We start from the raw sequence: 72,089 nt of genomic DNA, 5'->3' as shown, positions 1-72,089 counted from the left end.
TACTTTCCATATTTTCTATGCTTTCAGGTTTATCAGATGTGTTTATACTATCTCTCTCACTGGTATGTTTGATATTAGATTGGTAAGAGTTCGTTCTCTTACTCTTAAAGATTCCATGAACTGACAGGTTCAATTGGAGGAGATTCACAGTTTGTCTGGTGCCTCCTACCCCTCCTGTCAAAAATAACTTGGCGTCATCCCTCCTTTTAATATCCCACAGATGAAAAAAAAAAAAAAAATATTAGAAGCAATAACAATAATTTAATAATGATAATCTGTTTATATCAGTGCTTAGCATAATGTATGGGAACCTTCAAATCTTAGAAATGTTTCATTTAGAAAGCATTTGTTCAAAATTTGGAGAAGGACATACATCATGCAACTGATTTAAGAAGAAACATTGAGAAATTCCAACAGTTGAATCAATGTCCTAATTAGTTGTTGCGATCTTCAGTCCAAACATGGTTTGATACAGCTTTCCATGCTGCTCTATCCTGTGCAAGCCTCTTCATCTCTGAATAACTACAGCAATTATATACTTTTGAGTCTCCTTACTGTGTTCATCTCTCACTCTCCCTCTACAATTTTTACCTCCCCTCCCCCCCTCTCAGACACATGTACTGCCCTCCAATACTATACTGTTGGTCCCTCAATGTCTCAGAATGTGTCCTACCAACTGATCCCCCCTTTTTGTCATGTTGTGCCACAGATTTCTTGTTCCCTCAGTTCCATTCAGTACCTCCTCATCAGTTATGTGATCTGTCCATTAAATCTTCAGTATCCTTCTGTGGCACCACATTTCAAAAGCTTCTGTTCTCTTCTAGTCTAAACTGTTTACTCTCCATGTTTCACTTCCATACAAGGCTACACTCCAGACAAATACTTTCAGAACAGACCTCCTAACATATAAGTCTACATTCAACATTCTTCAGAAATGCTTTTCTTGTATTGCCAGTGTACATTTTATATCCTGTCTACTTTGGCTGCCCTCAGTTATTTTGCTGTTCAAATAGCAAAACCTATCTAGTACTTTAAGTGCCTCATTTCCTAACCTTATTCCGTCAGCATAATCTGATTTGTTTCAACATGATATTAAATCTAAGTGTGCCTTTACTATTTGTGGTATTTCTGTTGGTACTACGGTTGTGAACATACATCTGCTGACTGTGGTTAAGTGAGCATGTATCCAGGGGACTAACGTTTCTTTGAATTGTTTCTTAGCAGACATTCTTTGTCTTTCTGTCTTGCCTTACTCGAGTTCCTGTTGTTTGGCAGTTCTGCCAGTGGATACAAAAGCTGTGTATATTTTGTTGTTGGCAGTCAGTATGATCAGTCTGTGAATGGGTACTTGTACCTGGCTGGGATGTCTTCTGATGCCAGTCAGGCCGCAAACCCTTTGGTATGGGCTAGACGTCAGGAAAGCACTACAAAGAATGTGTGTGAGTATACAACAGCTTACAGTAAAATGATCTTTGGACTTATAACATAACAAGCAGCTGGTTTGACTGCTGCAGGATTGACTGAATCTGACAGGTTGGCTGTGGGCCAGTGTGAATGTTTTTGGGGCAGCCAGCTGACAGATGGACTGTAACAGGCAAGTTGGGCAGAAATAAAGGTGGCTAGCAAGTCATGAGGCCTAGCAGTCATCAGGGTTATTCCAGGCCATAAGAGGTGTCTGTTCCAGTGACATGTCATGGGATGAGCTAATAAGGAGGGACTTGTGACATGAAGTGTCGCTACTAATATGATTTTAATGAAGATATATAAAACTTATTACAAGCATGCTAGAGAAAAACCAATGACTATTTTGGAATCACAGCAGTTGAACAAGGTCACTGAACATAAATCCATGTCTGAAGCTTTGATAGTTAAAAAGTTATTGACATTATGACCATTGTTTACAGTAAATGGTAACAACTGAATCCGTCATGGAAGTCTCACTTGTGATACACCAGATGAAAGAGGATAATGCCTGCAACACAGTGAATAGGTTATTTTTCTTATTTAACAAATATAAAAATGTTTAAACAATTTAGTTTGTTTATGTAAATAGTGCCATAACTATGAAATCCTACACAGAGACCAAATGATCTTATCAGCATTGGTGTCTTGCTGTAATATTCCAATAACTATTAATGTGTATTGAGTTGTAGTTGTGATTAATAAAATAGGTCAAGTTAGTGATCTTTCTAGAGTACCAATTGTGGCAATTTATGTGTTTGAGATTTGTTTAAAATTGTTGAAATAATATATAAGTGAGTTTACTAAAAGGTTACAAAATGACAGCAAAGATTTCAATGTGTTTTAGCATAAGTATTTATATGAGAGTATTAAGAAAGTTATGAATGGTGGTCAGGATGAAAATATCTGCACTGAATAGAGGAGTGGTCATGTGACCAAATCTTTAAATAAGTGTGTGAGACAGACATTGTGGTCTTAACCCTGTTGTCTTGTATCTGGAGTGTTGGTGAGGTATTTTGTCTGGATCCAGTAATGCTATGGGTGGTGTGTATGCTGCAAATGTTATTTTTGGGTACTGAAGACTTGTACACTGTGATTTAGTGCATGCAGCTGGGTATAGGTGTTATGTCTGCACAAAGTAATACCAAAATTTTCACTGGTGATAGATACTGAACAGTTATTCAGTGAGTTACTTGTATGTGGCCACTATTCACATATATAGTGCTTCCCTAAAAAAATTTAAAGGGATTTATATCAAAGTTAAAATCAATCTCATTTGAGCAATATTATTACCCTTTGGGATTTCAACCAACAGATCCCACCTCAGTACATCCTTTATTAAATTATTCACTAATTCCATACTGCTGATATATGACTTTGGTATTAACATTATTATGTTGTGTTGTTGGGCTGAAGAGCAATGGTTTACGCCCACCCACTATTGTTGTTAGTGAGCCATACTCAAAGTTAATTGCTGTACATTGCCTACACCCTGGGGAACAGGTGGAAATGTTGTAATTGGGGGCTCATCTAGGACTGGATTGCATTTTCATTCTGTTGTTATTTCAGAATTAGCTGTCCCAGTATCCAAGCTATAACTGTGAACAGTTAGAGTGGGGGCTCGCAACTTTCTGTATGGTGCAGCAGTAGTAAAAGCACGCTTAGTGCATGAAATGAGTGTAATAGTGCCTGTTAATAACAGTAACAGTAGATGACGAATACATTATGCATTGCTTGTACAGCAGCCCACATGGGCAAAGTCATTGAGCAGCAGAGAAGGCATCTACATGGCGTCACACACAGGCAACATCACATCAGCACCAAGCAGCAGATATGGTGTCAACATGGGCAGCATCGCATTGGCACTGAGCTGCATTGGTTGCGTCTTCACACAGTCTCACACGCAGGTGACATTGCTTCACATGGTGTCAAATGAGGCAAATGGTTGTCCTTGTTGCAGGTCATATTGCACTGGCATCAGTCAAAATACAGAGCAACAGAGACTTCATACATCGTTGGGGAAACACAAGTTAAATTCAATCAGCAGCTGCATTGTAAATTTTTCTCATACCCAGGCTGGGCTGATGGAATTAATAATTTGCAAAGTGATTGCTGGTGAGAGGGTATGGGGAAAGATATTAGTAGTAATAGCATGCCAGGGAAAAGTTAAGTTGGATCCAAGGAAGTGATTTGAATGCATTTTTTGAAACATTGAGTAAGAAATTAGAAAATATAGATTTACAAATGGGGAGTATAAAATCAGAGATAGTTGGAGAATATAATTGGGAGAATAAAAACTGAAATGGTTGGGAATATGGATTTAAAATTGGAGGAAATGGAATCAAAGCTTGGTGATAAGATAAGGGCAGTGAGTGGAAAATTTGATCAGCTAGATATTAAATCCACTGAAATAACAAATAAAATTGAACACACAGTTAAAATGTTTGAGGGAGTTAATCTCAGAGTTGATGAGGTAGAGAAGGGGTTGGTGGCCAAAGTGGGAGCTGTGGAAGATCATCTTGTGAAATGAATTGAGGCACAAGAAAATAAGTGTACAAATTATGAAATACAGACAAATGCAGAGTTTAAATCAGTGAATGTAGGGAGTGCTGATTGTTATAGAAGTATAGGTGAAAGGCTGGAAGGGCAAGAGAGAGAAACAGATAAATGAACTGAAGAAATCAATAAGTAATGTACCAGTTGAGCAAGGAAATGGGGCATTGCATGAGGCAAGGGCTGTGTACAAAACTGTTCAACAGAGAGGGTACGTATCATACAGTCGACTTCTTGGCTGCATGTAAAGATAATTTTGTTGCTGTCATGAGTGGGCTGGTTTAAAATTAAATTTGTAAAGAGACAGTAAGACGGGGGAGTGCAGATGTGGGGTAACGAGCATGCAGAGCGATTTGTTGAGGTCAGGGCTTTTGAAATGATGTTCTTAAATTAATATTGGCAGCAAGCCAAACAAGTACAAAATGAATTTTTGAATGGCCAGAATATAAGAACGGTAAACTGAGCATGAGGGAATTTTGTGCAAGAGCACTAAATAAATTAATACTTTCGGATAGGATATGTGGGGTGCATACAGGACTTCTGGAAGCACTTTAGTTGGAACTCATCCACAGACCTACTGATTGTGTAGAAGAGTTTCTGGATTTCATAGAAAACATGGACATGGCTCTATGTTACAGACCAAAATTTGTTGAGCAGAGGGATACTAATAGAAATCATGACAGAGGTAATTACAATAATAATTTCAATGGAAATAATAGGAATGGGGGCAGAGATGAAACAAGTGGACATAATAATCACAATAGGAATTGGAGAGTCAGACAGCAGGGAGATAATGGGAATTATAATGAAAGAAGGAAGACATTTGAACAGAGGAGAGAGGAAGTAAGTCAAAAGCCAAGACATGAAAGTGCACAGGGTGCAAGTTTTCAGGGCAGACAGTTGGAAAACTAACAGGAGCCTTGCTCAAGGTCCACAGGGGGACTGATGGATATGTAAAGAATAGGACCAGACAAGGTTACAGTAGGGAAAAGAATTGTAGTGAGAAACAAAGAAGAGAGATGGTTGTATGCAACATGGATGCAATAATAGATAATGAAAATATTAGGGAACATAACTACAGTAACTGGAACAGAAGGAACAATATTAATAATATATGCAATATTAATAAATGTAATGAGGGTGATTTTAGCTGTTATTTTGGGGAATTATTAGCCAAAAATATAATGCTTGAACTTAAGCTTCAATGAGAACTGCAGAGAATTCTGAAATGGAGGTAGTGGCCCTGCCCGAAGTAGATACAGGTGTTGATGTGGAAATGAGGGTCAAAGCAAATACTAATGAAATTCTTTGTAATCAGGTTATATATGTGGATATGGAGATGAGTAGTGATGGAAGTTCTTCAGATATTAATGAATGTGAGCCTGCTAAAAGTGGAGCATGTGCTGTTAGTGATAATATTGATATTGTGCCTGAACCAGTGGGTACACATGGTGAAGCAGTAGGTAATGATGTATATGAAAATGTTGAGTTTTGTCCTGAGGAAGAAACTGAGACACATGGTTTTGTGGAAGGTAGTCAGATGGTTCTGAATAAGAATAATAGTAGTGATTGGATGGGGAAAGAGGAAGCTGATTATCTTGTTAATGACTGGATATCTTATGGTAAGATCTATAAAATGTTAATTCCTGAGGAATTTAAAGTGGCAAGGAAAACTAAAGAATTAAGGGGTGAATAGGATATAAGGGAAGTGGTTAAGGATTTTCTTAAGGAAGATGCAGATACATAATATGGGGATATGTATAAGAGTATGGCTACGCAGTTTTTAACGGCAGAGTCCATGCATAATAATATCTCGGTTCACTTGCCGTATAAAATTCAGATAAAATTCCAAGCTTTCCATGATACACACCATCATCTTGATCAGTGACCAAAACTGAGTGTGATGGCACATACAGAGGTGGCACGCTCTATGTCCATAGATCTGACTTGCACTCTCTGTCTAGCATTGCTTGCTGTGCCATCAAATCAGGTAAAGAGGTGAGGGAGGTATCCTTCTGTGGTTTTGCCTTGTTAAGTGCATGCTTCCACAAATTGTTAAGTGGATAGCCATTGTCTCTATTGAAGTTGTTTCCACAACGTCTGATTTCAAAATCTTCTCTGATCACAGAGTATATATAAGAGTGTTCATATAATGGATAGAGAGAGCAGGGAAGAAATTGAAGCATATCTGTCAGAAGAGACTCAGTTAAAGAGGGTAATTATTGAAAAAGTTCAACCAGTTATTAATGACAAAGTGTAGAACATATTGCAGTATTAGATTCTGGGTTTAATGTTCAGCTGTATCTGAATGATTCTGGCAACAGGTAAGAAGCTGAAATTTGGTGGAAATGACTGTAACTTGGGGATGTAGCAAGTGAGTAAAGATGGAAATTCTATAAGATTTAAAGATTGGGAGTCAGTGTTTTGACTTAGACTGCTTTGTGGTACATAGCCTTGCTATGAATATTACTCTGTGGATGAATTTTCTTAGTAAGTGTAGTTGCAATATTATTCTAAAAACAGAGTTCTGGAATTTCATGATGGAGGTAACAGAAAATGACTTAAATTTAAAAAGGAATTGACAGAAGGTAAAGTGGTGGTTCACCTGATAAGGGAGAATGAGTGTAATGGGGAGGCATGTTCTCCAGAGTTTTAAATGATAAAATAAAAGCAATCAAACATTTTTCAAAGGAGAAAAACTCTCAGTTCAAAGGAACTATTGAGTAAATATAAATACGTGTTTTCAGGTAAGCCTGGAGAAATAGTTGATTTTAAATATCATTTAAAGGTAATGCCCTATGAAGTAATTAGGGTTAACCTTTCACTATTGCTGTGACTGACAAGAAAGCAGCAAGGGCCAGAATAAAGGAAATGCTAAATGGGGAGATTATTGAGTTGGAAATGAGTGAGTATAGTAACTTAATTGTTATATTCAAAAAGAAAGATGATTCTGTTAGGAGTGTGTTGCATGTGAGCAGATTGAACAAAATAATTGTGAAAGAGAATGACCAACCAGAAAACATGAATGAACTTTTGCAAAACTTTAACATTATAGGTTTCTGGCAGATGAGGTTAGCTGAAGACGATAGGAAGTATACAAATGTCTTATTTTAAGGGAGAACATATATGTTTAGAATAGTTCCATTTGGACTGTGTTTATTGGTGGTTATGTTTGTCAGTTCTCAAACCATGTTCTTGGATATGAGCTGTTGAGAAAACTTGTTGTGTATGTTGATGACATATTGATAACCAGCAGCTCATGGCAGGAACATTGCCAGATACTGGAGGATACCTTCAAAGCTACATATAAAGGAAGGCTGACTCTTAACCTGAATAAATGTGAGTTTGTGCAGACAGAATTGTCATTCTTAGGTCATCTGTCAACTTCTGAGGGTATACTACCTAACACGGAGAAGATAAGCTGTTATTGAGTGGAAATACGCAAAATGTGTCAGGAAGGTGATGCATTTGTTTCCAAGATTAGCAATTATATGAAGATCAAATGTAAAAGGCTATTACTGAGTGCAGTGGACCAACAAATAGGAAGCAACTGAAGTAATTTATTGGGCTGATTAAATTTTATCATAAATTTATCAGTGATTGCAATATGGATTCACCAAATCTATGTAGGTAGTTACAAAAGAATGTTACCTGTAGTTGATCTGCTGAGTGTGATAAGGTATTTGAAGCTATCAAGAGGAGGTTAGACAATAGTAAAGTGTTACAGTATCCAGACATATCATTACCTATCTGCAGTGCATCTGACAGTTCAGATTATGGCATAGGATCAGTCCTGTTCCAGGAGAAAAAGATAGGTGGAAAGGTAGAGGAAATAACTACAACACTTGTAAGCCAGATGCTATCTAAGCATGGACTAACGTAATGAATATCAGAAAAGGAGTTATTGGCTACGGTATTTGGTTTCCAAAAATTTAGGATTTATCTGGAAGGCAGGAGGCTGTCGTCTTTACTGACAATAAAGTTCTGAGCTACTTCCAAGAATGTAAACTGTTGAACAATCGATTAATGAGATGGGCCATCTTTCTGCAGTAATTTAGATATTGTATTGTGTATATAAAAGGGATGGACAGCAACATGGTAATGTCTTCTCCTGGCTACCAATCATAGAAGAAGAGTGTGGGTAAGAAAAGGAATCCAAGAAAAAGTTCCAAATAATGTATTAGAGGAAAAGAAGAAGATGAAAGCAATATGTGGAGGTATGCACAGGCTCCGAAATGGAGATTCAACACTGAGATTCATTAAAGTTAATTTTGGGTGTAAGTGATTTGAAAAAATTAAACAGTATTAAATACTACTGGACCTTAAAATTGCTACACCAAGAAGTAATGCAGATGATAAACGGGTATTCATTCGACAAATATATTATACTAGAACTGATGTGTGATTACATTTTCACACAATTTGGGTGCATAGAACCTGAGAAATCAGTACCCAGAACAACCACCTCTGGCCTTAATAACGGCCTTGATATGCCTGGGCATTGAGTCAAACAGAGCTTGGATGGCGTGTACAGATACAGCTGCCCATGCAGCTCCAACACGATACCACAGTTCATCAAGAGTAGTGAGTGGCGTATTGTTATGAGCCAGTTGCTCGGCCACCGTTGACCAGACTTTTTCAATTTGTGAGAGATCTGGAGAATGTGCTGGCCAGGGCAGCAGTAGAACATTTTTTGTGTCCAGAAAGGCCCGTACAGGATGTGCAACTTGCGGTCATGCATTATCCTGCTGAAATGTAGGGATTCTCAGGGATCGAATGAAGGACAGAGTCACGGGTCATAACACATCTGAAATGTAACATCCACTGTTCAAAGTGCTGTCAATGTGAACAAGAGGTGACCGAGACGTGTAACCAGTGGCACCCCATACCATCACGCCAGGTGATACACCAATATGGCGATGATGCATACGCGCTTCCAATGTGTGTTCACCACGATGTCACCAAACACGGATGCGACCATCATGATGCTGTAAACAGAACCTGGATTCATCTGGAAAAATGACGTTTTGCCATTCGTGCACCCAGGTTCATCATTGAGTACACCATCGCAGGCGCTCCTGTCTGTGATGCAGCGTCAAGGGTAACCACAGCCATGGTCTCTGAGCTGATAGTCCATGCTCCTGCAAACGTCAACCAACTGTTCGTGCACATGGTTGTTGTCTTGCAAACGTCGCTATCTGTTGACTCAGGGATCGAGATGTGGCTGCATGATCCGTTATAGCCATGTGGATAAGATGCCTGTCATCTCAACTGCTAGTGGGATCCAGCACGGCATTCCGTATTATCCTCCTGAACCCACTGATTCCATATTCTGCTAATAGTCATTGGATCTTGACCAGCGCGAGCAGCAATGTCATGATATGATAAACCGCAATCGCATAAGCTACAATCCGACCTTTATCAAAGTTGGAAACGTGATGGTACACATTTCTTCTCCTTACACGAAGCATCACAACAACGTTTCACCAGGCAACGTTGGTCAACTGCTGTTTGTGTATGGAAACTTTCCTCATGTCAGCACGCGTAGGTGTTGCCACCAGCGCCAACCTTGTATGAATGCTCTGAAAAGCTAATCATTTGCATATCACATCATCTTCTTCCTGTTGGTTAAATTTCACATCTGTAGCAAGTCATCTTAGTGGTGTAGCAATTTTAATGGCCAGTAGTGTACAATTTATAGGGGCCAGGATAAAACTTAGGTGAAAAAGTCTAGACAGAGACAAATGAGAGTTGTGTTTCCCAGATGAACAGGTAGAAACATTAGTTATTATATTAATCACAGCCATGGGCACTGAGGAGCGCAGAAGCATTTAGAAATAGTGCAGGAATATGTCATATTTACTAACATGCCTAGAAGAGTAAGGAGACAGCTTGCAGCTTGTGACTGATGTCATAGGGTGATGGGTGATGTTTAGTGCAGCAGCTATGCAAGAAGAAATGCAGAACAACATCCCCACTAGAGCTGGTGAGTTACTGGCAATCAGTTTTTTGGATCCCTGCCAGCAGGTCATGGTGGATTGAGATACATACACTATGTGATCAGAACTATCCGGATACCCCAAAAACATACGTTTTTCATATTAGGTGCACTGTGCTGACACCTACAGCCAGGTACTCCATATCAGTGACCTCAGTAGTCATTAGACATCGTGAGAGAGCAGAATGGTGTGCTCTGTGGAATTCATGAACTTTGAACATGGTCAGATGATTGGGTGTCACTTGTGTCATACATTGGTATGTGAGATTTCCATGCTCCTAAACATCCATAGGTTGTTTCTGATGAGAAAGTGAAGTGGAAAAGTGAAATACAGCACAAAAGCGTACAGGCTGACCTCGTCTGTTGACTGAAAGAAACCGCTGACAGTTGAAGAGAATCATTATGTGTAAGAGGCAGACATGTATCCAGACCATCACACAGGAATTCCAAACTGCATCAGGATCCATTGCAAGTACTATGGCAGTTAGGCGGGAAGTGAGAAAACTTGGATATCATGGTTGAGTGGCTGCTCATAGGCCACACATCACGCCAGGAAATGCCAAATGATGGCTTGCTTGTTGCAAGGAACGTAAACATTGGAGAATTGAAGAGTGGAAAAACATTGTGTGGAGTGACAAATCACAGTACACAATGTAGCGATCTGATGGCAGGATGTGAGTATGGTGAATGCCCAGTGAATGTCATCTGCCAGTGTGTGTAGTGTGAACAGTAAAATTTGGAGATGGTGGTCTTATGGTGTAGTCATGTTTTTCATGGAGGGGGCTTGAACCCCTTATTGTTTTGCATGGCACTATCACAGCACAGGAGGACTACACTGATGTTTTAAGCACGTTATTGCTTCCCATTGTTGAAGAGCAATTCGGGGATGCCAATTGCATCTTTCAACACAATTGAGCACCTGTTCATAATGCATGGCCTGTGGCAGAGTGGTTGCATGACAATAACACCCCTGTAATGGACTGGCCTGCACAGAGTCCTGACCTGAATGATATAGAACACCCTTGGGATGTTTTGGAACGCCAGCTTCATGCCAGGTCTCACTGATTGACATTGATACCTCTCCTCAGTGCAGCATTCCGAGAGGAATGGGCTGCCGTTCCCCAAGAAACCTTCCAGCACCTGACTGAATGTCTGCCTGTGAGAGTGGAAGCTGTCATCAAGGCTAGCGATGGACCACCACCATATTGAATTCCAGCATTACCGATGGAGGGTGCCACGAACTTGTAAGTCATTTTCAGCCAGGTGTCCAGATACTTTTGATCATTTAGTGTATCATTAGCAGTAGATGTATTCTCTAAATATGTCAAACTGTACCCTTTAAAAAGAGCCACAAGTAAGAGTGTAGTTAACAAACTAGTAAACGACTACATAGTGAATGTAAAATTGCGTGAAAAGGTCCTATCAGACTCTGGAGCACAATTTACTTCCATAGTATGGGACAAATTTGTAGGAATGGTGGCATTAGACAAATGGAGATATCAGTCTACTACCCAGCAAGCAACACTGCTGAGAGGTCCATGCAGGAACTGAGTTGGTTGTGCAGAACCGACTTCAGCAAAAAGAACATGCTACTTGGCTGGGGCATATTATTGTATTTGAAGATCTTATGAATACAGTTAAAAGTATGAAACTTCCTGGCAGATTAAAACTGTGTGCCCGACCGAGACTCGGACTCGGGACCTTTGCCTTTCGCGGGCAAGTGCTCCACCATCTGAGCTACCGAAGCACGACTCACGCCCGGTCCTCACAGCTTTACTTCTGCCAGTATCTCGTCTCCTACCTTCCAAACTTTACAGAAGCTCTCCTGCGAATCTGTAAAGTTTGGAAGGTAGGAGACGAGATACTGGCAGAAGTAAAGCTGTGAGGACCGGGCGTGAGTCGTGCTTCAGTAGCTCCGATGGTAGAGCACTTGCCCGCGAAAGGCAAAGGTCCCGAGTTCGAGTCTCGGTCGGGCACACAGTTTTAATCTGCCAGGAAGTTTCATAGCAGCGCTCACTCCGCTGCAGAGTGAAAATCTCATTCTGGACAGTTGAAAGTAGTTTTACTATTTTCTCTCAGTAGGAAGCGATGATAGGAATAAAAGCCAATAATTTGATACCACAGAATACTGAATTTCCTTCAGCTAACCTTTTAACCAGACATGAGAGAGAGAGAGAACTAGTTAATCAACATTTGCTAAAGAAGGGTTCTGAAAGAAAGAAGTGACATAATGGAAAATATATATGCCAGTTAAATTTAGGTGAAGAGATAGAGTCTTAGTCACAGCTAAAGAAAAATCCAGGAAATTGATGGGAAGGTCAAAAAATTATTTGAATAGTATCAAGGACCATTTGAAGTACACTACTGATCCTTAAAATTGCTACACCAAGAAGAAATGCAGATGATAAATGGGTAGTCTTGGACAAATATATTATACTAGAAATGACATGTGAATACATTTTCACACAATTTGGGTGCATAGATCCTGAGAAATCAGTACCCAGAACAACAACCTCTGGCCGTGATAACGGCCTTGATACGCTTAGGCATTGAGTCAAACAGAGCTTGGATGGCGTGTACAGATACAGCTGCCAATGCAGCTTCAACACGGTACCACAGTTCATCAAGAGTAGTGACTGGCGTATTGTTATGAGCCAGTTGCTCAGCCACCGTTGACCAGACTTTTTCAATTGGTGAGAGATCTGGAGAATGTGCTGGCCAGGGCAGCAGTAGAACATTTTTTGTGTCCAGAAAGGCCCGTACAGGATGTGCAACTTGCGGTCATGCATTATCCTGCTGAAATGTAGGGATTCACAGGGATCGAATGAAGGACAGAGTCACAGGTCGTAACACATCTGAAATGTAACATCCACTGTTCAGAGTGCTGTCAATGTAAACAAGAGGTGACCGAGACGTGTAACCAATGGCACCCCATACCATCACGCCGGGTGATACACCAATATGGTGATGATGAATATGTGCTTCCAATGTGCGTTCACCACGATGTCACCAAACACGGATGCAACCATCATGATGCTGTAAACAGAACCTGGATTCATCTGGAAAAATGACGTTTTGCCATTCGTGCACCTAGGTTCATCGTTGAGTACACCATCGCAGGCGCTCCTGTCTGTGATGCAGCGTCAAGGGTAACCACAGCCATGGTCTCTGAGCTGATAGTCCATGCTGCTGCATATGTCATTGAACTGTTCATGCAGATGGTTGTTGTCTTGCAAATGTCCCCATCTGTTGACTCAGGGATCGAGACGTGGCTACATGATCCATTACAGCCATGTGGATAAGATGCCTGTCATCTCAACTGCTAGTGATACGAGGCTGTTGGGATCCAGCTCGGTGTTCTGTATTACCCTCCTGAACCCACAGATTCCATATTCTGCTAACAGTCACTGGATCTCAACCAATGTGAGCAGCAATGTCGCGAAATGATAAACTGCAATCGCGATAGGCTACAATCCGACCTTTTTTCAAAGTCGGAAACGTGATGGTACACATTTCTCATCCTTACACGAGGCATCGCAACAACATTTCACCAGGCAACGCCGGTCAACTGCTGTTTGTGTATGAGAAATAGGTTGGAAACTTTCCTCATGCCAACACATTGTATGTGTTGCCACCGGTGCCAACCTTGTGTGAATGATCTGAAAAGCTAATCATTTGCATATCACAGCATCTTCTTCCTGTCAGTTAAATTTCACATCTGTAGCAAGTCACCTACATGGTGTGGCAATTTTAGTGGCCAATAGTGTAACATGCACTGGATCAAGACTCAAACTCATGAGCTTTGCCTTTCATGGGCTCTGCCATTGGAGATACCCAAGCATGACTCTCGACCTGTCCTCACAGCTTCCATTCCACCAGTACGTCATGTCCTACCTTCCAGACTTCACAGCAGCTCTCCTGCGTACCTTGCAGAACTAGCACTCCTGGAAGAAAGGATATTGCAGATAATAGTTTAGCCACAGCATGGGGAACGTTTCCAGAATGAAATTTTCGCTCAGCAGTGGAGTGTGCGCTGATATGAAACTTCCTGGCACATCAAAACTGTGTGCTGGATCGAGACTTGAACTGGGGACCATTGCCTTTTGTGAGCAAGTGCTCTACCATCAGAGCCACCCACTACCTAAGCTGCCCTCACAGCCTCATTTCTACCAGTACATGTCCTACCTTCCAAACTTCAACCGATACTGAGTTTGAGTCTCAGTCTGGCGCACAGTTTTAATCTGGCAGGAAGTTTCAATCAGCACACACTCCTTTGCAGAGTGAAAATTTCATCCTGCCTAGAGACTGTTGTACCTAATACCAAAGAAACCTGGGTCTGCAAAATATAACTGACCTGAGGAGGTATAAAGTGAATGAAGATGATACAATGTGCGTGGTTCACCAGGGAAGGTTTCTATAGCCTGATAATGGGGAGTCTTGAGTAAAAAATATTGAGCACTCACTCATTGGGGCTTTTGTTTGAACATTTCAATAGCACGTGGCTTGGCTGGCAATGAGAGGCAGAGCACTGCTGGCTGTATACTGATGAGTGTGGAGAGTGTACAGCTGTGCCAAGACTGCCTTGGACATGAGAACCCAGTTGCGCCAACCTGATGCAAGTATAGGAACAACCATATGTAGGTGTGTGTGAGTGTGTGTGTGTGTGTGTGTGTGTAAGAAAAGTGAAAGTGATAACATATCCTAATCTTGAGCGCTGCATGTACAAAGACTAACAGGGGGACTTATTTAGTGTAAAATCATTTTGGTTCCTAGCCCATTCAAAGACTTGATTATCAAATTATTAAAAGCATGTTTACTTAAAATGCATTAATTATGTAAAAGGTAATATGTGTACATGCTGATTGAGTCATCACTCACCAAATTACTACACAAGTTTTGCCACAGTTAAATATCTGGAAAAATTGGTATCACTTGACACTATGTGAGTGGCAAGATATGGTGCTACTTCATATACCACTCAGCATGCGACTGATATATGAAGTTGGATTATGTGATATTACAAGCAGCTGGTTTGACTGTCACAGAATGGATTGAATCTGACAGGTCAGATTGTTTGTGAATGTTTGTTGGAGTGACCACTGTCAGATGAACTGTGACAGTGCTAATATGGAGGGTTCTGGGACTTGAAATGTCATCACTAAAATGATTTTAATGAAAATATATATGACTTGTTATAAGCATGTTAGATAAAAACCAATGAGTTTTGGAATCGCATCAGTGGGAGGAGCTAATTGAACATAAATCTATGTCTGAAACTTTAATAATTAAAAAGTTGTTGACATTATTACTATTACTGTTTATAGTAAATTGTAGCAACTGAATTCATCATGAAAGTCACACTTGTGATACACCAGATGAAAGAGGATAATGCCTGCAATACAAGGAACAGATTACTTTTATAATTAAACAAGTATAAAAGTTATAAACAATTTAGTTTATTCACACAAATAGTGCCATAACTATGACATCCTACACAGATGCACAAATGACCTTATTAGCATGAGTTTTCATCTATAATATTCCAGTAACTTATGATGTGTATTGAATTGCAGTATTTATAAAATAGGTAAAGTTAGTGTTTTGTGTAGAGTGCCAAATGTGGCAATTTATGTGCTTGAGATTTGTTTAAAATTGGCGAAATAATGTAGAGTTGAGTTTGTCAAGAGGCTGTAAAATGACTGCAAAGATGTTCATATATTTCATCATAGGATTTATATGAAACCATTATGAAAATTATGAATGGTGGTGAGGATGAAAATATCCGCACTGAATCAAGGAGTGGTCAAGTGACCAGATCTTTAAAAAAGTGTGTGAGACAGAGCTCATGGTCTTACCCCTGTTGTCTTGCATCTAGAATGCTGGTGAGGTATTTTGCCTGGAGCTAGTAATGCTATGGGTGGTGTTATTTTTGGGTACTGAGGACTTGCACACTGTGATTTAGTGCATGCAGCTGGGTATAGATGCTATATCTGCACAAAGTGATACCAAAATTTGCACTGGTGATAGATACTGAACAGTTATACAGCGAGTTATTTTAAGTGGCCACTATTCACATATATAGTGCTTCTTTAAAAAAAGTTAAAAGGGATTTATATCAAAGTTAAAATCAATCTCTTTTGAACAACATTCTTATCCTTTGGGATTTCAACTAACAGATCCAACCTCAGTACATATTTTATTAAATTATTCACTAATTTCTCACAGCTGATATACGACTTTGGTATTAACATTATTATGTTGCGTTGTTGGGCTGAAAAGTGATGATGAATGGCCACCCTCTCTTGATGTTAACCAGCCATACTCAGAGTTAAAGGTTATACCTTGCCCTGGGAATGGATGAAAATGTCTTAAACTTTTATGTTAATAACCCAATACATTTTTTTCTGTAATCACCTTCTGATCAGGTACTGGGGTTGGACAAAAATGTGGAAAAACTGCAAGAAATGCATGCTTCAACATAAATATAGATTCTAGCCAAGCCTGTTGGTTGTGCTTTTGTACTTGTCCATAAACAACACCTGTACAATGTCCTTAATGTGTTCCAACTACCACTCATGGTCAGAACTGTGTTCTGAGTAATTATGAGTGCATTACATTAGAGCTAAGTGAATTCGAAAATGGGTGAATTGTCAGCACTCGTAAGGTCGGTGCTTCTGCAATCTAGGTAGCCAAAGTGTTGGGTGTTCCAAGACTCAACATACCAAAGGTTCATACCACAAACAGAGAAAGTGGAGAAACATCATATGGTCAGTCACAACAAAGGTATGCTAATGCCCATATGTGTTAAGTGATTATGACAGAGGGTCATTGAAGATGACTGTGATGACGAATAAGATAGCTGTAAGAATCAATGCAGAACTGAATGTTCCACTCACGAACGCTAGCACCAAAACAGCATAAAGGAACTCCATAAGCAGGGAACTGCACGGTGAGCTTGAGTTCCAAGACCAGTCATCAGCGATGCTAATGCCCATAACAGGAAAATGCAGTACTGATGCCATAAAATCTGAATTGTGGAGCACTGGAAGAAAGTAATTTGGTCTGGCTGAATTTACATCTCAGGGGAGTAAAACAGTTGGGGTTTGGTGATGATTTTGGCAGCCGCATCACGGTATCCCATGGGCACCATGGGTAATCTGCAAGGTCTCATTACTGCCATAAATTGTGTGTCCATTTTGGCTATCAGGTCCATCCCATGGCACAGTGTATGTTCCACAACGATAATGAGTTCCAAGACAACAGGGCATCTGTTCACTCAGTTCACACCATCCAGGACTGGTTTTGTGAGCACAAGGATGAACTGTTGCATCTTCTCTGGCAATCACAGTCAGCAGGTGTGAATATTATTGAGCCTTTGTGGTCTGCTTTTGAGAGAAGGAGGCATGATTGGTATCCACCTCTAGCATTCTTTCTTGAACTTTCCACTATTTTGTAGGAGGAATAGCATAAAGTTCCATTGGAAACCATGCAGGAGCCCTTATTTATCAAGTGAGGTATAACTGTGAGCTATTTTGAATGCCAATTATTGTCCTATGCCATATTAGGCATGGTGTTATGTTGCGTTTTGGGTATTTCCACATTTTTGTCCATCCTCTGTATTTTCTCACCTAGAATCTTTAAGTAAAGTGCAAGATCATCAGTCCTAGCAATGTGAGCAACAATGTCACCAGATGATTTCTTTGCAAACTATACCACTGTGAAATATGTTAATAATGATTGGTTATTATTTTATATTTCCAATATGTTTAAATGTTTAGTAAATTTGGCTTCAGTAATGCTGAGTGAGTGTTATGTTTAGTCTGTTATGGTTGCTGCAAATGTTTATTGTCTGCGTCATTGTCAGTACCCTTTTATTTCACTAAGTCCAGTATGTGGAATGGAGATTATTTTTCATGATCTGTCTGTGGGAGTTTAATTCATAATGTTTGGAAATTAGTTATGAAGGAAGATTAGGATTTAATATTCTATTAATGACACAGTCATTAGAGACAGGGAACAAGCTTGAAATGGGGATGGATAGGGAAGGAAAAATGGCCATGCAATTTCAAAGGAACTATTCTGGTACTGACGTCAAATGATGTGGGGAAACTTTGGAAAGCTCAAAAACGGGTGGCTGGTGGGTATCTGAACTGTCATCCTTCCAATTATGAGACTAATGTCTCGCTGCTGTGTCATCTGGCATGGTAAGTCATAGGCCTTTTTAGCTATCACCCTGTTTTGGTAGATACACTTAAATCTTTTTTTCTCTCCTCAGCATTATTGATAATAAACCTATCAAAACTTGACTCTTGGTGATAATGTGTTATCGATGACCTACACTTAATTGTGCCATTTGGGTTTCTATTTGGGTGACACCTGCTGCTTCATGTGATTTAAAGTAATCCAAGGCCATTCCTTCCAATTTTAGCTGATCGTAAGTATTAAATACAAGTACATTTTATATTGTAAGCTTCATGTCTTAAATACTGCACACAATCTAAATACGTCACTGAAGGCACATTTTCATATTGGAAAAATGACACATTTAAATTTGCTGTACCTCTTAAAGTGTTTTCATAACAGGGTGACACTTAATTTGGACTTTTCAGAATTAATATTACACAATAAGACACATAAAAACACAGTTGGGACATAATCCTTATGGAATGAAATATGCTGTATCATGTAACATTGACAGACTTTACACATAAAACACAGCTTTTGAGACATCAGCCTAATTATCTTAATTAACTTAAAACATGGATAAATCTGATAACTATGCTATAGTTGTGGTCTTCAGTCCAAGCACTGATTTGATGAATCCCTCCATGCTAGTCTATACTGTACATGTCTCCCTATCTCTGCAAAACTACTGTGACCTATGTCCATTTGAACCTGCTTACTGTATTCAAATCATTGTCTTCCTCTACAGTTTTTGCCCTCATCAACTGATCCCTTCTTTTAGTCAGATTATGCCATAGATTTATTTTTTCCATGATTTGATTCAGTACCTCCTCATTAGATTTGCAATCTATCCATCTAATCTTCAGTATTCTTGGGTAACACTGCATTTCAGAAGCTCCTATTCAATTCTTGTCTGAACTGTCTATTGTCCAAGTTTCAGTTGCATGCAAGGCTACACCCAAGTACCTACAGAAAATTTTCCATAACACTTAAATTTTTATTAGAAGTTAGCAAAATATTTCTTCTTTTCAGAAATATTTCTACTGCTGTTGACATTCTGCATTTTATTTCCTTTCTACTTCAGCCATCATCACTCATTATTTCTGACTGAATAGAAACTAATTACTATCTTCAATGTCTCATTTCCTATTCTAGTTCCCTCATAATCACCTGATTTAATTCCACTCTATTCCATTATCCTTGCTTCACTTTTTATGATGTTCATCCTATAATCTCTTTTCAAGGAGCTATGCATCATGTCAAACTGCTCTTCCAAGTACTCCACATTTTCTGATAGAATTACAGTGTCATCAACAAACCTCAAAGTTTTATTTCTTCTTCCAGATCTTTAATTCCTTTTCCAAATTTATCATTGCTTTCCTACACAGCTCGATTACCGTAAAGATTAAGTAACGTCAGGGATAATCTACAGGCCTGTCTGACTCCCTTCTTAACAACTGCTTCCCTTTCATGTCCATCCTTTCTTCTGACTGCAGTCTGGTTTCTGCACAAATTATGAACACTGTCCTGCTCTTGTATTCTATTCCTGTTACCTCCAAAATTTCAAAACATGTAGTCCAGTAGTCCAGTCAACATTGTCAAAAGCTGTCTTTAAATCTACAAATGTTGTAAACAGAGAGTTGCTTGACAGTTCGGTAATATTCACACCTGTCAGCTCCTGCCATTTTTGGAATTGGAATTTTTGTATTCTTCTTAAAGTTTGAAAATATTTATTCCATCTCATATATCTTGCAAACCAGGTGGAATAGTTTTGTCATGGCTAGCTCTCCCAAGGAGTCCAATACTTCTGAGAAAATGTCATCTACTTCATGAGCTTTGTATTGAATTAGGTCATTCAGTGCTGTGCAATAAACTGCAGCTTCTTTTTTCTCCGCCAGCCGGGGTGGCTGAGCGGTTCTAGGTGCTACAGTCTGGAACTGCATGACCGCTACAGTAGCAGGTTCGAATCCTGCCTCGGGCATGGATGTGTGTGCTGTCCTTAGGTTAGTTAGGTTTAAGTAGTTCTAAGTTCTAGGGGACTGATGACCTTAGAAGTTGAGTCCCATAGTGCTCAGAGCCATTTGAACCATTTTTTCTTTCTTCTCCAAAGGTTGGTTGGTTGGTTTAGGGTATAAAGGGACCAGACTGTGGTGTCATCAGTCCCTTTTTCCTGATGCAAGCAAAGCTCAAGGTATAAAAACACCCAAACTACATTTAAGAAAGTAAAAGGGGGAAAATGAATGGGAAACCACACCTAAAAAGAAAATGAAAGGAATGTACAAAAAATGTGGAAAACATACACCACAAGCAAAAGTAGAAGAAGGTATTAAAACCATAGAGCAGATGGTCTGAGCTGGCTGATCACAATAATAAAAGAGGATGAGCCAGCCGCCCTGCAACACATTAAAATGTCCACCCAAAAAAGACAAGGTGAGATGAATACATGTATGGAAAAGACAACCACCAAGACAGGCAAACACAAGGAAAGTACAATAGAGTTGAAATGGAGGGAGGGTGGTGGCGTTGGAGAGAAGGCTAATGCCCACCCTTAGATGGTATGATAAAAAAAAAAACACGAATAAAACATAAAACTAAATCTGCTGTTGAAGCATTATTGCCCAACATTGAAGGTACGATTCTGGGAAGGTTAAAAGTCCACCACAGAGGGGCTAAAACTGGGCAGTCCAACAAGATGTGGAGGACAGTCATATGAGAGCCACAGTGACACCGAGGTGGGTCCTCGCGACGGAAGAGGTAGCCATGTGTTAGACACGCATGGCCAATGCAGAGCCGGCAGAGAACCACAGAGTTGCTACGAGAGGTCCACAAACAGGACTTGTACACATTCAGCCGACCTCTGTGGTCGAGCAGTTCTAGGGACTTCAGTCTGGAACTGCACTGCTGCTGTGGTCGCAGGTTTGAATCCTGCCTCTGGCATGGATGTGTTTGATGTTCTTAGGTTAGTTAGGTTTAAGTAGTTCTAGGTCTAGGGGACTGATGACCTCAGATGTTAAGTCCCATAGTGCTTAGAGCCACTTGAATTCCATACATTCGTAATCTCCGTAAAGGCATGCACTTTGTTGTGCATACTGTGATTATGCGATTCCATCTCCCAAAGCTGGAAAACCATGCAGCATCATAATGATCGCAGGTCAGATACAGGGATGCTGATCTCCACAAGTGGTTTCCATGTAGCCTGTTTGGTCAACCTGTCAGCAAATTCATTTCCTGGGATTCTGACGTGGCCTGGGGTCCACACAAACACAACAGAACGACTAGAGCCTTCCAGAACATAGATGGACTCGGGTGGATGGTCGCTACCAAAGGATGGCAGAGGTAGCACTGGTCGATAGCTTGTAGACTGCTCAAGGAGTCAGTACAGAGAAGAAACGACCCGCCAGGGCATGAGCAGATGTGCTCAAGAGCACGAGAAATGGCCGCCAGCTCTGCAGTGCAAACACTGCAGCCATCTGGCAAGGAGTGCTGTTCAATATGCCCTCCATGAACATACGTGAAGCCATTGTGACCATCAGCCATCGAGCCATCAGTGTAAACCTCTTCATGGTCCCGGTACATGTCAAGAATCGAGAGGAAATGACAGCAGAGAGGTGTGGGGCTAACTGAATCCTTAGGACCTTGTGAAAGGTCCAGGCAAAGCTTCAGCCTAGGTATAAACCATCGGGACGTATTTGAATAGACCTCGGGTATAGGTGGTAAAGGCAAGGACTCCATTTAGAACAGCAGAGATCCAACATAAACCGCAATCGTAAGCCCTGACCTGGGCCTCCGATGCAGGAGATGAACCGCCATAGGTGGGAAAAGGAGACGGTAATTCGGATGCTCAGGAGAACTACGAATGTGTGCAACGTAACTGGCGAGCAGTTGTGCCTGCCTAACCTTCAATGGAGGGACTCCGGCCTCTACCAGGACACTGGTCACCAGACACGTCCTAAAAGCTACTGTTCCCAGTCGAAAGCCACAGTGGTGCACTGACGAAGTTGAGTAAACGCAACGCCGAGGGCGCCGCTGAACCATAAACCAGACTCCCATAGTCAAGGTGGGATTGAACAAGGGCTCTGTAGAGCTGCAGCAGCGTAGAGCGATCTGCACCCCAGTTGGTGTTTCTCAGGCAGCGGAGGGTGTTGAGGTGCTGCCAGCACTTCTACTTCAGTCGATTAAGATGAGGGAGCCATGTCAATCAGGCGTCGAAAAGCAGTCCTAAGAATCGATATGTCTACACTACAGTGGGTAAATCGTCATTAAGGTAAAATTCTGGTTCCGAATGAATGTTACAATGCCGACAGAAGTGTATGACACACGACTTCGCAACTGAAAACTGGAAGCCATGGGCTAGAGCCCATGACTGCACTTGCGGATGGCTCCCTGTAGGCGCCGCTCAGCAGCACCAGTACTGGAGGAGCAGTACGAAATGCAGAAGTCGTCTGCATACAGAGAAGGTGGGACGTAGGGCCCGACAGCTGCTGCTAGACCGTTAATCACCACTAAAAATAGAGATACACTCAATACAGAGCCCAGCGGGACCCCATTTTCCTGGATATGGGGGAACTGTGGGAGGCACTAACTTGGACACGGAAAGTACGGAGCGATAGGGAATTTTGGATAAAAATCAGAAACGGACCCCAGAGACCCCACTCATACACTCCTGGAAATTGAAATAAGAACACCATGAATTCATTGTCCCAGGAAGGGGAAACTTTATTGACACATTCCTGGGGTCAGATACATCACATGATCACACTGACAGAACCACAGGCACATAGACACAGGCAACAGAGCATGCACAATGTCGGCACTAGTACAGTGTATATCCACCTTTTGCAGCAATGCAGGCTGCTATTCTCCCATGGAGACGATCGTAGAGATGCTGGATGTAGTCCTGTGGAACGGCTTGCCATGCCATTTCCACCTGGCGCCTCAGTTGGACCAGCGTTCGTGCTGGACGTGCAGACCGCGTGAGACGACGCTTCATCCAGTCCCAAACATGCTCAATGGGGGACAGATCCGGAGATCTTGCTGGCCAGGGTAGTTGACTTACACCTTCTAGAGCACGTTGGGTGGCACGGGATGCATGCGGACGTGCATTGTCCTGTTGGAACAGCAAGTTCCCTTGCCGGTCTAGGAATGGTAGAACGATGGGTTCGATGACGGTTTGGATGTACCGTGCACTATTCAGTGTCCCCTCGACGATCACCAGTGGTGTACGGCCAGTGTAGGAGATCGCTCCCCACACCATGATGCCGGGTGTTGGCCCTGTGTGCCTCGGTCGTATGCAGTCCTGATTGTGGCGCTCACCTGCACGGCGCCAAACACGCATACGACCATCATTGGCACCAAGGCAGAAGCGACTCTCATCGCTGAAGACGACACGTCTCCATTCGTCCCTCCATTCACGCCTGTCGCGACACCACTGGAGGCGGGCTGCACGATGTTGGGGCGTGAGCGGAAGACGGCCTAACGGTGTGCGGGACCGTAGCCCAGCTTCATGGAGACGGTTGCGAATGGTCCTCGCCGATACCCCAGGAGCAACAGTGTCCCTAATTTGCTGGGAAGTGGCGGTGCGGTCCCCTACGGCACTGCGTAGGATCCTATGGTCTTGGCGTGCATCCGTGCGTCGCTGCGGTCCGGTCCTAGGTCGACGGGCACGTGCACCTTCCGCCGACCACTGGCGACAACATCGATGTACTGTGGAGACCTCACGCCCCACGTGTTGAGCAATTCGGCGGTACGTCCACCCGGCCTCCCGCATGCCCACTATACGCCCTCGCTCAAAGTCCGTCAACTGCACATACGGTTCACGTCCACGCTGTCGCGGCATGCTACCAGTGTTAAAGACTGCGATGGAGCTCCGTATGCCACGGCAAACTGGCTGACACTGACGGCGGCGGTGCACAAATGCTGCGCAGCTAGCGCCATTCGACGGCCAACACCGCGGTTCCTGGTGTGTCCGCTGTGCCGTGCGTGTGATCATTGCTTGTACAGCCCTCTCGCAGTGTCCGGAGCAAGTATGGTGGGTCTGACACACAGGTGTCAATGTGTTCTTTTTTCCATTTCCAGGAGTGTATAATGCGGCAAGGATATGATGTTGCCAGATCTGTTGTAAGCTTTTAATAAATCAAAAAATAGGGCAACCAGGTGTTGGCGTCTGGAAAAGGCTCTTCGGATGGCAGACTCGAGGGAAACTAGATTATTAATGGTAAAGTGACCCTGGCGGAAACCGCCCTGGCATGGAGCCAGTAGGCCACGTGACTCCAGGACCCAACACAACCACTGACTTACCATACGTTCTAATAGATTACAAAGAGCGTTGGTGAGGCTGATGGGCCGATAGCTATCCATATCTAGCGGGTATTTGCCGGGTTTGAGCACTGGAATAATGGTGCTCTCTCCCCATTGCAATGGAAAGACGCCATCGCACCAGATCCGGTAGAAGATGACGAGGAAATGTCGCTTTTAGTCGGACGAGAAATGTTTGATCATCTGACTGTGGATTCGATCTGGCCCAGGAGCTGTGTCGGGGCAATGTGCAAGGACGCTGAGGAGCTCCCACTCTGTAAATGGAGCGTTATAGGGTTCACTGTGACGTTCAGTGAATGAGAGGGCTTTCCTTTCCATCCGCCATTAGGGGGATAATTCTCCTATGCAGAGACTTGAGCATAGTGCTCAGCGAAGTGCTCGGCAATTGCGTTTGCGTCGGTAGATAACATGCCATTGATGTTGATGCCAGTGACAACTGTCGGGTTCTGGTACCCACAAACACATCTGATCTTCGTCCAAACTTGGGAAGGTGACGTTTGGCACCCAATGGTCGAGACGTATCTCTCCCAACATTCCTGTTTCTGTCTTCTTATATGCTGGCGAACGTGGGGAGAGACGTTTAAAAGCTATTAGGTGCTCTAGAGATGGGTGCCGCTTATGTCGCTGTAGAGCTCGCCGACGCCCTTTAATGATCTCAGCGATTTCCGGCGACCACCAAGGTACTGACTTTCGCCAGGGGCACCGTAAAGAAGAAGGGATCGTGTTTTCCGCCGCAGAAACAATAGTTATAGTGACCCGCTCAACTACCACATTGATGGTACCATGTAGGGGTGATACACCGATGACAGCAGAGGTGAAAGCTTCCCAGTCTGCCTTGTTTAAAGCCCATCTTGGTAGACGTCTGGGTGAATGGCGCTGGGGGAGTGACAGGAAAATGGGAAAGTGGTCACTTCCACACAAGCCAACGTGTGCTCTCCAGAAGACAGATGGGAGAAGTCCTAGATTGCAGAGGGATAAATCAGTGGACGAGTAAGTGCCATTAGCCACACTGAAATGTGTGGGGGCCCCAGTATTTAAGAAGCAGAGGTTGAGTTGAGGCAGGGAAGTTTCGACATCTCTATCTCGGCCAGTAAGCATGGTGCCACCCCACAAGGGATTATGGGCGTTAAAATCTTCCAAAAGTAGGAAAGGTTTAGGGAGTTGATGAATCAGTGCACCCAATGCGTTCAGGGGTACTGCACCATCTGAAGGAAGATCTACGTTGCAGACAGTTATTTCCAGAGTCGTCCTGGTCCTGACAGCAACAGCTTCAAGAGGGGTTTAAAGAGGCACAGATTCACTGCATACTGAGTTCAGAACATAGACACAAACTCCACCTGACACTCTATTGTAGTCACTACGGTACTTGTAAATCCCCCATAGTGGTGGAGGGCAGAGGTCCGCATTGTCGGGGACCAGGTTTCCTGGAGGGCAACGCAGAAAGCAGGTGTAAAGCTTAACAGTTGCCGTACCTCAGCCAGGTGGTAGAAAAAACCGCAGCAGTTCCACTGGAGGATGACATTATCGTGAGACTGGGAAGGCGTGAAGCATGCAAGGAGGCAGGTTACGCCTCAGGGTCACCTGCTGACACTAATTGAGTATTTGTATCCATTCCTATTGTGGATGAGGCATCAGTGAGCTCCAGGTCCTCAGGGGACGCTAAGATCTCCACCTCATCTGCGGGTGCAGAATTGGTAGGGAGTGGCGGTGTTGGGGCCACTGGAGGGTCCTTTGTCTTAGTATACTTCTTTGTTTGCTTGATCTCTCGTTTCTCTTTAGGGGCTTGCTGGGAGGACTTCTCCAAAGTAGCTTCAGGCATGGAGGAAGACCGTGAAGCTCTTTGTCCAGCAACTTTTGGCTCCTTTAGCCACTGGTGAGTGTCCGCTGTGGCATTAGTGGAGACCTTGGGAGAGAGGGTCCCAAGAGACCACTTCTGCATGAGAGGAACTGGAGAAGGCTGTTGCTTCTCCAGCTGGGGGAAGGGGATTGATGTCCCCTGCGTTTAGGGGGGGGGGGGGGAGGGGGTTGCTCCTGAAGTAGGTACTTTGAGAGCAATGAAAGGAGATTTTCCCCCTACCACCAAGGAAGTGGATGTATTCTGGAGGTCCAGAGGGCCCACTGTTCGTGGCACAGAGTGTGGTACGACTCGTACTTGTGACAGCAATGGTAATGTAGCTACAGCATATGTGGACATCAACTGAACGGGTGCAATTGTTCAAATTTACGTTTAGCCTCTTGGTAAGTCAACTGGTTCAGAGTCTTGTACTCCATGATTTCCCGCTCCTTTTGGAGTACTGTGCAGTCTGGCAAGCAGGGGGAGTGCTGCTCTCCACAACTGATACAAGTGAGAGGAGGCACACTTGGAGAACCTGGATGCATCGGATGTCCACAGTCTCAACATGTGGCGCTGGAAGTGTAGCGGAAAGACATGTGCCTGAATTTCCAGCACTAAAAGCACTGCATAGGGGGAGATACATGTTTTAATGTCACAGCAGTAAACCATCACCTTGACCTTTTCAGGCAATGAATCACCCTCAAAGGCCAAGATGAAGGCACTGGTAACAACCCTGTTGTCTTTGGGTCCCCAGTAAACATGCTGGATGAAATGAACATCACGCCGAGCTTGTCATCAGACTGCAAGAGGAGGCCGTGTTGGAAAATAATTCCCTAGACCATGTTGAGGCTTTTATAGGGAGTGATGGAAACAGGAATATCACCCAGCTGGACGCAAGTGAGTAACACATGGGATTGGGCTGGGGATGCTGTCTGAATCAAGACTGCACTGCTTCTCACCTTGGACAGCACTGTCACTTCCCCAAACCTATCCTCAAGATGTTCAACAAAAAATTGAGGCTTCGCAGGTAGAAAGGAGTCCCCAACCATTCTGCTACAGACTAAATACTGAGGCGAAGCCTCTTTCTGTAGCCCTGTGTTCCTCCCATGGTGTATCGAGGGAGGGAAACGATTTAGGGCTGTATCTGTCAGCATTGTACTCGATCTTGCCCTTCTTAGAGACTGCTGGCGCCATATGGTCACCAGCAAGAGATGACTTAGTCTGCTTTATTGCAGGTCATCCACCCTGATGCTACCCACTCTGATCAGGGGCTCTCCCCATGGGTGCCACCCAGCCACAGCACAGGCCACCTGCCATGATGGCCGTTGCTGGGAGTCCTGATGCCCCAGGAAGACAGGCATCTACTCCTTGACATACATGGGGAGTTTACAGCTCGGGCATCAGCAGTGTGACCCCTGTGTTGTCAGGGGGCTACCACCAAATGGGTACATAACAGTCCCACCACAACGGACTAGCTACCGTGCTGAATATTGGGCGTAGAGAAATCCAATATTGTCATGGGGGCGAAAGAGGACAGGAGACATTGGAAGAAGGTGACATACCTCAGAAAGTGTCCTCACCCAAATAGTTGAATTGCAGGTTGAGAAGCATAGCCATGAAAAGAGGTTCAGGAAATCGAATCTAAGGGCACTATGGATAACTCATGCATGACGAAAGGCATCCTTCCCCTGTTTCAATCAACTTTTGCCTAATTATCCTGTGGGAATTCCACGCAGGTGGGTGCCGAGGGTGACACTCATACTGTAGAATTTGGAAAGGGGCAGGTCAAACCATAAAATGGGACCTGAATTTAAATGGCCAAAAAGTGTGAGACTCCTTTTAGTTGCTTCTTACGACAGGCAGGGATACCTCAGGCCTATTGTAATCCCCAGACCTGCAGGGGGCTCTCCAAAGGTCTTTTAATTTTTGTGCAGAGTTCCTTCTAACTTTGTTCAAGACATGCATGCTTTTACAGCCTTATATTTGCCTTCTAACCTATCCTTATTAGCTGTTTTGTGCTTTTTATCAATCTCATTTATTAGACATCTGCATTCCATTTTGCCTGCTTCATTTATAACATTTCTGTATTTTCTCCTTCTGTCCAATAAATTCAATGTCTCATGTGTTATCTATAGATTTTTCCTGGGCGTTACCTTTTCACCAATTTGATCCTCTGCTGCTTCCACTGTTTCATCTCTCAAAGCTATCCATTTGTCTTCTATTGTATTTCTCTCGCCTGTTTTAGTCAACTTTTGCCGAATTATCCTGTGGGAATTCCATGCTGTTGGGTGCTGAGGTTGACACTCATACTGATTGTTGATAAAACAATTGACACTTCAGATTGGAGTATCAACAATATAAGGCATAGGAGAGGTTGCTACTAACCATAAAGATTACATCTTGAGTTGCAGACAGGCACAATGAAAATACTGTTACACTTTCAGCTTTTGGCTGAAGCCACCTAGAAAAGGAAACACACACACATTTCATTCACACAAACAAACCCACCTCACGCACACATGACTGACAACTTTGGCAGCTTGGACTGAAAAGCCCAACATTTCTCCAGTTTCTCAGCATGGTATTCAGTTCCAAGCTACCAGAGATAGCAGTAATGTGTGCATGAGATGTGCTTGCTTGTGTGCATGAATGCATTGTGTTTCCTTTTCTGAAGAGGGCTTTAGCCAAAAGCTAAATGTGCAACAGTCTTTTCATTGTGCCTGTCTGCAGTCCAACATGTCATCTTTGCAGTGCATAACAATCAGTCCTTTCCCCTGCTGATTGCTGATAAAGATTGATGATATTGCTGATTACATAAAAAATTCATTAACATACTCGAAAAGTAAAGAATGAGCTGACGCAACCCACACTCTGAAGATGTAATTCAACTCTAAGAAAACATCTGACAAAGAAAATGGCACACAACAGGTCACTGTCCAGAGATGAAGTCCTCACAATGACTTTGGAACACTCAATAATTTCTAATTATTTCAATTTATCCAGGTCTCATTTTCTTAATTTCCTACCTTTCTCCAGTTTCTTCAATTTTAATCTGCAATTCATAATCAACAAATTATGGTTAGAACTTACATCTACCCCTGGAAACATTTTGCAGCTTAAAATTTGGTTTCAGAATCCCTGTGTTACATGTGAATTATCTGGAACCTTCTTGTGTCTCCAGCTCTCTTCCATATATACATCCTTCTTTCATGATTCTTATACCAAGTGTTTACAATTTTTTAGTTATGCTCTGTACAAAATTCTCCCAGGCAGCTTCCCCTTTAATTTCTTTTCCACAGGCAAGGTAACCCTACTATTTTTCCTTCTCTTCCTACTATTGAATTCCAATCTCTCATCAGAGTCAAATTTTAATCTCCCTCGACTATTCTGGAAGCCTAACTTGGGTATGATAATGCATTTTCCACACTGGTCCTAGTAGGTTACCAATGTCTCTATTTTATTATTTGATTTTGTATTTATAACCCTGCACACACATGACCAGAAATGTTGTGAGCCTGCTTTGTCAAAATACACATTTTACTAAACAAAAATAATGTACAAATAAATCACAGAAAGTAATAGTTCCTCATCTTCTGGAAATATATAAAACAAAAGACTTCTAGAGGTGAATACCTCTTGGTTGATACAACACTCTAGATGGTTACTAAATGACTCACACATAAGTGCAGGAGAACATTGTTTCCATTCAAAGTTTGACATTTTCAACACAAACTATCTTTTTAACAACACACATGCTTAGAAACATTTTTTACATGTTTATAAAATATTTTACAAATGGTTACAAAATAATTTACACATGTTCAGAAACATTTGACATATGTTTAGAAAAATCTTGAGAAACATATTTAGAAAATATTTGATTAATAATGACAATCTACTCATAGAATAAATCATAAATCTCTTAGTGAATAAAAACTTTCCCTTTTCTTCTTAGGAGTCAGCAACTAGCTTGTTTTACAGTACAGCACTTGCACACCCTCGACAGAAATGCAGACCACCACACACATGACACCAGAAACAAAACACAGGTACAAATTATAGCCCACAACTCAAAATTATATGTGAATGGGGTTAAATGTATGGGCATTAAAATATACAACCACCTCCCAACAGACATAAAAACAAGCAAAAACCCAAAAATAATGAGAACTAAATTAAAGGAATTACTACTAAATCACTGTTTCTATTCCATACATGAATTTCTTGAAACAAAAATTTTAATTACTTGCATTAAGCTGTTTATTCAGTTTTAGATGTTTCTACTTAGTAAGATAATTTAATTATTGTATCTTATCTATATTCTGTCTGTATCTCATATAGGCCTATGTATTCTGCTATGTGAACTATGTACCACAATATTTTAATATTCACTTGTAGATATTTCTACTCAGTAAGATAATTTAATTATTGTTTGTTACTCCTATTCTGTCTGTATCTCTTATATGTATTCTGCTATGTGCAGTACGCACCACTGCCATCTCTCATCACACACCACATTTTTTATATTTTGTCTATATATCCTGTATGTATTCTGCTATGTGAGTTATGTACCACTACTGTCATCTCTCATCATATACCATCTTATCATAATTTTCAAATTGACTTGTCCTATATCATGATGTGCTTTACTGTACACATTGTATGATCTACAGGACCAATAATAAATCAAATCAAATCAAATCAATGCTCTAACAGTTTGGTGTTTGTCCACAATATTATTATCTGGAATCTCAGGGAATTTTAACATAGATTTGCTGACTTCATATGGACACAGAAATCTGACTTCCACTTGTTTTGCACCCACTTCTGTTATGATTTTGACAACTGCCTATTTCACTGTTTCCTATCAGTCACATTGATCATTTACTACGCCTTTCTGCATGACAGTTTTCCTGATTTCATTGCAGCAACTGACGTTTCAAGATTTTAAGGGTCATAACCGCACCTCAGGGTAGCACCAAGCCTCCTTTTATATGACTGCAGCATTGTTCAGTATTCTAGGCGGCTTCAGGGAACACACAGTGAAGAAGCCGACCACAAACAGCAGCAGCAGGAGCAGAAACGGCTTCCATAAATTCCTGAAGGCACTCGTCAGAAGGCTGTCATGGAAAATCACGTGTCGAGAAGTGGCCCAACACTTTGAAGAAATGGGCTTCTGGCAGGGTATGGTAGAGTTGCAGCAGCGACCAAACCGAATATGCTATCTAGTAGAACAACGAAATGATTGTAAGAAATACCTAATGAAACACACAATGCATCGTAACTATTGTCTTAAGAAGTGTAAAAACATGGGTGCTTCACAAAACGCAGACCCCAGCTGGAAAAAAGTAATTCTGATCATTCAGCATCAGGCCAATCACAAGATAGCGAAATTTTACAAGCTAAACTATAATGTCTTGTACTGTCATATTAATGCTGAATCCGAATCTTGGTGGTCTTAGTATACCTCAAATCCATGAAGAACACTTGGCGTGGGGGCATGTGGGAGTAGAGGTATGTAAACAAAAAATAACACTGTATTGTTGTCTCCCAGATCTGCTCAGATATGTGCAGCAATTGTTGAGGATTTGCCACGTATGTGGCTAGGGTATAACCACCTATGGGAAGCTAACATACATCCACACACAACAACATCGGCAAGCCCCTGCATAACAGCAACGTTGGCTGGATATGACAGCTGCTATAAAAACCGACAAACAGCCTACGATAGGGAAACCGCACAAACAAATTCTACACTGAGAATCTGATATATGACCTGTCAGGCACAAAATGATGATAAGCCTAATTGTTATAGGTATGCTGATGCCGGCCTAGAAATCAACACCGGCACCCAGACGCAGCCTCCGAGTAACACCACCGCACGACGACAAAGGTATCGACCTGCACGATACCCACTACTAACAAAGTCTACCCTTGCATGACCTGTCACAGGCAGCAAGAAAACCACTAGTGCTCTTACGACCCGACCCAACTATCGCAGAGGTTTTTTTTCCTTGGCTCTTGCCTTGGCACTTTTTTTCCTCTGCCCTTCAAACTGCTACCCTTCGTGCAACTTTCGACCCAATCTATCTCCAGATGAGCACGTATTAATGGTTAACCTTACGTACGCAAACATTGCAGTACGCACATCATGCGAGACCTCACTTTAATGAAAACTAACCCTTAGGGAAATAATAATAATAATGTCGTGTGACTAGGGCCTCCTGTTGGGTAGACCGTGCGCCTGGTACAGGTCTTTCGATTTGACGCCACTTCGGCGACTTGCGCGTCGATGGGGATGAAATGATGATGATTAGGGCAACACAACACCCAGTCCCTGAGTGGAGAAAATCTCCGACCCAGCCGGGAATCGAACCCGGGCCCCTTAGGATTGACAATCTGTCACGCTGACCACTCAGCTACCGGGCGAGGACACCCTTATGGAGAGAATGCAGTAGACCTTTTGTGTTGGCGATCACGCTAGTGTGAGCGTGGATGGGCTCCACCTGAAATAAAAAAAAGCATGTTAAAAAAAGCTAAGTCAATAAACGCATCTTCTGGGAATCTATTGCATCCCATTTTGACAACTTAAGCTGGGGAAAAAACAGCTATTGTTATCGCTAGATTATACCCTCAAGGTACGGGGGGTATTAAGTACTTAGTGGCAGTACACGATTTCTTTACGAAACATGTACGGTTATACCCAGAAAAAAAAACCAGAACAAAAGCATTGCCAATTGTAAAAAGGTTGAATTTATTTATTTGTCCATATAAATCTCTTTTCCACTACATTTATCGTACACAGGATATTGGACAGATAACCTTTTTATATATTGGTTTATCAAACATCAAACATACAGTATTTAAATTTTTATAAGACATTGGATCTGTACAGTGAATAATTACAATTTTTTGAGTACTGCATATTTTTAACTTATTTCTACAATTAAAGATACAAATTACATTTTTTCTTGCTTGAGGTACTGTGAGACTGAATAGTAGCAGGTTTCCAGTAGGTAGGCTGCCACAGACTTTTTAAATCTCTGTAGTTCAGGAAGAGATTTTATATGCCTTGGTAATCTGTTGTATAATTTTGTTCCTGCATGATATACACATGTTTGGCACAGTGTGGTGTTACAATGATTAACATGTATGTCACTGTCTGACCTGGTACTGTAATCATGGACAATTTTGTTTTGAGGAAAAAGGTTTTCTTTCCTCAGTATACCTTTTTTCACCTGCATGACTACTTCCAGTATATAAATGCAGGGAAGGGTAAGATCTTTAAAGAAAAGTTTGCATGGTTTTCTGCTGCTCACTTGTTTCATTATTATTATAACTGCCTTTTGTTTCCTGAAAACTGTTATGGCCAGGTGTACATGTCCCTAGAAAATGATACCGCATTTCAGTATTGAATGTACACGAGGAAAGTACACAGCCCTAACTGTTTCTGCACTAGTATTAAGAGAGACTATTTTACACGATTCGGAACGCCCAAGGCTATTCTATATGACAATGCCTCCGATTTTACTCGAAAAAATGGCGAACTTTCTTTTAATGGAGTATGGAAGCAAACAGATTTTAACATCCGTTTTTCATCCAGAAACAAACCCGACTAAAAGGATTTTTCGAGAATTTAACTGGTTTATACGCACATGTATACCTAATCGACAAACTCGATGGGTAAAATTTGTCACTCTTTTTGAACAGATCATGAATGTTTTGCCACACCTTTCCACAGATTACACTCCAATTGAGCTCATGTTGGACAAAAACAAAGAAATTGAAGGGGTAGATCCGCTTTCTCAAATACCGAACAGCAGTATATCTTTCCAAGAAAAGAACCGTCAGCAATCATTTCTGTAAATGCATGTGCGCAAACAAGAAAGATTGGTTACGACAAGCTGCTAATCTGGATTGAAAAATCAAAGGCACCTACCGTCACCGAGATCGAAAAAGATATATCAAGTAAAGTAGTATTTTCCTGAAATAAATAAAACCTATCAATGACAATGTGTCACATCAGCAACAGGCTGAAACATTTAATATGTAACTCTATATTTTAATATGTTGAGTATTTACAAGAAGAATATCTAGTGATATCAAGAAGCTGGCTACAAAAATGAGTACGAATGTAACCCCAGACAAAATCTAATCTGTGTAATTCAAATACGTGAGCCGACCTAACCAAAGTAGTTTTACAGAGGAAATATTTATTTATGTTGTAGATTTTAAGTTTTTCTTACATGGCAAAAGAACTTTCGTGGACATAAAGGTTTTTAAAACCTGTAATATGTCAAATGTGACAATTTTCTTAGTGTACAAAGACTTTGTGCTGCATGCTTTACAAAATTAAAAGTTTTCTTCCAAGTACAGATTTGTAAATGTAAAACATGTTCAAATGACAGTACACATATTTTTACCTAACTTTGTGGATTTGTTCGAGTGTCTAACAAAAAGCAAATGATTATTTATACGAAAGTTGAGATCGCGATAGATAGCCTACAGTTTTTTCAGTTCTATTCTCGACCGTTTGTATCATTCAATTTTGCAGACTTTCGTCACTTAGACTTTTCGGTTTTGTACTGTTAGGGACTATTGGTGGATCTATGGAACCTGGTGTCATAATCTTTTCCATATAAATAATTTTAGCATACAAAATATTAGGCCAAAACAAAAGTATCTAACCGAAATGTTCCACGTTTGGGGAACTATAAATATGTAAATACAGTGAAAAAAACAAACTGTATTCTATCATTGTACTAGAGAGACCGAGGGAGGTGGCACAATGGTTAGCACACCGTACTCTCATCCGGCAGGACGATGGTTCAAACCCACGTCCGGCCATCCTGATTCAGTTTTTGCGTGATTTTCCTAAATCGCTTCAGGAAAATGCCCGGATGGTTCCTTTGAAAGGGCACGGTCGATTTCCTTCCCAATCCCTCCCTAACTCGAGCTCCTCCTCCGCTTCTAATGACCATGTTGTCGATGGGACGTTAACACTAATCTCCTCTTCCTCTGTACTAGAGACAGAAAATTTGTGTAGTGAATTGTATTCTGCAAATAAAAATCACGATCTGCTCTAATAACAAAAACAGCACTAGTTTCTCACAAAAACGCTTGGACAACCTAAGCAGGAAACGTACATTAGGAAACAGAACAGACAGCCAAAGACGTTTTAATACGACTCACGACAAGCTGTTATACCGAACTGAAACAAATGAGGGCAGTGAAATGAAAAAAGGTGAATGTATACAGTGAAAGTTACCTCACCTCCGCCCAGCTATCGCGGTTAGAAATGATGAAGTTGTAAATACAGTATCCTGTGATGAGCTGCAAACAAGGACAAATACTACAACGTCCGCACCAATGCACACTTTGTAAACCGTGAGAGATCGGCTGTGTAAATTGCCAACAACACGGGTCTCTGCTACAGGAACATTGTTAAGCCGTCGGCACACGGACCGTGCTGTCGAACGTTAACGTTGAGCGTGCCAAGTTCAACGTGCTGCTGAACGCTCAGGAACGATGCGACTTGTGCATACGGTAGGTGCGTCCCAACGTGGTATACGCGATCGCAACGCACTCCAGCGGCAGTTTGAGGGATGTTTCTAGTTCGTAAATCACACTGTTTACTCAATGGGCGCGCGTAAAATTCTCACGTTAGATCTATTAAAACGCACATTTCCTCTATCGTCCACGAAAAGGAAAGTGCCATGTCACAGGCTTATAAAAGTTCCATTACAAACAGTGCGGTACAAATTTAGAATACTTCTCCGAATAAGATAAACATTATTTCATCATTCTCACTTTTTAGTAAAACTCCAAGGTCAGTCTTACTTGATCACTGTTCCTACCCAGCAGCAGAATCTCTGCAACATGTGAATTACGAAGCGTGAAAGAAAAAGGAGCAAAATATCTTTATACAAGTAGCGCAAGCTGTCCTGTAGATTAAGCCAATCCAACAGTCACCCCTCATAAAAAGGTGAACTTATATTTACATAACATCAAATATTGTAGCATATTCCTATATTAAACTAATAATAAAGTATCAGAACCTAATAAAAACGCGAACGTTGGGAAACAAAATTTGGAACTGTCCAGACGCGAACCACCGCCCCAACGAAAGTTCATTACTGGATACAGACGCTACTCATTACGCTAAACATACAACACAATCCTATTTCTTCATCATATTGGATTACCCTTTGCCAGAAACGTTAATAGTAGATAATTATGTTACTAATTTAAATTTAATTATAACAAATTGTACGAAGAACAATGCGTTTTGGATGGATCTTCAGTGAGTCGCTGCCTTCAAATAGCCTACTCTCATAATACGCTCGTTACAATAATTGTTTTGCCACGACTGTGATGTTTCTCATTATTTTATTGGAACGAATCACACAGTTAACAACGGGGTTCCCAGTTATTCTCACTTCGCTGGTGCTCAGAAACGGCATATACATGTATAGACTCGAAATGAATGCCAATATGGCGCCTCACAACTCTGTGCTGAAGGGAGACGGCGTGCGTGTGACGTAGGTGGCGTTGTGCCATCTCATTGGTCAACGCTCAGACGCACGCTCAGAATATCTGACATGCCAGATATTGCTCTGCACGTTCGGAAAGACTCCCGAGCGTGCTATTCCACGCTATGACGTCAGAAACTGGGCACGCTCAACGCTCAACGTTCGGATGCACGGTCCGTGTGCCGACGGCTTAATTTCAAACTAGTCTGTACTCGAGTGACAATATGCATAGTACAAAACACTCGTGTGCACACAGAAATTAGTTTATTTTGAAGTGAAAATCTTAAAATAATGAACGACTGTAGCAGCAAAACGAACTGATTTAGTCTGAATGATGTGGTTTGTGAAGCCACTGACACGAACCAGTATCAACTCTGAAACTGTGTACAGCATCAGGTCCTGCACCTATAGATCGTGATCATATGAACTAACTGCGAACTCATTTTTCGCCAATAAACAATTCGACAATGCTTGAGGGTTTTTAGTTCTGTCGCTGCAACTACAAAAAATGCCCTCAAGAATTGTAAAGCAACTACAGACAATATGGCCACACAAATGAAGAATTTAATTCGACAGTGATATTTGTGTTGGCAGCTTTGCACTTTTCAACCATTGTCTACGAACTGTGAATGTGCTGCTCTCACTTCTGTCGGACAGAGGCCCCACAGAACATTGTCTACGAACTGTGAATGTGCTGCTCTCACTTCTGTCGGACAGAGGCCCCACAGAACTGATGGTGGTGTCCAGTTACTACGGCTCATAAATGGTAATCAGAAGGAGCAAATTTTGTTCTGAAATCACTACATTTTTTTAGATGTGTATCATATGCAGGAGAAAGAATGCGTCCCACCATAAAATATTCCATTTCTCAAGAAGAGAGAAATCAAATTCATTTGACAACTTCATTTTTACAAATCTTACTACTTTATTCTAACACCGGAGCAAAACGCGTCACAGGGTTTCTATCACTAAGGGCGGGTCGTGGTGTCTCGGAAGCTCAAAAGCCAGTTTATCTCCCCAATTCAAGACACAAACTGAATGGCAACATGACTGAATGCTTTGAGCTCCTAAGTTCGATTGTTTATATCCTTGAAGCTATGCTTCCTGCGTAATCCTGCTGGAGAGGGACGAATAGGTTTGCTTCATATAACTTGTCCTCTCAGCTTTTTCTAGCTCACTCTACACTGAGCACAGGTTGCTAGGCCCGCTTAAATTTTCAATGTGTGAGTGTCTCGGTAGCATCTTCACTCTTGGTCACACTGTATAGTGGAATCTGCGGTACGATGTGACTCGTCCGCGCCCGTTGTGGCAAGTCTGTCTCGACAGAACGTTTTGAGTTTTGACGTAACGTCAACAATACTGGCCAGTGCCTTACTGGATTAGCACACCGCCCGAACTGGCCTCTGTTGCCAGGCCGCGGCTGGATTTGAACTCCAAAAAATTTGCAATTCGCATGCCGAACTTTTTTGAGGCGCAGCAGTTCAGTCTCCAGAGGAAGTGTTGTTAGTGGGCTGGAACGTTTGTAGTCTGCAGTACAGGACTGTGTGATTGTTGGATGTTTTGTAGGTGATAGGCAGAGGACACAGCAATTATGCTTCTCGAATAAATTACATGACTCATCTACTATTTAAATTTTTGGTGGACATTTCGCTAAGGCAATGAAGTAAGCGCTTATGTAAAGAGATACTTATTATCATATTAACGCATGTTACATACAAAGGTCATTCAGAAAGTTCTGCAGAGTCGTCTCCAATTTTTTTTATTTTTTGCAGGAGGAGAATGAAATTTTTTGTGAACATACTTGGAACATTTAGCTATACGTTGAGCCTACTCAATGTAGCCTCCATCAGCTGTGACGCGTCTGGCCCAACGTTCTTTCCATGATGTAAATGCACTTTGGTAAAATTCTGGGGATTGACTTTACACCGTCGCTTGACACAGGAAATAAGGTCTTTCTCACTACCAAATGTTTTACCGTGCAGGTGGGCCTTCGACGACCAAAGAGGTAAAAATCAGACGGAACCAAGTCAGGACGGTAGGGAGAATGATGAACAATTTTCCAACCCATCTTTCTGATTCTCTCCTGCGTCATACGGACCTTACGGGGTTTAGCATTGTCATGATGTAGTCTGATGAGCTGACGCTGAAACTGTGGCCTGTGGGTCTTGATGGCACGTCGCAGCTTGTTCAACGACAAACAGTAATGGTCTCGGTTAACTGTGGAGCCAGGTTCCTAAAAGTCAATGAAAATGACACCACACTGATCCCAGAAGGAGACCATCACCTTTGGCCTGCTGCCCATGAAAGTCTTGTTTTCTTCTTCCGAGGGGAACCCGGACGATGCCACTCCATGAATTGGGTTTTGCTCTCAGGTTCGGACAAAAACAACCATGTTTCATCCTGGGTAATGACGCCGTCAAAACAGTTTCCAGTCTTCAGTAAAGGTCTTCGTGAGACCCTCTCACACATTCTTCTTCATCGTTTCCATTTCTCTTGTCAATAATCTAGGCACCCAACGTGCACATATTTGTCTGTACCTTAGTGACTGTACCAGTGATACCACACTACCCAATGACAAACGAGTAATTTCAGCTAGCTGTTGTGTCGTCACACATCTGTCATTTTGAATTATTTGATCAATGGTCTCCTTATTCACATCACTCACTGCCATCGATGGTCTATCGCATCGTGGATTGTCCAGTAGAGAGAAATCACCTTCTTTAAACCTCTGCAACCACCGCTGGATACTGTTGCGATCCACTGCGTCTTCCCCATAAACAGGGAGCAACTTCCTGTGAACCGATGTGGCAGAGTCATCGCCGGTCTTGAAGAGGAACTCCATCACCGACCGTTGTCGCAACCTGACATCTGCTTCACGGTGCATTATAGCTCACCTGTAAATAAAAGAAAAAAACTTTTATTTACCAACTTACAGCTAAATGTTCCAAGTATGTTCACAAAAAAATTTCATTCTCCTCCAGCAAAAAATTAAAAAAATTATAGACGACTGTGCAAAACTTTTTGAACGCCCTTTGTGTTTTATTGTTGTTGTTATTAAAATTTAAGACATATGTGGCACATTAAAAGTAACAGTGACGGCAAGCTATACTTGGAGAAAGGAGGACAGAAGAAAAAAAAACTGTTACCTTCCCAAGACATCAAACGTAATGGTGTTTTCAACTGCTGCAACTTCATGTCTGCATAAATGAATATCTATTTGCTACGCTCGTCTCAGCTCACCGGCAACGATTCTCTATCAACCTGTGTGCTCTAACAGTACGAGATAGAGTTATAGGGCCTTATTGACTCCCACCCTGTCTGAATAGAGCAGAATACTTGGCGTTGCTTCGAGATTTGACCTCTTGTTGTCCGTGAGAGGATGTGGTTTCAACGCGATGGTACAGCATCCCACATCGATACATACGTCCATGAGCAACTGAACAATATGTATCTTCATTGATGGAAGAGGATGTCCTGCCCCTTAGACAGCAACGATATCACGCCTGCGGATTTTTTCCTATAGGGATACGTTAATTTGTTGGTATTGGAGGCCTCAGTAGAACTTGAAGAGTGTAGTTGTACATTCCCGTTGGTCTCCATTTGAGGTTAATTAAAACTGATGGCTCATTAGCTACTAAGACCGAATGTGTCTGAGTGGCTTACTGAGATAAACGGGTGATAAACAGTCGCCAGATTAATGTCACCCTACGATCCTCAGCAAGAGTAACCGCTCACATTAATCATAATACTATCGAGTACTGCAGTTTGAGGCTTTCCTGATGTCATAAACGGTTTAATACTTAGGCATCAACACCTTGCCTTCGTGCGTGACCGAGGTCCACGGTTTGCGGTTGGGTTTTCCCCTGCCGCGCATGCGTTTTATGTGGCTAATTTCTCCGGGAGGGGTCTTTGGATGTCAACGTCCGAAGTGGTGACGTATAGCCACGCCTCCTGGCGTCTGTGCTTTTTAGCAAAGCAGTGTGTACATTGGCGAGTCCCTACAGCCCCACACAAACGCACCTGGAGGATAACGAGCAGTAGCCGTTAAAAAAAACTTAGCAGTTTCGATAATACTATCCCATACAACGCCACAAATTTTTTCAAGCCCTCACTGACATGACCTGGATCTAGGGAACCGCTGTGATTCTAGCGTAGCGTTGAACAGCAGTGTTCTGACCGCTGGTCGGTTCCAGGGCTACAAGATGGGTGGGGGATAGCAAGGCACAAGCTATTATCTGGGCTGGTCATGGGAAAAAAGAATTGTGAACTGAGGAGGCCTCGTAAAATTGTATATATATATTCAATGTTATTTCTTATGAACAAGCTATGATAGGAAAACAGCAAGTATCCCACTAATTGTGGGACGGATCGCAGGAAAAACTGCACCAGGATTTTACTACAAATGGAGAGATTACTTGCATGCTGCAATAGGGACTGTGGCGGCGGCAGTGGAACAGTGGCGTGTGGACTCCAAAATGACAAAGTGCGAATGGATTTTCACGTATTGTCATGGAAAAACTCATGTTGCCAACCCATTGTGGGTTTCTGTAGCTAAGCCGTCACCCTCCCCCCCCCCCCCCCCGTCGCCCCCCCCCCCTCCACTCCGCACTCCGCCCACGAGCGACAGAAGAAATTGTCCTCGGTAAGGTTGTCCCGATAAGGTCAATTTTCGCACGATGCCTGCGACTCACATCACCTCCGTCTTCTTGGCAGAGTTTTAAATGTTCTTCGAAGCGGTCGTTGCTTAAAATAGTCCCGACGCGCAATCAAGGGCCAGGCGTCTCCAAACGTATACCTTGCTGTTTCTGTGTCATTTCTCTCTCTCACAGGATTGACGGTTTTAAAACTGTAGCTATAAATAAGTAATATTGCCTCTTTAAAAGACGCCAGGCAATATGGTAACGAATCAGTACGAGCGGAAATGGTTGACAGGGTCCTAGCTGCCAGTCGCTCATTGTACAACATACGACAAGGGGCAGTGGCAAGGGAGGGGGGGCTATGGGGGCTATAGCGTCCCCCACCCCCCATGGAGTATCATATTATACTGGATAAAATGACTTCAGAAATCAGCGAATATATTACTTCAACAGATTTACTCATTTTTTGATAATCATGTAGCAATATAGGTTGCAATGTATTTCAAATACATTTTAACAAAAGAACAAGAGCGACAAATAGCATACTATCTAATCCAATAAATATCATTTAACTTAAAATGGGCGTCTTATTATTTATTAATATACATTGGGAGTATATTAATGTCCGAGTACCACTTACAATAATCAAGAAAGCTAAATATGCCAGGTATGCCTACCAACACTTAAATTGCTAACCCCAGACAAAAACTTCGAAATCACCGGACATCTGGCTCAAATAGTATTATTTTCCCGGTCACACACATTCTGTAGTCACCTTTTTACCCTGAACTCCGAAACAGTCACCAAAAACTACTTTAAGCAACACCAAATTTTACCAATCTGTCGGTGGAGGATTCTAACTCTCCTTTTGTTAAGCGATATTCCATTCCCCCCAAATCCCTTCCCCGGGCCATTAGCCCCCCCCCCCCTTGACCGACTTCTAGAATCGCCCCTGCATACCACAAGGGAATCTGAAAGAACCTAGCAAAATTTTATGCACCATTGTAAAGCTCCTACTGAGATAGGTTGTCATTCAAAATGAATTTTCTCTCTCCACCTAGCGTGTGGCGATTTCGAACTTCCTAGCAGATTAAAATTGTATGTCGCTCCCAGAGTGTCATCACTTTGTAACGTTCCCACTGGAATGATAATATTATCTTACTCTTCTTCTCATCTTAATTTCCAACACTAGTCTACTTTTCCCTAGACTATGAGTTACAAGTCTTCAGTTGCTGTGCAACAAGTTGAGTCAATTTTAATAATTCTGTGAGGATTCGTTCAATATCATACGATGATGCGGAAGGGGAAAGTTGCAGGTTCGAACAGTGGATTATGGGTAAGAAACTTCTTACTCAAGAACCAGTAACTGAAAAACGCTCATTGTATGTGTAGGGAAGCAGCCTACCCATGCCGTAGTAAATTCACACCAGTCTTTGCATTGTGTGCCAGCCCAGTCCGCTGTAACTAGCTCTGACGTCATGAATGTTGCGCAATACTTTAAAAATCAAGCAAATAACCTAAAACATTTCTAGCATGTCAGAAGTAATACTAAAACAACATGTGTTGAATATCAGTTCGATAACTTTAGCCATTTTCGAAATTTGAACGTTTTTCTGTAAAAATCATTGGCGCAACAGAAAAGAGCTAGAGAATTAAAAATTGATAATTAGATTCATTTTTCATAATTATTTAATAAAAACAGTCTTCTGGATCTCACAAATTAAGATTTTAGTGGAAATTCATGATTTTCTGGTTTTCGTCTCAAAACTTAAGGAAGCAAGATAGATTAAGTAGGCTAATAAATAAGGCTAGGATGTTTATATTTAAGTAGAATGAAGATCCGCTATCACCATAAGGATGTGAGAAGTTTCATTTGAATACCTATAAAACTATAGAGATAGCGTATCTCCAAAGGGCCAGTTCAGAGCTCGTCTACTGCGTGCAGTGTAATTAAATTAATTCTCTCGCCCAAAATATTTAACTTAGCCACATCAAAATTTTATTATGATTACTTACCTGTGTGCTGAATGCACATTTAAATTGAGAGCTTCATCGGCCATCAGCAAAAGAAGCTGTGATTTATTCGGTAACTTAAGGGGCTCCGGAACGCCCTATACTTGCAATGTTAAAATAACGCTTATAAATTACATCTTTCCTCACAAAGTATTTGAGGTAGGAAGTTGAACTTTTTACAGATTATTTATTGGAATATGGGCTACAACTACACAGGGATTTTACAAAATTTTAGTTCAGTTATTAAAGATGATTTTTTTTCAATTGTAATGAAAATTCACAACATTTTTTTTGCAATTTTTTATTTATATATTCAAAAATATACAGTCTTTTGGAAAAAGGCTGTGTTAAATTATGCAGAAGGTACTGTGTAACATTTACTGAAAGTTTGAAACAAATATGTTTGGAAGATCCTTAGAAAACATGTAATTAGTATGAGAAAATAAAAGTTTTGGGAATCGAGCGACAAAGATTGGATTAACTTTTTAGTGCATTCCAGGTCCATAGGATGGATTATCTTCATCCTCTGCAAACTCCTCCTCCAGCTTCCTCTTGTTCCTCCTCCTGTTTACTCTTGCTTGTATTTCTAGACTCTTTAGAGCCCTGTCTGCAGCCCGAAGGCGTTCCTTGTCTAAAGCAAGCATCGCTCATACCATGTTAGAACCTATCTTCATTCCCATATTTCTAAATACCTTGCACCTTACAATGTTGCCATCATTGAAAGTCGCAACGGCATCATACACACCAAAGTGAAGTGTTTCTATTCCAACAAATACAGTCTTGGGGATTCTCGACCATATAACACTATTTACACTTTCATTGGGGTTTTGAGTTTTTCCGTGAATACGCTTTTTCAACAGTTCAGGTGCTGCTAAGTCTCTGAAAATAGGTTTTATCACCTCCATTATTGCATGAGGCAGACTATGCTTATGAGTGTACACTTCACCAGTTAGCAATCCTTTGTTATATTTACACCAACTGTCTTCTTCTTTGGGACACAAGCTATGTTGGGGATTTTCATCGTCTTTATTGTTTACAGTAATAACACATACCTTTGGCTTTCCAACATTTCTCCTTTTATTAAAAGCCTTCAGAGGATTTCTAATAACTTTACTTTTACTCATTATTATACTTCAACAAAACAGAGACTCAAGAAACAGAATTAATTACGAATATTTTCGAGATAACGGCAGAGTAAATAAACATGAAACAATCGACAATCACACCAGCGATATATATTGAACCATCACAGGTTAGCCACAACACATACTTTATCTCACATCACTAAAATGTACCTGATGAACACGGACGTTAATAATAACACCATTTGACAGCAGTTTAACAGCGTCACAGTGGGTCACGCCCAAGTAGAACACATTTCAAAAAAAAAATTTAAAAATAGTTGTAGTCTTCGGAATTGAATAAATTATATATCTATTAAAAAGGTAATAGTCTGCAGATTCAGAAAACGCAAAAAAGTAAAAATTGAACTTTTCATGATTTTGAGCCTTTCCGGATCCCCTTAAAGTGGTGCATTACTAGCCCAGCGGCTAGTCGGGAGAGCCGATTTGATCAGGCGTTCCCTTAGCCGTCCGCACCGCGGCTTTATACATAAGAACGATGCGAGAGGAAGCAAGGCCCCAGTTCTCTCCAGACGCTGTATAGCACACCATCTGTGTCGGGAGTCGCGTCGCGTCGGTATCATTGCTATAAACAGCCTCGGATGCCGTATTAAGTTACTTGCGATACGCGTAACCATGAAATCATTTTCGAGTGAAGTGTTAATTCTGGGATGATTTTAATTATCTAGCTTCAGTTTGCGTATGTCGTATTTTCACGTGCCGTCGCGGGACAGACATTATACCATTATTTAGCGTGGCGTTTGATGAACATTACCATCAAATTATGGCGAGCATTCATTTAAACATTTAATCTGGACAGTTATAGTTGCATCAGCGCATTAGACTCTGAACTGCTCTGTTAGTCAGATTGTGTGGATTCTTTTGTTTTCATCTGTGACTTTCAGAATACAGAACGTTTTTTTTCACGACCGTTTTTGATTATAAATCCCAGACAATCTCCAAATTACTCAGAGCTATAAGCTGTAACTATAAGTGTATTCTCAGATGAAGTGGGCACTAGGAATTCTAATTACAGGCTTCACGTTTTACTAATCACTTTCTGGTGGCCAATATTGTAGTTAGAGAGCCAGTGTTGAGAACGGCGAAAGGCAGCATAAATAACATTCTAAATAATAGGAACATTTTAAACAACAATAATTCTAACCGCCGCCCCACATATGGAAAATGCATATTTACCACTATGTTCAGTAGTTCTTTCACACTGTGACTTTAGATCAATGACAAACGTGGCATGAAAGATGAGCCTACAACCTTTAGCATCCTATCGTAAACAGCTATGAATTGTACGATGTGCTAAGGCTTACACACCAACGTGTCTGTACATGATGAGTGTTGCCGACCAGCTGCATATGAGTTAAGTATTATGAGGAGTAGTCGTAAAATTTTAATTATTACCAAGAAAACATAAAAGTCACGAAAATAATTTTTGATTCGATTGCAGGTACATGCATGCAGTCCTAATACACCTTCGAATTCCCGTGCCATAATAACGCCGCACGCTGCTAGAGGCGCCAAACAGTGCCACACGCAACTGGAGACGTCGAAAGAAAATGATAATTTACCCGCTTTATCAACCGAGCTGCGCCATTTTATCTTGACTCCTCTACGGCGAGCTGCAGCAATGTAATTTCCACTTGCGCCAGGACTGCAGGAATATAAACTGCAAACAAACAAACAAATATTCTCGTAACTTTATTGTTTCGAAGTGATGTGGTGGTATAGTGGGCAGATTGCTAGACTCCGGCTCTGTAGTTTCCAGGTTCAATCCCGGCAAGGATAGGGGATATTTCCTCTTTCCAGTCCGTTCAGAACAACCCCATTCAGGCTGATATCAAATAATCACCGCGGATGTTCCCCGGAGGTGGCTGGGGCGATGGACTCGCCACGCCCCCCTTCTAGGACCGCGGTGAATGAAACGCTGCACAACACCTGCAGTCGCCGCGCATTCTGAGGGGCTTTGCCACGGTTTGCGCGCGGCTCCCCCCTCCCCCCCCCCTCCCGCCGTCGGTTTGAGTCCTCCCTCGGGTATGAAAGTGTGTATTGTCCTTAGTGTAAGTTAGTTAGATTAAGTAGTGTGTAAGCCTAGGGACCGATGACGTCAGCAGTTTGGTTCCATAGGAGCTTGCCACCAATATACCTGCAGTCAGGCCAGAAGCCCGATCGCAGGTTGACAGCTGCAGACAATCTTATTTTCTCGAAGAGATAATTAAAGGTTTGTGGCTACCTCTGGTAAACTCAACATGCGCACGGCATGAACAGCACCAAATACTGTCAGCAGGCAAAGATTATTTTTAATAACAAGATTGTAGTTACAGTTGAAACATGCTGCCGCATGACTGCCAATAATCTACTGCTCGATATGCAGCCAGATAAAAGAACAACTTTAAGAGAAGTGTGAAATAATGCTATGACGTGTGAGGATATAGGACTCTCACAACAGTTGTTCTGAGTTTAAGGTGTTAGTACAAGCTGTAATTAGTTGACATCAATAAGATCCCTTTCTCAAAAGATCCAATTAAAAATCGCCTAACAGCTGTGTGATTTTGTCCCTAAAGGTTAGATCATCCTGTGTATCAGTTTCAGATACTCGTTAGGCATCCAGAAATTGTGATGCTGCAGTCAGGAGGATCTTTCCTGTTTTCCTCCTTGACAGTAAGTCATCATAAGCGAGAGGAGAAAGGAAAAGATTAGCTTCGTCTCACTGCTTCGTTATGAGAGGTTTGTTAAGGCTTCAAAATGACCTGCGTGCAGCTTTGCTCAGATCACGATTGGGTTGTAGGAGCAGGTTGCGTGCGAAGCGTAATACACACCCAGAAAAATCTCCGACCTTCACATAAACTGCAATGCACGCATGCGATGGAGGTGCGGAACTTAACTCTTCTACTCACGCTGTTCGTGTATAATAACGCGACACTGCGTAAGAGTTCAAGGAACTTGTTTCTGAACTGTACTTATTGAAGGTCATATCGTTGCGTTTAAGATACATGGCACGAGAGCAGAGCATTCATATCTATGTTTCGTGAAGTTTGCTCCACTCAGCCGAATGCCAAGGTGATTCCCATAAAATACTGCAGATGATTCATCGAAACGATCACCATCTCCATGGGACACTGAAGCCAAATCTTAAGTTTTAGTTTCCAACCGTAGTCTTGTATAAAAAAAACTCGCTTTTATGCACGAAATATGGAATTTTGTTTTAGACATTATATATAGCCTATTGGCGTTTCTGTCTGGACCTTCGACCGATGTTCTTTATATATTTATTTTCGGATATGAGTGACTGGCATTGTTGAAGTTTCTCTCTCCAGCACGGTGCGCAAACAACGGCCATCATCATCCACTAGATCATTAAATAAGTTATAAATGATAGCGACCGTATAACACTCCCTTGGGTTACTTTCGAAATTACCTTTATACAGGGTGATTCACGAAGATATGCAAATATTTTAATATGTTAATCTACAAGTAAAACTAAAGAAAAAAGTTCAGGCAAACATAGGTCCGCAAATTTTTAGTTACGGAGTTACGGTTAATGAAAGATTTTGCCTGAAATTTAGCAACTTCGCTAATATAAAGTCATCGCAAAACTGTACGAGGTAAAGTAAAACACGATAAACGTTTCGACATTCTTAATGGAAAGTAAACAAATTTGCTTGTATAATAATCTTTGCTTCTCTAGATGTCCTGGAAAACTACTGCAGATACACGTCTGGGACATGTTTTATTAGATTCACCAGATCAATAACAACAAAATAAATGGAAATCGTGCTTTACTTAAACGTCGTACAGTTTTAATATTAGCGAAGTTGCTAAATTGCAGGCAAAATCTTTTATTAGCTGTAATTCTGTAACTATGTCCGCCTCCGTAGCGCAGCGGTAGCGTTACCACCTAACACGCAAGGGGGCCCGGGTTCGTGCTACGCACCTTAAGAGGTCTCTCCAGACAGCACGGGAACCGGAAACTAACAACCCACCAGAAAATAGACCTTATAAACGCGACGTTCCTGTCGAAAGCATGGTACCTGGCGCAAATCTTAAGCATCCCGACGTAATTTGCGCGAGCACTTACGTGCGCAGTGTCCTACCTGTTGTGGCGTCGAAATATATTCAAAGTGGCGCAAGCAACGTGCTCGCTGCCAACGAAAGAAGGGGGACTAGGTCTAGTTATTATAAAGACCAAATGTGCAGCGCTCCTATTAAAACGAACGCTCGCCATCCAAGACAAAAACCCTGACAGGGTCACAGCCAAGATGATTGCAGAAAAAGCGCCGGTAGACACGGTGCACACCCCCTTCAGAATCCTTCAGAATGCGACTCGTCAGGCTGCACTACGTCAACAAAAGTTACGCTCTGGACACCGTGGCGAACCCCAGCCACAGAACAGCCAAGAGAGTATACAGGGCCCTCAGGGGGGAGTCAGCAAAAAACAAAATTGAAAACAAACTCCCGCAATACAAGTGGAAACAAATATGGGGAAACGTCTCCGAAAACGTGTTGCCTAAAGATGCAAAGGAGACATGGTACAAAATAGTTAACAGAACGGTACCAACCAACCAAAGACTGGCGGAGATAAAACTCGTCGCAAGTGACAAATGTGACGTATGTGCCATGACCGACACCCTGTCTTGTGACAGCCAGAGCGAGAGCACCAGCAGCAGCGAGTACTGTTTGCATAAAGCGTTTATTTTGCATTTTGTTTACGACCTTCCACTAAGGAAGGGATTCTATTTGTGTTTATCTGCTCTGCATAGAAACTAACAGTTCTTGATCGTTAGGAGAGAAATTTATTTTGTACTTATTTGCTGCGCTTAGCTTTTAAATAGTTTTTCTGGGAAAACCTAGCGTAGTTTTCGCGTCTCGTATTTCAGTGAGTGTTTCTTGATTATCAGAGTAGCTCATCAGAAGATTATCTTGGGAATTTGTCACCGTATAGAGTAGGGTAAACATAGTCATGTGTAGGGACTGTGGTTGTTGTGAGCGGACGCAAGGAGAATTGGCCACTCTTCGGGGGCAGGTGGAGGCTCTGTCTGTTAGGCTTATCGAGGCGCAGGCGTCGGCTCGTAGTGGCGTTGGGGCAACTGTGGTGAGACCTATGCCTACTTCGGTGGCCTTGGAATCACATGGAACCCCTGATGTCGCTGCGTCTTCCGGCAGTGAGCATCTTACCGGTCAGCCATCACTCCAGGGTGAATGGCGGACAGTGGTGGGCTCGCGCGAGCCTGGCCGAAAGGCGAAGGTGGGATCTGGCCGCGTGGCAGCTGCCTTACCCCTTTCCAACAGGTACGGGGTGCTTCCTAGTGGTGATGACATCGTTTCCGAGCCACCACAGGATGCCTCGCCTGTTGGGCCAGTGGCCGATTCTCCGGCAAGGTCCCGACAGTCACAGAGGGCGGGCCTATTAGTTATAGGGAGCTCCAACGTTAGGCGGGTTATGGAGCCCCTCAGGAAAATAGCGGGTAGGTCGGGGAAGAATGCCAGTGTGCACTCGGTGTGCTTGCCGGGGGGTCTCGTCCGTAATGTGGAGGAGGCCCTTCCGGCAGCTATTGAACGCACTGGGCGTGACCGGCTGCAGATAGTAGCACATGTCGGAACGAATGACGCCTGCCGCTTGGGTTCTGAGGCCATCCTTGGTTCCTTCCGGCGGCTGGCTGATTTGGTGAAGACAACCAGCATCGCACGCGGAGTGCAAGCTGAGCTTAATATCTGCAGCATAGTGCCCAGAGTCGATCGCGGTCCTCTGGTTTGGAGCCGTGTGGAGGGTCTAAACCAGAGGCTCAGACGACTCTGCGACTATAATGGTTGCAAATTCATCGACCTCCGTTATTGGGTGGAGAACTGTAGGGCCCCCCTAGACAGGTCAGGCGTGCACTACACACCGGAAGCAGCTACTAGGGTAGCAGAGTACGTGTGGCGTGCACACGGGGGTTTTTTAGGTTAGAGGGACCCCCCCCTTGGGCGAAACGATAAAATACCTGACGGCTTACCAGAGAGAACATTATCATCGTTGATAAAGAACGTCCGTCCTCAGAGACCAAAAACAGGAAAAGTTAACGTAATATTGGTAAACTGCAGGAGTATCCAGGGCAAGGTTCCTGAATTAGTATCTCTTATTGAAGGAAATAGTGCGCATATAGTATTAGGAACGGAAAGTTGGTTAAAACCGGAAGTGAACAGTAACGAAATCCTAGACACAGAATGGAATATATACCGCAAGGATAGGATAAACGCCAATGGTGGAGGAGTATTTATAGCAGTAAAGAATTCAATAATATCCAGTGAAGTTATTAGCGAATGCGAATGTGAAATAATCTGGGTTAAGTTAAGTATCAAAGGTGGGTCAGATATGATAGTCGGATGCTTCTATAGACCACCTGCATCAGCAACCGTAGTAGTTGAGCGCCTCAGAGAGAACCTGCAGAACGTCGTGAAGAAGTTTCGTGATCATACTATTGTAATAGGGGGAGACTTCAATCTACCAGGTATAGAATGGGATAGTCACACAATCGGAACTGGAGCCAGGGACAGAGACTCTTGTGACATTATCCTGACTGCCTTGTCCGAGAATTACTTCGAGCAGATAGTTAGAGAACCAACTCGTGAAGCTAACGTTTTAGACCTCATAGCAACAAATAGACCGGAACTTTTCGACTCCGTGAATGTAGAAGAGGGTATCAGTGATCATAAGTCAGTGGTTGCATCAATGACTACAAGTGTAATAAGAAATGCCAAGAAAGGAAGGAAAATATATTTGCTTAACAAGAGTGATAGGGCACAAATCGCAGAATATCTGAGTGACCACCATCAAACGTTCATTTCTGAGGAAGAGGACGTGGAACAAAAATGGAAAAAATTCAGAAACATCGTCCAGTACGCCTTAGATAAGTTCGTACCGACTAAGGTCCAAAGCGAGGGGAAAGATCCACCGTGGTATAACAATCATGTACGAAAGGTACTACGGAAACAAAGAAAGCTTCATCATAGGTTTAAGAGTAGTCGAATCATAGCTGATAAGGAAAAGTTGAACGAAGCGAAAAAGAGCGTAAAGAGAGCAATGAGAAAAGCATTCAACGAATTCGAACATAAAACACTGGCAAACAATCTAAACAAGAACCCTAAAAAGTTTTGGTCATATGTAAAATCGGTAAGCGGATCTAAATCCCCTATTCAGTCACTCGTTGACCACGATGGCACCGAAACAGAGGACGACCGAAGAAAGGCAGAAATACTGAATTCAGTGTTCCGAAACTGTTTCACTGCGGAAAATCGTAACACGGTCCCTGACTTCAGCCGCCGCACGGACGCCAAAATGGAAAATATTGAAATAAACGATATCGGAATTGAAAAAAACTGCTATCACTTAGTAGCGGAAAAGCATCCGGACCAGACGAGATACCCTTAAGATTCTACAGTGATTATGCTAAAGAACTTGCCCCCTTTCTATCAGCAATTTATCGTAGATCTCTGGAAGAACGTAAAGTACCTAGCGACTGGAAGAAAGCGCAGGTCGTTCCCATTTTCAAGAAGGGTCATAAATCAGATGCGAATAATTATAGGCCTATTTCGCTTACGTCAATCTGTTGTAGAATAATGGAACATGTTTTGTGTTCTCGTATTATGACGTTCTTAGATAATACAAATCTCCTTCATCATAACCAACATGGATTCCGCAAACAGAGATCATGTGAAACTCAGCTCGCCCTATTTGCCCAAGAAATTCACAGTGCCGTAGACACTGGCGAGCAGATTGATGCCGTATTCCTGGACTTCAGGAAGGCATTTGATACGGTTCCGCACTTACGTTTAGTGAAAAAAATACGAGCTTACGGAATATCGGACCAGGTTTGTGATTGGATTCAGGATTTCCTAGAAGAAAGAACACAACATGTCATTCTTAACGGTTCAAAATCTGCAGATGTAGAGGTAATTTCGGGAGTACCGCAAGGAAGCGTGATAAGACCTTTATTGTTTACAGTATACATAAATGACTTAGTTGACAACATCGGTAGCTCCGTGAGGCTATTTGCAGATGACACAGTTGTCTACAAGAAAGTAGCAACATCAGAAGACTCGTACGTACTCCAGGAAGACCTGCAGAGGATTAATGAATGGTGCGACAGCTGGCAGCTTTCCCTAAACGTAGATAAATGTAATATAATGCGCATACATAGGGGCAGAAATCCATTCCAGTACGATTATGCCATAGGTGGTAAATCATTGGAAGCGGTAACGACCGTAAAATACTTAGGAGTTACTATCCGGAGCGATCTGAAGTGGAATGATCACATAAAACAAATAGTGGGAAAAGCAGGCGCCAGGTTGAGATTCATAGGAAGAATTCTAAGAAAATGTGACTCATCGACGAAAGAAGTAGCTTACAAAACGCTTGTTCGTCCGATTCTTGAGTATTGCTCATCAGTATGGGACCCTTACCAGGTTGGATTAATAGAAGAGATAGACATGATCCAGCGAAAAGCAGCGCGATTCGTCATGGGGACATTTAGTCAGCGCGAGAGCGTTACGGAGATGCTGAACAAGCTCCAGTGGCGGACACTTCAAGAAAGGCGTTACGCAATACGGAGAGGTTTATTATCGAAATTACGAGAGAGCACATTCCGGGAAGAGATGGGCAACATATTACTACCGCCCACATATATCTCGCGTAATGATCACAACGAAAAGATCCGAGAAATTAGAGCAAATACGGAGACTTACAAGCAGTCGTTCTTCCCACGCACAATTCGTGAATGGAACAGGGAAGGGGGGATCAGATAGTGGTACAATAAGTACCCTCCGCCACACACCGTAAGGTGGCTCGCGGAGTATAGATGTAGATGTAGATGTAGATATGGGAAGCGTGCCAGCAGATCGTGGCCCACATCAACAGAACGGCGCCGGGAAGCATCACAGTGGAAGAAATCACCGCCCCAGACTGCAACCCATTTCCACGACCCAAGCGACTGGCGACTCTGGATTCTCGCCATGACGGCACACGCCATCGTAGCGAGGAGACAGACCGACCAGCTGGCCGGTCTGATGGACCTCTGGGAGGAGAACAAGATGGCCCAGCAGCACAGGCGCTACCGCGAGAACTTCAGAAACTTTCTGCAGATTCCACTGCAGACAGCGATCGCCAGAGTCCTCCCCAGCCCGTGACCCTCAGCACGGCCACCAGCCACCACACCACAAGAAGAAAGTGTGCAGTGAAAGTGAATAAGTGCAACAAAAAAGATAAAGCGTTTTCTCCTTTCTCCTCAAATAGTGAAGTATAGTATTCAAAAGTGTTTCTTCTTAGTGAAATCAGTGCTACAAAGTGCTTCTCACTAAACATTTGTCATGCTCACAGCTAAATCAGAGACGAAAGTATGCCCAATAGTACTAACAGTGTTTTTCATTATCTGTACTGTATTGTCTAGGATACAAGCATTACTTAGTGAAAAGTGCCAACTACTCATAATATTTTTTAATGACTTCCTTTACTATGTGCTTTATAAAATTTATATTGTTTACTCACACTTTTCTCTCTGGTTTTCTTATATAGTATGACATAATTTTCCTTTCTTCTTCAATTTATGTATAATTTGTAGTACATGTAAAAAATTTTCTTCCACTTCTGCTCCATCTGTCTTGCTGATGTTTTCCTCTCATACTGTCCCACCTAACAGTGCTAACTAGAGGAAGTGATCAAACCATCATGCACATGGTGCCTGTGTCACCACAAGTGCATGACATACACAAATTTGAACTCAAAATCAGTGTGTCGGCGCTAGATATAAATCATTATGCCTGTCCTGAAATGTTTTTACCCAAAATAAAAGAAGGACGAAAAACATCCATGGAAAAGGTTTCGAGGATAACAATAAGTGAAAAACGAAAAAGAAAAGAATATGCAAACGAAAACCTTTAAAAACGACAGTAATGTTAACCAACTGTAGGAATATATTACGTTAATAGAAAGAATGTTTTTAAAAATGTATCGTTGTTAATAATTTAAATAAATATATATGGAAAAAAGGTTCGATTCCCGGCAGGGGACTGGGTGTTGTGTGTCCTTCATCATCATTGACATGCAAGTCACCGAAGTGGCGTCAACTAAAAAGGCTTGCAATACGGCGGCCGAAACCCCAAGGGGATATCTCGGCCAATAAATGCCAAACGATCATTTCATTTCATTTGCGGGCCTTTGTTTATATGACGTCTTTTCTTTAGTTTTACTTGTAGAATAACACATCAACATATTTGCATATCTTCGTGAATCTCCCTGTATTTGTCTATATTGTTTTGCTAAGGACGATGTGTTGAGATCTGTCTGCGGGAAACCCCTCATTCCAATTACAAATTCGATCCACACTCACTGAGATCGTATTTTGTTCAGCGCGAACTTTATCGGATGTGTTCGTGAAGTCAATAAATACTGCACGAGCGTGAGAACCGTTGTCAAAGGCGCTCTCGATCACATGGCTCGAGTTTTTTCGGTAGATCTTTGTGAAAAGGCAATAAAATGACTATTTATCTTGGTTTGTATACTACGAGTCTGCAGACATACCACGAAATTTTCGAAAAATATAATCCAAATAGTAAAGATAGCAAGAGCAGATAAGTGCGAGAAATTTCACACAGCCAGTTGAACATCCTATGTACCTAATTTCCTAACGAGAATAATAAACAGAACAATGGAAGAAAGATTTGAGGATCTATTAGAATACAGTCAGTTTCGCTCTAGGAAAGGTAAATGTACTAAAGAGGCGGTTCTGACGTTACGCTTGATAATGGGAGCTAATTTTAAGAAAAATCAAGACACATTCATAGGATTTGGTACTAAAGAGGCGGTTCTGACGTTACGCTTGATAATGGGAGCTAATTTTAAGAAAAATCAAGACACATTCATAGGATTTGTCGACCTGAAAAAGCGTTCATAGACAATACGGGCAGTGCTTGACAAAATTGGCGAGACCCCTCTTTTTTTTTGTTATACTGAACTGCAGAACTTTACTGTCTATTACACAGCATCACAGGCAAAAAGACACAGCTACCAACATTCTATCAACTCCCATGTGTCTCTGCTGTACCTTGTTATTGTTGTGGCCTTCAGTCCAAAAACTGGTTTGATGCAGCTCTCCGTGCTACTCTATCCCGTGCAAACCTCTTCATCTCCGAGTAACCACTGCAACTCACATCCCTCTGAATCCGCTTAGTGTATTTATCCCTTCGTCTCCTCCACGATTTTTACCCTCCACGCTTTCTTTGAGTTCTAAATTCGTGATCTCCTGATGTCTCAGAATGTGTTGTGGGGCGGCGAGTGGATATTTAAGTTGTTTATAAATGTAATGCAGAAACATTTCCCGGCCGATTAACCATATGTGCGGCGGCGGGTGGAATTATGGTTGTTAAATGTTTCTATTATTTATGCTGTCTTTTGCCATTCTCAACACTGGCTCTCTAACTACAATATTGGCAACCAGAAAGTGATTAGCAAAACGTGAAGCCTGTAATTAGAATTCCTAGTGCCCACTACATCTGAGAAACACTGCAGCTTATAGCTCTGAGAAATTAGGAGATTGTCTGGGATTCATAATCAAAAACGATTTTCTAAAAATAGTTCTCTGTATTCTGAAAGTCACAGATGAAAAAAAAAGAATCCACACAATCTGATTAACAGAGCAGTTCAGAGTCTAATGCGCTGATGCAACTATAACTGTCCAAATTAAATGTTTAAGTGAATGCTCGCCATAATTTGATGATAATGTTCATCAAACGCCACGCTAAATAATGGTAGAATGTCTGTCCCGCGGCGGCACGTGAAAATACGACATACGCAAACTGAAGCTAGATAATTAAAATCATCCCAGAATTAACACTTCACTCGAAAATGATTTCATGGTTACGCGTATCCCAAGTAACTTAATACGGCATCCGAGGCTGTTTATAGCAATGATACCGACGTGACGCGACTCCCGACACAGATGGTGTGCTATACAGCGTCTGGAGAGAACTGGGGCCTTGCTTCCTCTCGCAGCGTTCTTATATATAAAGCCGCGGTGCGGACGGCTAAGGGAACGCCTGATCAAATCGGCTCTCCCGACTAGCCGCTGGGCTAGTAATGCACCACATTAAGTTATTGAATAAATCATAGCTTCTTTTGCTGATGGCCGATGAAGCTCTCAATTGAAATGTGCATTCTACACACAGGTAAGTAATCATAATAAAAGTTTGACGTGGCTAAGTTAAATATTTTGGGCGAGAGAATTAATTTAATTACACTGCACGCAGTAGACGAGCTCTGAACTTGCCCTTTGGAGATACGCTATCGCTATAGTTTTATAGTTATTCAGATGAAACTTCTCACATCTTTATGATTATAGCTGATCTCCATTCTACTTAAATATAAACATCCTAGCCTTATTTATTAGCCTACTTAATCTATCTTGCTTCCTTAATTTTTAAGACAAAAACCAGAAAATCATGAATTTCAACTAAAATCTTAATTTGTGAAATCCAAAGTACTGTTTCTATTAAATTATTATGAAAAAGGAATCTAAATATAAATTTTTAAGTCTCTAGCTCTTTTCTGTTGCGCCAATGATTTTTACAGGAAAACGTCCAAATTTCGAAAATGGTTAAAGTTATTAAACTGACATTCAACACATGTTGATTTAGTATTACTCTTGACATGCTAGAAACGTTTTAGGTTATTTGCTTAATTTTTAAAGTATTGCGCAACATTTATGATGTTAGAGCTAGTTACAGCGGACTGGCTGGCACACAATGGAAAGACTGATGTGAATTTACTACAGCGTGAGTAGGCTGCTTCCCTACAGTGTCCTGCCAACCAATCCTTTCTTCTAGTCAAGTTCAGTACCTCCTCAGTAGTTACGTGATCTAACCATCTAATCTTCAGCATTTTTCTGTAGCACCACATTTCGAAAGCTTCTATTCTCCTCTTCTCTAAACTGTTTATCGTCCATGTTTCTCTTGCACACATTACTCCATATAAATACTTTCAGAGAAGACTTCCTGGCCCTGAAATCTGAAATCTATATTAACAAATTTCTCTTCTTCAGAAGTGCTTTCCTTGTCATCACCAGTCTACATTTTATATCCTCTCTACGACCATCATCAGTTATTTTGCTGCCCAAATAGCAAAACTCCTTTAGTACTTTAAGTGTCTCATTTCCTAATCTAATTCCCTCAGCATCATCCAACTTAATTCCACTACATTCCATTATCCTCGTCTTGCTTTTGTTGATGTTCATCTTATATCCTCCTTTCAAGACACTGTCTATTCCGTTCAACTGCTCTTCCAAGTCCTTTGCTGCCTCTGACAGAATTACAATGTCATCGGCGAACCTCAAAGTTTTTATTTCTTCTCCCTGGATTTTAACTCTTACTCCAAATTTTTCTTTTGTTTCCTTACTGCTTGCTCAATATACAGATTGAATAACATCGGGGATAGGCTGTCTCACTCCCTTCTCAACACCTGCTTCCCCTTCATGTCCCTCGACTATTATAACTGCCATGTGGTTTCTGTACAAATTGTAAATAGCCTTTCGCTCCATGTATTTTACCCCTGCCACCTTAAGAATTAAGAGTAGGCCTATTCCAGTCAACATTGTCAAAAGCTTTCTCTATGTCTACAAATACTATAAACGTAGGTTTATCTTTCCTTAACCTATCTTCTATGAGAAGTCGTTAGGTCAGTATTGTCTCGCGTGTTCCTTCATTTCTCAGGAATCCAAACTGATCTTGTCTGAGGTCGGCTTCTATCAGTTTTTTGATTCGTCCGTAAAGAATTCGTGTTAGTATTTTGCAGCTGATAGTTCGGTAATTTTCACACCTGTCAACATCTGCTTTCTTTGGAATTGGAATTATTATATTCTTGTTTCAGTCAGAGTAATTCGCCTGCCTCATACATCTTTCTCACAAGACGGAAGAGTTTTGTGACGGCTGGCTCTCCCAAGGCTGTCAGTAGTTCTCGGAATGTTGTCTACTCCCGGGTCCTTGTTTTGACTTAGTCCTCTTAGTGCTCTGTCAAATTCTTCACGCAGTATCATATCTCACATCTCTTCTTCATCTACCTCCTCTTCCATCTCCCTTATGTAGAGCCCCCCATATACTCCTTCCACTTTTCTGCTTTCCCTTCTTTGCTTAGAACTGTTTTCCCATCTGAGCTCTTGATATTTATACAGGTCTCTCTTATTTCCAAAAGTCTGTTTAATTTTCCTGTAGGCGGCATCTACTTTATCTCTAGTGATATATGCTTCTGCATCCTTACATTTGCCCTCTAACCATTCCTGCTTAGCTATTTTGCACTTCCTGTCGATGTCATTTTTGAGCGTTTGTATTCCTTTCCGCCTGCTTCCTTTACTGCATTTTTGAATTTTCTCTTTTCATCAATTAAATTTAGTATCTCTTGTGTTACCCAAGGATTTCTACTATCCTTCGTTTTTTTTACCTACTTCATCCTCTGCTGCCTTCACTATTTTATCTCTGAAAGCTACCCATTCTTCTTCAACCGTATTCGTTTCTGTGGTGTCACCGCCAGACACCACACTTGCTAGGTGGTAGCCTTTAAATCGGCCGCGGTCCGTTAGTATACGTCGGACCCGCGTGTCGCCACTGTCAGTGATTGCAGACCGAGCGCCACCACACGGCAGGTCTAGAGAGACTTACTAGCACTCGCCCCAGTTGTACAGCCGACGTTCATAGCAGTGGTTCACTGACAAATTACGCTCTCATTTGCCGAGACGATAGTTAGCATAGCCTTCAGCTACGTCATTTGCTACGACCTATCAAGGCGCCGTATTCAATTAATATTGAAATTATAAAACATGTACCGTCAAGAGCGATGTACACCAATTATGGATTAAAGTTAAGTATTACATCATCTACGTACTTTATTTGCAATTCTCAAGACATTGTCCTGTTCCAGACCTCACGCCAGTCCGCGTGAGCTTAATCGCGTGTATTTCGGCCTCCTCTAGCAACACGGTGTTGGCTCTTCTGCCAACACTACAGTTTCCCCTGTTCTTGTCAATCGTTCCCTAATGCTCTCTCTGAACTCTCTACAACCTCTGGTTCTTTCAGCTTATCAAGGTCCCATCTTATCAAATTTCCATCTTTTTGCAGTTTCTTCAATTTTAATCTAGAGTTCATAACCAATAGATTGTGGTCAGAGTCCACATCTGCTCCTGGAAATGTCTTACAATTTAAAACCTGGTTCCCAAATCTCTGTCTTACCATTATATAATCTATCTGATATCTTCTAGTATCTCCAGGCTTCTTCCATGTATACAGCCTTCTTTTATGATTCTTGAACCAAGTGTTAGCTATGATTAAGTTATGCTCTGTGCAAATTTCTACCAGGCGGCTTCCTCTTTCATTTCTTCCCCCCAATCCATATTCACCTGCTACGTTTCCTTCTCTCCCGTTTCCTACTATCGAATTCCAGTCGCCATCACTATTAAATTTTCGTTTCCCTTACCTATCTGAATAATTTCTTTTATTGCTTCGTATGTTTGCTCAATCTTTTCATCATCTGTGGAGCTAGTTGGCATATAAAAATGTACTGCTGTGGTAGGCGTGGGATTCGTGTCTGTCTTGGCTACAATAATGCGTTCACTGAGCTGTTCGTTGTAGCTTATCCGCATTCCTATTTTTTATTCGTTGTGAAACCTACTCCTGAAGTATCTCTATTTGATTTTGTGTTTATAACCCTGTATTCACCTGACCAGAAGTCTTGTTCCTCCTGCCACCGAACTTCACTAATTCCCACTATATCTGACTTTAACCCACCCGTTTCCCTTTTTAAATTTTCTGACCCACCTGCCCGATTAAGAGATCTGACATTCCACGCTCCGATCCGTAGAACGGCAGTTTTGTTTCTCTTGATAACGACATCCTCCTGAATAGTCCACGCCGGGATATCGGAATAGAGGATTGTTTTACCTCCGGAATACTTTGCCCAAGAGGACGCCATCATCATTTAATCGTCCTCGGAAAAAATTACGGCTGTAGTTTCCCCTTGCTTTCAACCGTTCGCAGTATGAGCACAGCAATGTTGTTTTGGTTGTTGTTACAAGGCCAGTCCAATGAATTGTCCACACTATTGCCCCCGCAGCTACTGAAAAGGCTGCTGCCCCTCTTCAGGAACCACACGTTTGTCTGGCCTCTCAACAGATACCCCTCCGTTGTGGTTGCACCTACGGTACGGCTATCTGTATCGCCGAGGCACGCAAGCCTCCCCACCAACGGCAAGGTGCATGATTCACGGACCTTACAGGAAAGAAAATACCGTGTAGACCGTAGTCTCGAATAAACAAAAGACGAATTTCAAGCAAAAAAAGTTTAGCAAAAGGATCCATTTTCTTCTAGCACAAAACCAAGAAGGAATATAGTCATCTAAGAGCAACACAGCCAGTATTAACACGATATTTATGATGCACGCGTTTTTGAATGGGATGACGTGGTGATCGTAATGGATTTGGCACCTGATCGGCAATTTTAGTTTTCGCACAGCGTTATAAACTCTTTAGAACTGACTCATGCACCCCTGTCATCATAGTGTCAGCGAAAGGAGACACCAACTACACATTTCTAATAGACGTTCGATGGATCGCTAAGAAGTGGATACTCACATCCGAAAAGGATGAGACCATAAACATATATTTTTATCGATATTAACATGATTTTAGGACCATATGCGAACCATTTATATGATAATGCAGTGTTCTTAAGAGCCAGATTAATTTTTTCCTGCAGTTTCTGATTTTCAAATATTTAAATAAAACGAAAACTGGTAACTATCTGGACTAGTAATAAGAGCTCTTTTGCGTTGGCGGGACAGACTAGAGTTATCCCGTTTTACGCCCTCTGCTAAGAAACACCAGAGGACACTGTGAACAACCGTTTCCGACCCGCCTGCCTGGTTTTTCCACCCACCGGCTGTGCCAGGCGCTAGCAAGGCGACAACTCTTTGCTGTGGCGGGACGGAAATTATACACCGCCTCGCAAAAAAAGTTAATTACCCAAAAGGGGAGCGGGAAACAAAATGATCTTCACAGTTTGAGAGATTATGTGATACTTTTGCAGTGACTGAAATATCGAGTCAAATTTATAAAGAACTTGGCAGTATGAACCCACTTATGAATATGACGTCCACCCCCTTGGACCTGGATGCATGCACTGGTTCGGTCGATGTTCGGGAGGGTGCCATAAAGCTGTTGTATCCTTTCCTAAGGCAAACTGACACACAACTGTTGTAAGTGGTACTTGATATCCAGTGTATTGCCAGAGGTTTACGTCCAGGCTGGAACCACAGGTATTCTGTAGGGAACAAATATGGGTATCTTGCTCGTCACCGGAATATTTCAGCATTACGCGGACAGTTCATACAGACACATTTCAGATGTGGGCGAACGTTGACCTCTTGACAAATGGCACCACGATATTGTCGCTTGAGAGGTAAAGCATGGCGATGTGGGGTATCCGTGACGTACTCTACTGCCGTCAGGGCACTCTCAGTCGCTGCCAGGTGTTACCGAAGCCATATTCAATGGCACCTCACAGCATGACATCAGAAGTAACGCCGCAATGCGTCTCCAAAACAGCGGGCGAATGGGGCTTCCTCTCATGTCGTCGGCAATTCGGCATACTCGCCGACGATGGTCATCCAGGGTAGTGCAGGCTCGTCGCTGAGCATAATGCGATGCCATTCGCCATCAGCCGATGCTTCCTGGTCATGGCACGACTCCAAACGCTGCCATTTGTGTTGTGCTGTTAACGCACCCATGCATGGGACGGTAATTCCCCAGTGGAGCTGCTGGTAGTGTCCTAACAACGGCGCGGGATGACACAGAATATTGCAGGGAATCCATTACTTGTTGTCGAATGGCAGACGGAGATGTGAAAGCGTTAGGATGTGCTCGGTGCACAGAACGACGATCTGTACGACGATTCTCCCTTGTGATGGACAGTATTGGTCAGCTGGAACACTGACCCCAAGTCTGCCTGACCTCATATTCTCAGACAGTCCAACCATTGTCAGATCAGAATGCCCCACAAATCGGGATATTGTACGATTCGACTCACAATGAGACTCCTTTCAAGCTATGTTAGGTGCTGATAACGCTGTCTCATACGGCTACACGGGACCCTCGTGTCTTTCACAGTGATCACCCAATACTGACGCTGTTGCTGCCCCTCCCATATCCTATCAACCGTGGTACACAACACTAAACACCAACAACAGCACTGCATTCTGGTGTTTGCGTGTACGAAGTTATGTTGACATCCAGCCATGTCTTCCGGGTGCTTCACTTGTATTGGCTCAAATGGCTCACACACACACATCCATGCCCGAGGCAGGATTCGAACCTGCGACCGTAGCGGTCGCGCGGTTCCAAACTGAAGCGCCTAGAACCGCTCGGCCACTTCGGCCGGCTTCACTTGTATTGTCAGGCAGTGTATGTACTTGTCGCGCCTGTCGTGACCATGGAAGAGCCCTCGAACGTTAGTGGAACGTCAGAAAAATCGTTAAACAAAGGCTGGCCAAAGATCCCGAGACAAAAACCAACAGACAATACTTCAAGGAAAGGACACGAAAGCCTAAATTATTTTAAACAATACATGGTAGTTTCCTCTTTCAGTCACAAACTCGAGGCTGTTGATAAGTCACTTTTCTCTCTACATTCTTCCTCTAAGTGCTAGTCTCATAACAAGGAGGTGGCAGGGGTAGGGGAGACCTTTCCAGAGTTAGAAAAGATGGGAGAGGCTCGCTTGACAAGTTGAAACTTTGATCCAATTCGCAACGGGTGCTCGAATGACCCGTAAAATGCGACAGTCGGAGGTCGAATCTTGGTCCAGTATGCATTTTTATATTGTCACACACCATAAACGCGGCATATACTCTTCAGTTGTAAGAATCGAAGGATATGAGGTGGAAGGAACAACTCGGGAGGGAGTGCTACAGGATAACAGCGTGTGCCCTATATTACTCAATCTATACACAGAGCAAGGAAAGTAAGGAGTAATTGGGAAATGGAATTAAAGTTGGGCGAAAGGAAATAAAAACAATAAGGCCTGCCGATGTCATTCTGTCAGAAGAGACAAAAGGAATTGGAAAATCAGCTGAAAACAGATCGTAAGATGACCTTAAATAAAAGTAATGAAGTGTGGTTGATTAAGTCATATGATAATGAGGAAATTATATTAGGAAACTAGACGTTGAAAACAGTAGACGAGTTTTGCTGTTTGCGCAGCAAAATAACTGACGGTGGTGTAAGTAACGACGATATAAAATATAGGATGGCAACAGCTGACAATAGAAGTATAAATGTAGAATACAAAACCTTAGAAGACTTTTTTCTGAAAGTATCTAATTGGAGTGTAGCCTTATTATACAAAGTGTGCGGGCTAGAGATATGCAAAAGCATTTGCTTCTGTTTTAGTACCTATTAAGATTTATAGCTTTATTTGTCCAACATTGTACGCAGGAGCTCAGACGTTTTATGCCTGTAGGCGTAGCTTTGGCGGTCGTCGGCATGGTCAAAATTCCTCTGAGTATCTCACTGCATTCTCAACGTGTAAAATTCTCCTACGTGGCGGCCACCACTGAAAATGATCTTCTTCAGGATATTTTTCTGTGGTGATACTCAGACTTAGCGTGATGCAAAAGTTGAAGTTTGTAAACCTGTAGCCGGTCGGTGTGGCCGAGCGGTTCTAGGCGCTTCAGTCTGGAACCGCGTGACCGCTATGGTCGCAGGTTCGAATACTGCCTCGGGCATGGATGTGTGTGATGTCCTTAGGTTAGTTAGGTTGAAAGGTGGCTACACTGAGTCACAGCGCCAGAGATGGCGCCAAAGATTATTATTCCGCCACCTCCACTGGTGCAGTAGTAGTTCAGAGGTTACCGTGGGAAGTACTTGTTGAGAGGACGTCGAGAGAGTTCTAGTTCATAGGATGTCTTGTGCAGTTGTTGTTCTGTTGGGCGAGACACTAGATGCTGTTCGGTTGGTGTAATGTTTAGATGGAAGATGTTGCAATGATCACAGTGTATTTTTCGTCAATATATACGGAGGTAAAAAAATAAAAATTATTTCACATTTCCTAAATGACAATGCCTCTTGGTCACAGGTTCAGTCAACAAAGCATCTGGCTCGTGTTCATGTATTAGACTTGTAATTCTGGTTTCTATGTGCAATTATAGTATTTCTGGTTTTTCAATTAGTTCATTGTAAATGGTGTTTACGAAATCTCGTCCTATTGAGGAAGAACCGTGCCAGATACATGTACGTTGAATCACACTACCACACACAGAACAGTTACACTTGTGCTTTGTTGTTTCGTAGCTTTTATAGTTGCAGGGTACTTAATTAATCAATTGTGTTAACAGAAATTTCCTTTCATTCTTTATTGTTATTTTATGCAGTCAAATTGCGTACTAATACTAGTCAGGGCCAACCGGTTACGAGGCTTCGTAGCCGGACACACAGCTACTAAAATTATTGCATTTTAATTAAGCCCACATGCAAGGTTTAAGTAGTTCTAAATTCTAGGGGACTGATGACCTCAGATGTTAAGTCCCATAGTGCTCAGAGCCATTTGAACCATTTTTGTAAACTTGCAGCCAGAGACTTTTGTGCACAATGTCGCGCACCGTCAAATGCTGGACCGTTAGTTTCCTACTAGCTTGTCTAATGGATTTAGGTGGGCTTGTACCGAATGCATCGTTCACACGTTCCACGGTCTCTTCGCCCGCATCTCGTGGTCGTGCGGTAGCGTTCTCGCTTCCCACGCCCGGGTTCCCGGGTTCGATTCCCGGCGGGGTCAGGGATTTTCTCTGCCTCGTGATGGCTGGGTGTTGTGTGATGTCCTTAGGTTAGTTAGGTTTAAGTAGTTCTAAGTTCTAGGGGACTGATGACCATAGCTGTTAAGTCCCATAGTGCTCAGAGCCATCTGAACCATTTGAACCACGGTCTCTTCACTCACATACGCTTTAGGATGTTTTCCTATATTTGAAATGAAACGTGCCGTTTCTCGATGAGTTCTGCCCCACTGATAAATGGATTTACGTGTGAGAAAATACACGGTCCATCGTTGATCACGGGTTGCAGTTTTTAACTCTGCTGACCATAGCACACATTGCAGCTTTCGTTCTGGCGTCCTCATGTTGACTGCCAGGAGTACGGTTGCCTGCTACACAGTAAACATTCGTGCGCATGCAGATCTATACATTCGCAGATCTTGGCTTCGTTCCTTGCAGAACTCTTTAGTGCACCTATACTTTGCACGTCGGCATAGCCTTGCTATACAGAATGGTGTGATTCTTGTTCAAAATGACAGTGGGGTCACGTGTGTTGATCTCTAAAGCTTTGCAAAATGAAGTGTTGCAGCTACTCCACCAAGGACACTGGGGGATTGTTCGTACGAAACAGCGCGTCGACACTCTACTTGGCAGGGTATAGACGCCCAAATAGAACAGATGACGTCACAGTTTCACGTATGTGCGGAAAATCAGTTCGCTCCGCCACAAAAATTCTCTGCTTGGCCTAAGTCGCAATCACTACGGCAACGTGTGCACATAGACTTTGTGGGACCTTATTGGAACACTCCTTGGTTGATTGTGGTTGACTCGTACAGCAAGTTTCCTTTTGCTGTGCCAATGAACTCGACAACGTTGCATAGCACGAGCCAGGTGTTGTCCTCTGTTTTTTGCCTTGAAGGTTTACCTGAAGTCATAGTGTCAGACAACGTCTAATAAATTTGAAACATTCTGTGAATCCAGTGGCATACAGCATCTTACTAGTGCACCGTTCCATCCGCAGTCAAACGGCGAAGCGGAACGTTTTGTCAGAACCTTCGAGCAGCAGATGGCCAAACTTCGCTCCGCACACACAACGGACCAAGTATTGCAGCAGTTTCTCGCCTCCTACCGTTCGCACCCGCGAGATGGACCATCGCCAGTGGAATTGCTTCACGGCCGCCGCCGTCGGACACTGCTCCATCCTCCTTAGCACCCGGCGCCGAAGGAAGGCCGCAAGTATCGCTTCGTGCCGCAAGATATTGTGTTTTACAGGGGTTTTAGCGGCAGCAGGCGGTGGGTGCTAGGCGAGATCGTCCGTCAATTTGGCGCTTGCATGTATCTCATTACAGGTCCAGACGGCTTGCAGCGCCGAAATCACAATCAACTTCGCCACTGTCATGTGCATGGTGATCCTTGTGTGTCTCTTCCCCCAGATACACGAATGCCGAGGACACCGCAACTACAGCAGTCGCCAGAGGGAGCTATCACGAAACCGCGGGACGACCCTATGGAGACGGAGTCTTTGCCTCCTCCACCTCCTCTCGTCCTACCGATGGAGCTGGACCCGCCCACACTGCAGCAGCCGACGCCTTCCACATCTGGTTATTGGCCTCCAGAGGTGGACGTGTATCCTTCTGGTCGTTTTCTGGGGGACGTTTTCGCCAGAGCAAAGGCCGGATGGCGGGCTACGACTGGAAGCTTAACGCCTCCTGTAGCCAGAGCTTCCGGTCCAGTGAACCGTCCACCCTCCTGCCTCCGCCGCCGCTGTCACGCTCTCTAGCTCCCAACGCGACGACGCTCCGTTTCTTTGGGTGGCGAGGGGAGTGGGGGGGGGGGGGGGGGGAGAATGTCAGGCTTAACGACAAGCGCCGGCACGACGATGAAGAACTGAAGAGGGCTGTGACACGACGTCACCCATTAATATGCTGACAAACCCGACATCACGATTGGCGCGGCATCTAGGCGGAGAGAATGTAAGCGCCGCGCCACGTAGCCACGCCCGGGCAGTGAAAGAAGAACCGACACACAAACTCTATGGCAGTGACTTATGAACTGTATTCTTTTGCTTGCAATGAAATTGTATATACCGAAGGACACTGATTATTTGCTTGCGACACACCTTTGTGAATACGCAAATTCAAGTATTGTCAGTTTAACTAACATTAATACGAGTTGCTTGAATTGTTGTCTAGCGATCCGAGAAAGCAGCTTCCTGGGCACCCTATATTAGACGAGTGGACAGGATATTACATTTCGCACCCTACAGATATCTTTCCTAAATCGTTTTTCAATTTGGTTTTATCATATGATGACTTTATAAGATGGAAAATGACACCATCATCTGTAAGCACTCTAAGAGAGCTGCACAGACTGTTTCCCAAATCGTTTATGTAGATCAGGAACAGCAGGGGGCTGATAACACTTCCTTGGGGATGTCAGATATTAGTTTTGTTTTACATGATGACTTTCCATCAGTGCTGTTACATTGGTAATATACACAACGTTATTGACAGAATAAGGCATGGTTTTTTCTGTTTCTAGTACTGATTGGTGGGAAATATTAAAGACTACCTGGGGTTATGGAAGCCAGGCATTTACAATATACACTACTGGCCATTGAAATTGCTACACCACGAAGATGACGTGCTACAGACGCGAAATTTAACCGACAGGAAGAAGATGCTGTGATATGCAAATCATTAGCTTCTCAGAGCATTCACACAAGGTAGGCGCCGGTGGCGACACCTACAACGTGCTGACATGAGGAAAGTTTCCAACCGACTTCTCATACACAAACAGCAGCTGACCAGCGTTGCCTGGTGAAACGTTGTTGTGATGCCTCGTGTAAGGAGGAGAAATACGTACCATCACGTTTCCGACTTTGATAAAGGTCGGATTGTAGCCTATCGCGATTGGGGTTTATCGACATTGCTGCTCGCGTTGGTCGACATCCAATGACTGTTAGCAGAATATGGAATCGGTGGGTTCAGGAGGGTAATACGGAACGCCGTGCTGGATCCCAACGGCCTCGTATCACTACCAGTCGAGATTACAGGCATCTCATCCGCATGGCTATAACGGATCGTGCAGCTACGTCTCGATCTCTGAGTCAACAGATGGGGACGTTTGCAAGAGAACAACCATCTGCAAGAACAGTTCGACGACGTTTGCAGCAGCATGGAGAATCAGCTCGGAGACCATGGCTGCAGTTACCCTTGACGCTGCATCACAGACAAGAGCGCCTGCGATGGTTTACTCAAGGACGAACCTCAGTGCATGAATGGCAAAACGTCATTTTTTCGGATGAATCCAGGTTCTGTTTACAGCATCATGATGGTCACATCCGTGTTTGGCGACATCGCGGTGAACGCACATTGGAAGCGTGTATTCGTCATCGCCATACTGGCGTATTACCCGGCGTGTTGGTATGGGGTGCCATTGGTTACACGTCTCGGTCACCTCTTGCTCCCATTGACAGCACTCTGAAAAGTGGACGTTACATTTCAGATGTGTTACGACCCATGGCTCTACCCTTCATTCGACCGCATGTTGCAGGTACTGTACGGACATTTCTGGATACAGAAAATGTTCGACTGCTGCCCTGGCCAGCACATTCTCCAGATCTCTCATCAATTGAAAACGTCTGGTCAATTGTGGCCGAGCAACTGGCTCATCACAATACGCCAGTCACTACTCTTGATGAATTGTGGTATCGTGTTGAAGCTGCATGGGCAGCTGTACCTGTACAGGCCATCCAAACTCTGTTTGACTCAATGCCCAGGCGTATCAAGGCCGTTATTACGGCCAGAGGTGGCCGTGTGTTTCGAGACACTGCTAGCTAGGGCATAGCCACCTATGGTAAACTAACATACGCAAACAGCGACAAACGTCGGTAAGCCCCTGCATATCAGCAACACTGACTGGCAACTACCAGCTGCTATTAGAGCCGACCAACAGGCCACAGCAGGGACACCGACGAGCTCGCCCACAGACGCACGAACAATCTGCCAACATTTCCTCACACTGTGCTTCCGATATATGACCTATCGGACACAAGATCGATAACAAACCTAACTGTTGCAGATTGCTGACGCTGAACGAAGACTCTGTACCAGCACCCAACGCCAGCCGCCGAGCAGCACAAACGCACAACGTCAAGGTATCGACATGCATGATACCTTGCACAACCTATCGCAGGCAGCAAGACAATCGCTACTGCTCTTACCACCCGACCTAACTATCGCAGAGGTTTTTGTCCCTTGGCTCTTGCCTTGGCACTTTTTTTCCTCTGCCCTTAAAACCGCTACCCTTCGTCAGATTTCGACCAATCTATCTCCAGATGAGCGCGTATTAATGGTTAATCTTAACCAGACGTACGCAAACATCGCAGTACCCACATCCTGCGACACCTCACTTTAGTGAATACTAACCCTTATGCAGAGATGGCAGTAGACCTTTTGTGTTGGCCATCATGCCGGTGTGGGCGTGGAGGGGCTCCACCTCTATTTGAAAAAAAAAAAAAAAAACTCGAGGAGCTGTCTCAGGTCGCACCTAATGAAGGTTACGAGCTATGTTACCGAAATAAAGCGCAAAAACGACACTGATATCCGGTAGAACACGTGACAACCCTGTGGTGTCACCGCCAGACACCACAAGTGGTGGTAGCCTTTAAATCGGCCGCGGTCCGTTCGTATACGTCGGACCCGCGTGTCGCCACTATCAGTGACTGCAGACCGAGCGCCGCCACACGGCAGGTATAGTCTAGACTCTAGAGAGACTCCCTAGCACTCGCCCCAGTTGTACAGCCAACTTTGGTAGCGATGGTTCACTGTCTACATACGCTCTCATTTGCAGAGACGACAGTTTAGCATAGCCTTCAGCTACGTTATTTGCTACGACCTAGCAAGGCGCCATATTCTTCAAGAATGTATTCTGAACAGATAATATTGTGGATCATGTACCGTCAAGAGCGACGTTCATCGTTAATGGATTAAAGTTAAGTATCAAACTAATTACGTCCGCTTTCTGAATTCTCATTCCTTGTCATGTTCCAGACCTCACGTCAGTATAGTTCTTCCCTCCTCACGCCAGCCTGCTTGAGCTAAAACGCGTGCGTTTCGGCCTCCTCTCGTAACACGGTATTGGCTCTTCTGCCAGCACAACAAACCCAACATGTCAATAGATCGCTGGTAAAGCCTGAAAAGTTACAAATTCATTATTAATTTTTGCTTATTTGAGTTAACTTTCTCCCGACATGAAAACTTAATGCTGAGATGTATAACTTTAGTTTAATGTTAATAACCATTTAAGGTCCAATTAAAATATTTTCGTAGCAGTATGACTGTTTTACACATTACAATTTCATGACCAATACAACCTTCCAAAAATATAAAAGAACGACCAAAATGGAAAGACTGGAAAAAATATGAAAACTCGATGAATGTATATCGTTATGACACAGAGTTTTATAATTATACTAAATAACGTATCACAGTATTGTTTACTGTAAAGAACGTCACAATACAACATTCAGAAAAAGATAAAATTTCGAAACAGCCGTCGAGTTCGATACTACCCGACCTTCGCCTAGATACTGGCAGGGGCTTAGAAAAGTCTTATATCATTTAACCATTTCAAAATTTGATATATGACTTGCAAATGGTCTATTGTGCTATATTTTATAAAACCAGACTGATCCTTTCGTTGACTAAAATCAGTTTATGTTCTATGAGAGTGGTGAATTAATGTAGAAGATCAGGTTTAGATTTCAGTTTCTACCGAGTAAAAGCCGACCCAGGGAAAGATCAATTTGGGTTCAGGAGAGCAGTAGGAACCTGCACGATTTATCGTTGAGTCACAAGAAATTGTGTTAGAATATAGATAGAGGAAAGACAAACTCATGTATGTAGCACTTGTAACTTAAGAATAAGCTTTTTGACAATGTTGACTGGAATACGGTCTTTGAAATTCTAAAGTTTTCAGGTTTAAAATATAGGGAGCGAGTTGTAAAAAATCCAGACTGGAGTTAACAAGAGCCGAAGAACGTGAAATGGAAGCAGAGGTTGAGAAAAGAGTGTGACAGCACTATAGCCTGTCCCCTATCTGGAGCAAGCAGTAATGGAAAACAGAGAGAAATTTAGAAAATGAATTAAAACTCAGGGAGAAGAAAGAAATACTTGAAGACTTGCAGATGACACTGTAATTCTGTCAAAGTTGGCAAAGGACTTGGGCAGTGGAGTGCAGTAGAAATAAGTCAGGTACGCTAAGGGAATTAGATTAGTAACTGAGAAACTAAAAATGACAGATGAGTCTTGATATTTGTACAGTGAAATAGGTGATGATGGCATCCCATAGATGTTCGGGCTCACATGCGGTTCCACTTCGTCGAAATGTCTTGTATCAAACTCGTCTAGGGGTTGAACCTCACGTGTCGCATTACACGTCCTAAATTAGACACTTGTGACCCTTTGGTTAAATTATCTAGCTGATGGCAAGTTTACAAAATACAAAGTTAATATAACATATAATTACAAACGACCCATAAATGATGTAGGCCACACAGTTGCGATTTGGTTAGAATAATGTTTATTCAGAGAGCAAACTAATAGCGAAAGTGGTCGTAT

Source organism: Schistocerca nitens, chromosome 1 (assembly GCF_023898315.1).
Source record: "Schistocerca nitens isolate TAMUIC-IGC-003100 chromosome 1, iqSchNite1.1, whole genome shotgun sequence".
Taxonomy (NCBI): Eukaryota; Metazoa; Arthropoda; class Insecta; order Orthoptera; family Acrididae; genus Schistocerca; species Schistocerca nitens.
The sequence above is the reverse complement of the archived record's forward strand: the minus strand, read 5'-3'. Positions refer to the sequence as shown.